At 50.4% G+C, this 71,475-nt stretch overlaps 1 protein-coding gene and 1 pseudogene across 1 annotated transcript; one reads left to right on the top strand and one right to left on the bottom strand.

Annotated features, from left to right (window-relative positions):
* Positions 1-36,738: 36,738 nt before the first annotated feature.
* On the bottom strand, positions 36,739-37,977 carry LOC149342835 (uncharacterized). The gene is made up of 2 exons (XM_089542245.1): positions 37,911-37,977; positions 36,739-37,005 (listed from the first exon to the last, which is right to left on the bottom strand). The coding sequence occupies exons 1-2, from the start codon at positions 37,975-37,977 to the stop codon at positions 36,815-36,817; spliced, it is 258 nt and encodes an 85-aa protein (XP_089398371.1). The 3' UTR covers positions 36,739-36,814.
* A 9,907-nt stretch (positions 37,978-47,884) lies between these two features.
* Positions 47,885-48,579, top strand: LOC149342834 (stromal cell-derived factor 2 pseudogene; annotated as a pseudogene).
* The last annotated feature ends 22,896 nt before the right edge of the window (positions 48,580-71,475 follow it).

The following is a 71,475-nucleotide window of genomic DNA, read 5'->3' as shown; positions in this document are numbered from 1 at the left end:
CCGGAATTTTTCGCCCGTCTCTCTCCTTCCCCTGTGGCAGCTGTCCTCCTCCCCCCAGCGCCACCTATTCGGTCTGTCTTATTACGGCAGTGGCGGCCAGGTGGCGATGAAATATTGAATGTTATAACCGTACGCAGCACACGTCGCATCGGGAGAGCTGGTCGTGTAAGTCTAATTTTTGCGCGTAAATGTCTGGCGAGGCCCTCACCCGTCGTTGCAAGACTGAGTGCGTTGGGGGCTTCGGGGAAGCGTCCTTTTCGTGTGAGAGTTTGTTTTAAATGCAATTCTGTTTTATCTCTTCCTCAACCCGGAGCAAAGATCGTTTTCTCGTTGCTGTTGGAAAGTGCTGCGATGGCGGGCATCGGGGAGCCGACGACGACGTCTCATTTTCCGCCCAGCGTCCTTTGGCGCTTTCCTTACGCAGAAAATCTGGACGAGCGCATTTTCTTCAACGGCAAGTTTTTTTTTTTTTTATGAAGGCAGTTCCTTCGCATGTCGGAAAATTGCGCCATAAGAATCAATATATCCGAAGATCCCTCCTCGGGACGCTTGTACACTCTAAACGCAAATACACCTATATGGGAGTAAGAAGAGAGTAGGCTGTCATTACTTTACTACATTTTTACTCCTTTCCGAGCAGAAAACTACATTCTAAACAGACCGGAGTAAAAAAGGGTGTAAAGTTATCCTCTATCGCACACCCTTTTTATAGTATGCGCTAGAGGACAACTTTGCTCCCTTTTTACTCCCTTCTAATTAGAGTGTAAATTTTCTGCTTTTTGTTGTCAAAAACGCGCCCCGTTGGGTTGCTATGGTTGTCTTAACTATTCGGTGCGAGTGAAAGACAAACTTTAAAAGCAAGATTTTGCTACGCATCGCAAGATTAGACTTTTCCCATCAATATGTTCGCAACCCTATCTTGCAATATTCCACAGTTTTCCTCGCAATTAAGCGTGATGCCCAAGAAAACCGGACTTGAGCGTAAGGTTGTTATCGTAGGATGATAAAACTATCTTGAAGTATAATTAACACGGCAATAACAATGGGCGTCAACTTCCACTGAAGCGCCTTGACAGTTTCTCGATTCTATTGTGCCTGAAGTCGAGCTACCCATGTACAATTAGCGCGACCGAGTTGATAATGGTAATAATTCTCATCCCTACTCTGGTACCGCTCTTCAGGACTGGAAAACAGACAAGATCATTTCATTAAAATAATAATAATAAGGTTAGCCTTTCTCTTCCAAGAACTACCGCCCTGTATCACTCACACGCATCTGTTCAAATTTCATTGCAATGCGTAATTTATCAACATATGAAATTTCACCTAGCATATCCAGCGTGGTTTTCGTAAAGGACTTCCATGTGACACATATCTCTCCCTCTTTATTAACGACATAAGCTCCAGCCTTGGTGCTAACACTCTTTAACCAACCGCCTTCAATTGGCCAGCCGTTCTGTCAGGCGTGCCACAGGGCAATGTTCCCGGTCCTTTCTATTCTTAACTTTTATTAGCGATCTCGTCGCTAAGGTCTCCTAAAAATCCTCTTATTCGCAGATAACTGCGTTATTTACGACTCTATTAGCAGCATAACTGATGTTCATCATAATTTTCGTCGCATATAAACCTGTTGCGATAATTGACTAATATCTGTAAATATTAGCAAATCATCTCTTGTCTCCTTTCATATCACGGAGCCTTACCATTTATTGCTTGTTTTACTTTTCTGTTGTCCGTATAGTGATCCTCGTCCACTTCCGGCGCCGTGTTTCTGACGTCTTAATCCGCAAGCTGCAGCGCATAGGCAGCCAGCCAGGGGCGGGTTCGGAGGTCATCACCGTCCGCGCATGGTCGCTACCGAGAGAGGAGGGGAGGCGCACCTCACATTCCATCCTCCGCTCGCACATACAAGGCGTCGTGAACGGGAACCAAACCGCGTGTCTAATTATCATAATTGCTTATGACCGATGAGCGCGGCTAGGGAAGGCGATGGGAAAGCCTGGCAAACAAAAGAAGAGGCTTTGCCTCGCTTACGCGCAGCTCGGTGGGAACCGGTAATCTCTGCCTCAGCAACCAAGTTGCGTTCCGCCTATAAAAATGGTCTATAGACAGTCTATAGACTTCTTATAGACTATATTGCCTTCCTATAGATATTTCTTTTTGTCTGCTCAGTCTATAGACTGTATATAGACAAAAGTCTACTAAAAGTGTATGGCCATAAATATATAGATTGTCTATAGACTGTCTATAGCATTTGTGTTGCCTATAGACTAATCAGTAGGATTTATCTATAGAGAATCTATAGACTTTATAGACGGTAGTCTATAGACAGTCTGTAGACTGTCTAAAAATTTTTGTTTCTGTCACCTGGTTGAGCGTAGATCTTCGGTGGAGGCGGAGATGACACTTTGTTTATTTAATTTTGTGTGCTTCATTTTTATTATTTAAACGTACTGCAGGCTCCTTTCCGGGCCCATGCAGGAGTGGTTACGCAACATTCGTGTGCATAAGATACCCTAAGGCTCAGAACAAAATAGATTGATACAAACAATTCTGGACAAAAACATTTTGGAGCGGGAAACCTTTTATGAACACAGTTTTTTCATATAATGTAAGATTTCAAGATAACAATCAATATATCTGCAGATCACACAACGGTAGTCTTGCATTTTTTTTCTATTAATGTTTTTGCTATCGTCAAAAGCGTTCGCCATTGGTTTTCTATGGCAGTCTTAACTGTTCGATGCGATCGATGGAAACACTTCAAAAAAAAGATTTTGCTCCATATCAGAAGAATGGGTTATTGCCTTCAATATTTCTACGACAGTATCTTACAATTTTCCAATTTTCCAATTTTTTCAAAATTGTTGGACATGTAAAGGAAAAAAAAGACAATTACGCAGCAATGTCAATTTGCTGAATACAATCAGCACTTGAATGTACTGTCGCACACCTTGCAGTATCCTAGGGCGAATTATTCTATGTGAAAGCGCTGCTCGCTGCCTGTCGTTTGTTCCCTCACGAAGCAATGTCCAATGGCATCACGATCGCGTCACCGTACCTGACCATTTTGCCCGATTTTTTGGCTTTGAGTTAAAATGCAACGTAATTATTCTCGGCTAACTCTTTGCGATCAAATAAACAGACGCGGTGCAAACCTGTAGTTCATTGACGATTAGAGAAGAAAAGCAGGTTTTGAAGAAAGCGGTCGAAGAAGGTGCGTAAACTGCATCTTGAGCGAAGGTAGTGATGTAATGCGACAAATGGAGAATTTCATGTTTTCTTCTAAAAGGCGAGTGAGAATACCGAATGTCCATGCCTGAAAAGCAACTCCCTCAGTGGATCTACAGTCTTTGTCAAAAGTAACCAGGCTACATGGTTTGCTTCTCATTCGTATAACAGAGCCCTCACGGCTTCCTTAAATATCAATAAGTTCTTTGAAGGTGAGAACAGGAGTTCTTCTTAGCATACAGGGATTTAGAGCTTGAGGGCTGGCATAATAGCTTTAATATACGACTGAGAAGAAAAACGTGCAGCCTGGTTACTTTCGACAAAGACTGCACATAAATTTTTGTTGTGGTTTATTATTACAAAATGCATAAAAGGAAGGAAAAAAAAAACTAGAAGGGACACTGAAGCTCCCCCTTAAAGGTGCACTGAAGAGGAATCTGAACTTGTCTTTTTGCCACGGGAACTCGATCTACACGTTCCGAGCTTTCTTAGAAACTTTGATTTATTGCCCTGTGTGGCCGATTTCCTTAATTAAATCGAATTAAAGTCCAGCTCCCGCTTTTTTTTTTTTTTGAATTCTCCCCCGTACGGTGGGCGGAGTCGACCAATGCGTGGAGTGCCTTTCACCCAGTCCCGAGGCGGCTTGCCGCTCTGCCATCGGCGGAGTAATACGTAGTAGTCCGTCGTAGCAAATAGTCCGCGCGTATTTTTATTTCTGCGGGCTTATTTTGCGGCTATATTATCTGCGAATGAAACTATTTATTCATGGAAACCTAAAAAACAAAATAAAGCGAAAGCAAAGCCTCCACGGAGCTGGCTGAAAGGCACTTCACGCGTTGGTCGACTCCGCCCACCGTACGGGGAGAATTAAAAAAATAAAGGCGGGAGCCGGACGTTAATTCGATTTAATTAGGGAAATCGGCCACAGAGGGCAATAAGTCGCAGTTTCTAAGAATGCTAGGAACGTGTAGATCGAGTTCCCGCGGCAAAAAGACAAGTTCAGAATCCTCCCCAGTGCACCTTTAAGGGTATGACGCAGGATCGTTAATGGGTCCCTTCGGCGCCCTGAGGTCCTCTTTGTGCATCACTTCACAGACACGGACACTGTTTTTTCTTTGACCGACACATAACACTAAACCAGCCATTAAGAGTATAATGCGATAGCTTTATAAGTCCCTCTCGCCAAGTACTCCTTCTCTTTCACAAATTCATATATCGCAGGCAGTCCTCATACCACTTACTGGCGCAGTGGTGCGATGCGCCACTGCCCCCGACAGGTGGCTGTTTCAAACACAGCTGCCACTGGGGCTTACGAGACCCAGGTTGCTCTTCCCGAGCTCCCTTATGGTTCATTATTGCACCGATATACTTCTTCAGGAGGCTGCCTACCCTTCCCTATTGGCGTAATTTCATGACCTTGTACTATCGCGCTCAATATGAGTTGCAACGCGCGGTCATCGACCGGGGCTCGTTCCGTGGTGTGCCTCCTCCAGACAGTCGCTCGGAATTCTGGGAGAAACTGCTGTTCCAGGAAACAACAGCACCCCCGCTCAGGAAAAAGTTTCTCCCAGAATTCCGAGCGACTGTTCGGAGGAGGCACACCACGGAACGAGCCCCGGTCGATGACCGCGCGTTGCAACTCATATTGAGCGCGATAGTACAGTCGAGCCCGGATGTATTGAACCCGGATATTTAGAATCATTGGAAAGTAGTCATTCGATGCACCTAATTGCGCGCCGCGCCCCTGCAAGTGGTGCTTCTCCTAACTGCCCTTTTCGATCACTTTTCGCTCTCGGAGACGGCTTGGCTGCACCGCCTTAGGTGCATAATGGTAACGCGAGCGATGTGAAACCTCTTGACGAGGCTAATCTGAGGTGTTCTTGAGGATGGCCTTCGATCTCCTGAACTCATTTTCCACGGCGCATTGCTGTCATGCGGTGAAGACAACTTAACTGAAGCCTAGTAGTGGCCTTCGTTTAGAGTTGCTGGCTTCGCTGCCGAAGGCGTTGCCGAAACCAAAAATGCCTTCATTTTAATGAGCGATTACTCTATTTATAGTGTACAGGTAAAAATATTTGACATATATAGCAGTGGCCAGTTCCAAAGAAGTGTCCATTGCGGCTTTTATGCGAAACAGATCAGGAATAGCAAAACCCGGAGAGCGGTGCGCTGCCAGGACTCCGGCGAGTGGCTTGTCATTGCAGGAACCTTGTCACTAGCGTGGGCTCAATGTATTCTTGCTTCTAGATTGCAAATAAGCTTGTCTACAGCCACTTTATTACGTAGATCGAATTATCGATATATTCGACTACTTCGCGATCCCTTTCGAACTAGATATATTCGGGTTTCACGCTATTGGTACTGTTCCAACCCTGCAAGGGGCCATCACACACGATTTTTCAGCACTCATATTGAATGCAATGCCTGCTGCTTCTTTCCAACAAATTTCTGAGAACTTTTGCACCAGCTGTTTCAAGGAAGCCCGCCACTAATTTTTAAATATAGAGTTTTTGAGGTAAACAGAAACTTTTTGCAGCACAGCTATACGAGTGTTGGCGGGCGTCAAAAAACAGGCGAACAACTACAATCGGACTGCGAGTATCTCTACCACGAAACAAACCCTAAGTCACTTGCCTATCGCCGCTTTAGTTCTCGCCTCTGCCTTTTTCACAATTTATACCTCCATAACACCCACCTGCGCAATGAACGGATCTCTAATCAGTCCTATATCGTTCTGCCCGCGTTGACCACTCTCACGAAGTTGGAATTATTTCTTGTCGCACTGATTTCTCTTCCCACAGTTTTATTCCACGCACACCACAAGATTGGAACCGCCTTCCCGGACCTATCGCCGCCTCTGAAGACCATCAATGTTTTAAAAATGCACTAGCTAGCATTGTATGATTAGGAGCCTAACAACTTTTATTTGTTATTTTGCTGCGTTTCTTCCTTTTGTTTAATGTGTTTTCATTTAATTACTCCCCTCTGTAATGACAAGTGGCATTGACGGTATTAATAAATGAAATTAAATTGTGTTAACTAGTAAAGTGATTAACTAAATTATAATAGTGAACTTTTTAACAATTACCGATAGGCGCCCGAATGCAATTAGAGATTTGTAGCCGGCAGTTACTTATACCCCTGACAGTTTTTAAGACTGCGAAAGCGCGATTATTTTCTCCGCTGTAGCTCAAGCGATTTGGGATATTTCTTGCGCCATTTGAAAATCGCGCCGCAGCACGAGCAGGGCTGTAACGTGGCTGCCACTGTCACGTGGTACATGCGTCACGGAGTGACGCGTTTAATTGACATTGCTTTGCGCCTTCCCGCAGGCACGCGATTTTTAAATGGCTAGAGAAATGGCCCAATTCAGTTGAACCATAGCGAGGAGGGCAACCGCGTTCTTGAAATTCTATAAGTTATGGTGGGCGCTCAAGGCCCTTGCTGTGAATGCGAAAGCAATCTTTGGCCTAGAGGCCTTTACCCTAAAGGCTTTTGGCGTAAAGGCATTCGACCCAAAGGCCTGTAAAGGTCATCACTGTTTAGTAGCGTCCTTTATCATTCCAAAACGCTGTAACTATCACTAACTACTACTCTCTCGGCTAATAATCTTTGCTTCACTGCTTACGATCCTCCATTACTATTTTACGGTCTACTGCTGCCGTCATGCGAGGCCATTGTGACGTCATAGGGGTTTTCGGACCACTGGTTCTGGACAACAACGCCGACGCCGCCTGGTTTCGTTGCCGATGTGCCATGTAATGCTGACGCATTAAAAAGTGACAGGACAGGTGTATTAGGAATTTCCGGCTACAAATCTTTAATTGGAATCGGGCGCCTATACATAACAGTTGAAAAGTTAACTATTATAATTTAGCTAATCACTTTACCAGTTAGCGCGCTCCTTATTTTTTTTTTTTTTTTTTTTGAAGTTCGCGAAAACTGGTATTACTAGGCAGCACAAAGCTTCTTTTTACATAACTTCGGCTATATGTAAGGAATGCTACGTTTTAAGCAAATGAAGAGGTTTTAGGATTCGACGAGATTAAGTGGGATGAATGAGTTGCAGGTAAAGCATGCGAAGTCTTTCTATGCTAACATTTGAAATGGAGACATAATCCCCGATTAAACCCGGGATGGACGTCAGGCTTCTCCGCAGATCACAGCGCCAGGTAGCGAGCCCCATTATGACGCTATCTACAAGCAGCTGTACATTTTCTACGCAGAAACGTTCACTCGGAGGAAGAAAACGAACTGCACAGAAGTTACTGAAGCCCTGGAAGGGTTGTTTGCCGGCATCGGGTGACACACGGCAGGTCGTCGGCAAAGGTAGCAGAAATCTGAAATATCAGCAAAAATGACGTCATTTCCGAGCTTTTCTCCGCTTATCCGCTGCAATGAGGAGAATGCTGACGATTGTGGTGACATAAACTGGCGATTACATAAACGCCATGCTTTACACAGGAGCTTCATACATTGAATCTCGTCTAATTCCCAAAAACCTTTTCCAGCTTTTTTTCGACACCGAAAGACACAATGCCGTTGTTAGACCACATCGATTAAGCCCAACCCTATATTCTACTCTATAGTAGGATACAACTTAAGTCTGCAGTGAAGCTCAGCCGACATTCAGCCTCCGCGCACAGAATTCCTCCACGACGAAAACATAGTCCGCTGATGAAACGTTTTTTGTTATGTAAACAAAAGCTTTATCATAAGAAAAAAATTATAATCTCTAAAACTTTGATAGACGGATTGTGTGATATAGTCAAGCATTAAAAAGCTGATTTCCTTTACAGCTGCGATTGGCCAGCGGAGTAATTCAGGACGCTGGACGGACGGACGGACGGACGGACGGACGGACGGACGGACGGACGGACGGACGGACGGACGGACGGACGGACGGACGGACGGAAGGACGGAAGGACGGAAGGATGGACGGAAGGACGGAAGGACGGAAGGACGGAAGGACGGAAGGACGGAAGGATGGATGGATGGATGGATGGATGGATGGATGGATGGATGGATGGATGGATGGATGGATGGATGGATGGATGGATGGGTGGGTGGGTGGGTGGGTGGGTGGGTGGGTGGGTGGGTGGGTGGATGGGTGGATGGGTGGGTGGGTGGGTGGGTGGGTGGGTGGGTGGGTGGGTGGGTGGGTGGGTGGGTGGGTGGGTGGATGGATGGATGGATGGATGGATGGATGGATGGATGGATGGATGGATGGATGGATGGATGGTAATGGCTTTACCCTTTGTACCGGGCGGTAGCTTTCGCCACCTAGCCTATACTTCCCCCATTGTTGATTTATTTTTCATTTCCCTTTCTTTCCCTTTCGCTCTTACAATGCCTAATCTGTCTATCCTTTCCTCCTCGAAATTCACCCCTCCCTTGATTTCCGCCACCAATCCTCCAACCTCCCCTTCGTCAATGTCACGCTTTTCCCATCCACTCGCCCGTCCTCCCCAGTAAATCCCAGCGCTATCTCTATGGCCGTTGCTGCCCCCTCTGGGAGGGCTGGGCGGAGTTCTGCGCACCTCAGAACCAAGTGCTCTATGGTCTCCGTTTCCGTTTTACAAGCAGAGCACAAAATATCCACTTCTTCAAATTTGGACCTATACGTTTTTGTTCTCAGAGTCCCTGTCCTAGCCTCAAAAAGCAGTGAACTGCCCCGCGAATTATCGAATAATCGCTCTTTTTGATGTCCTGTTTTCGTGTCCTATATATGCCTAGCGCCGATTTTTCCTGCATTCTTTCTTTCCACATCCTTCTTTCCGTCTCCTTTACCTCCGCTTTCACGTTAGTCTTTTGTTGCGTCCCATCCCTCACCCGTAAATACTTCATTCTTAGCTTTCGGGTTCTATTAGTCCATTTTGTGTTAATACTTTTCATGTACAGATACTTGTACACCTTTCTTGCCCACCTTGTTTCCTCCATTTGAGTTAGTCTCTGATCATATTTCAGTTTGCTGATGGCCTCCCGAACCTCGAACGACGCCCAACCCATATCTCCCTGGACTCCCTCATTCGGAGTGTTCCCATGGGCTCCCAAGGCTAGCCTTCCCACACTTCTTTGTCTGACCTCTAGCCCTGACTGTACTTCTGATTTCATGCACAGGACTGCATTTCCAAATGTGAGGCGCGGTACCATGATTCCCTTCCATACTCCTCTAACCACCTCATACCTATTATAGTTCCATAGTGCTCTATGCTTCATAATGTCTGAATTCCTTTTTCCTTTATTCTTCAGAATCCTCTCATGCTCTTCCAGATATTTTTTCCCTTCACTTAGCCATACACCTAGATACTTATAAGTTCTCACATGGTCTATCGCCGCGGACCGCGTCCCAGTGTTAACAACTGCTGTTTTTTTAAGTTGTATCCAACTATAGTATGCGTTCCTAAGCGGCGTTCATGCGTTCTTCGATGACAATAATGATGAAGGCATGGCTTTTTCCTTTAGAAGGGCGGCTTTTTCCTTTAGAAGGGCGTTCACTGTTCATGTCTTCACCGAGATGTCGCATTAGTCAAAATGGAAGGTAGCTGGTGCCTCCCTGAGGCATGCAGGACTGCTCACGCCATCTGTCGTTGCACGTGAGCACTTTTTCGGAGTGTCGAGCAGGGGTCTCGACCTTATCTCGCCACGCGGTCCTGACGAAGTTCTGCTTCCCGTGGGCCAGTGCCCGAAAAGAGAAAAATATAAAGATGGGGCCAAGAGAAAAAAAAAGGTTAAAAGTAAGAGAGTAAGCAAAATGAATTTAGTGAAAAGATATCAAAGAGAACGAGTGAAAAGCTCTCGCAAACCGGGCGACTGGTAGACTAAACATTGATATATATTATTCTTTGTTAAAATTTTGTCCGTGTTGTTCAAGAAAAGATCGGTATTGATGATACCAGGCACGACCGGACGTCGAAGAATTGTTATTTACGGCTAAAGGTCATCAGAGAGAACAAAGACGGAATTAGGGACACTTGCGAAACAAGTATCCAAAAACAAATGCCTTTAGGTCCAGCGCGAGCCACAAACGGCCAGTGAGCCACTTGTTGGAGACCTCTGCTCTAGAGCATGATCAGTCGGTCGGCCTATGAAATTACTGCACACAGCAGAATAATTACACCACAGTCCCTCCATGTACTTTTCGCTGGGGAGTAAGGATGGGGATTCATAGCCCTCGACGGCCACCTTCCAAATCTTTCCAGTGTCGGATGGGACTAAGATCAGCATGTCATCTGTGCTATATTTTAGTCACCGTAGCCGACGAGGATATAGCTAAGACAACAGCCAATGTTTATGCTCAACTTGCTTCTTCTGTACTGCCGAAACACTGTCTTTGCTGCCAGGGCACGGCCTGTCAAGAATATCTCGGGGTTTTCGCCGTCCTTCCCGCGAAGAACTCGCAAGAAATTTTTAGTGAAGTAGAGGGACAAAATCCGCCAGCCAATGACGAACCAATCTTGCGCGAGAAAATATTTTTGTACATGTGCCCACGTCTTCCAAGCTACTCGATCAGACGATGGCTGGTAAAAACCCAGCCGAGCATTGTCGCAACAGCAACATTGTGCGTTGTTTGCTTCATGTTGCTCCGGTCTCTGTCAAAAAGAAAATATCATTCCATGGGACAACCGTTTGCATTTAGCTGCCGTTTCTCGTAAGCTGCAGCTACACGCGGACATTCCACAGTCCAAGAGTAGACACCTTTAGTAGAAGGTGTATGAAGGATCGCACATTCTTGGAAGCTTTTCTTTCCCTCTTTTTTTCTCTCCGAATCTTGAAGAACAAACAGCGGGGTGCGAATACATCTCAGCCTAGACTGCGCATGCGCGCTGCTGCTATATTTCGTGATGGGAGGGGAGCGCGGTAAGAGTGCTTGGGTGGCGTCTACATTCCCGTGCGCGCTTCCAGATGGCCCGGCGGCGAAAAATATGCACGCGAACCTGGTCAGGAAGCGGCGAGCGCATGTGCACAAAAACCCACTATGACGCACAAAAAAGCACAAACCTCAACGACGGAAGATCCTAACTCAGGCAAGACACGCCGGAGAGGCAACATCGACAGAGCATCACACTGCACCGGCCGACCGACCGGCACCGGTGTCATATTTACGATCCCCATCGCGGGCGCAGCCACCATGCATGCATCCCGCAGCAGCGGCTTAGGCCTAACTCCCGTGTTCTCGCCATTGGCGCCCTCCTCGGGCCGTTGGAGAGGATGAGGGGTTCCTCGACGGCACCCAGCGCTCTCGCAGGAAGGAGGAGATATACGAGCTTTTACGAATCCGCTAAAGTGACATGCCTTCGTTCCACCCGCGGCGTATAGCCGTCCTAAGCCTGAACACGTGAGTCGACTGGCTTCCTCGGTTGAGCTATGCAGCACGCTGGCGGCGCTATGCTTCCTCCGAGACCATTGGTCGCGGGTTGCTCGAAGCTTTAAGAAGTCTGTCCTCTATCGATCATACATATCCTCCCGATGCTCGAACCAGGCGTGCATGTGGTCGAGGATAAAGCGCATGCGCAGGAGTGGCCGCGGAGCTTCCTGGCTCTGATGGCCATGGAGGAAGGAAAACTAAGGAGAGGCCCTTCGTATTCCCCATGCATTGGCGAGAATGTGGAGGAAGTGACGTCAAAATTTAGTCTTAAAAAGTCGGGCCACTAGCAACGTTGTCGTTGTTGCCAAGAAAACTCGGGCCACTAGCAACGGCATACGTCGTCGTTAGCGTCGTTGTTGCTAGGGGCCCGAGTGTTTCTCGGTGGCGGCGGACGGGCTTTCGGCACGGTGTGTTCGGCCTTGCGTGTTAAAGCCTACATGCCTGGCGTCGTGACGTTACGCACGCATCTAAGATTGCTTTTAAATGCAGCAAATAACCGCTCATTTGATATTTTGTTCGTCAAACTTGGTGTAGTTACGCGGAGCAATCGATGCTTTGAAATGAATCTCGCTAAACGGTGGCACTCCGGAACCGCGCTTCGACACGCGAAGAAGCGTTGATTGTTTTGATCAGCGAACTTTCGCACCTCACCAAACAGCACAGAAACATGAAGCCGCTCTCGGCGATGCTGAGCTGCGTTTCGAAGGCCAAACGCGTAGCCCGAGGAGGATGGTGAGCTGAGCAATGTCGTCTTTCTTCGCCTGGCGTCGGAAAAGGTTCACCGCACCTGTGCACCGGTCTGTGTCTAGGTGCGTGTTTGCGGGGACGGAGGTGTAGGAGTGTAGCGGCGAGCGGCGTGGTTTTTTTGATAGCTTTCTTTTACGAAGCGCTTGCGAGCCGCGCGCGATCCCCGCCCCGTAGCTCGGTGGAGAAAGAAGATAGTGAGGAGAGCCGAGCCAACTTCCGGTTGCCGGGCGGCTTCACAAAAAGTGACGTCAGGGCCTCTCCTTAGTTCTTTCCTTCCTCCATGCTGATGGCACTCAGGCGGCAGGGCGATGCGTGTTCTTAGCCTATTCATTTTGACACGGCGATATTTGTATAGACGACTTTCTCGGGGTATAGGCGGCGTCATATGTCGTATAGAGAAAAATCTCGCGTCGAAACTTCGACCGGGGGGGGGGGGGGGGGGGGGGGGGGTTATGCGGGTTTACCTGGGCCTAACAATGCTAGGCCAAAAATAAACAGACGCAACAAAATGTACCCCACCGGGCAAAAAAGAAAGAGGACGCACCAGGGCATGCAATGTGGTGAAGTGGCCGCGATGGTCTTGCGGGTTGCTCTAAGCTGCTCCAAAGACAAGCCAAAAGGAGAGAAAATAAAAGAATTAGAGGCGGTCAATTTGACTGATGCGTAGGAAATGCGCAAGCATGCTTCTTTCACTCGCAGTCAGTTCCAGTTCTGATCCTATTCCTATTATAAATTCATTGTCTTTCACTCCTCAATATATTCCGATTCTTATTCTCTTCGAACTTCGACTACGCAACTAGGCAAAATGTGTCATTTTCATCGATGGCGGCGAGTCTTCACACCGCTATACATTTTTTCATCTGTTACAAATATTTCGTTGCGTAAACTCTGCGACTATAAAATGCGCTGCACTTCGCGTTTATACAAGGCCTGCTTGCCTTGTACACTCCGAAAATAGCGAGTAATTCCCACACTGTGGCCATTTTGTACGGGCAAGAGCCCTGGAACAGAAAGTGGTTAGCGTGGATATCGTTTGATTCAATAATGTGGAATAAACTCTTGATAAGTACCCGTGTTTTGTCCTCTGGCTTCTAAAAATTACTTTTCGAACTTATCCTCACATTAAGCTACATTGCGAATAACAGACGTTCGGAGAGGTTTAAGGTCGCGAATTGAACGAACACTCTTCTATATAGAATAAGCGCAGGATATCCGCTAATTTTCGTGCGGAGTCTCCAGCTTTGTTGAAAAAAACGCACGTTCTCTATGCCCTTTTAAAAATATATTTATATCATAATAAGCGCCTCATTCCCTATAGCGCTTGTGTGCCGTCTAGAAGGGCCACTGGCGGGGAGAAATCGGGTTTAACCCGATTTTTAAGAAATCTGTTCCGCGTGCAAGAAACGGGTAAAATCGGGTTTTATTCGAAAATGAAGTGTCTACCTGTATCCCTGCATCGACAACAAACCAGCAGTTCGTGTAATAAGAAAGTAATTAGACAGAAGTTCTGATAGGTCATTGCTGCATATTAGGAAAACAATCAGAAAGTAAGTCAGGTAACTGAAGCATTGCGGGCCAAACATCGAGAAAGAATTTTGCTGGAAGACATTGGGCCAAGGTTGCAGAAACATTGGCAGAGCACGCACCCAACGCTCGGTATTACGTCCGGTCCGCCTTTTTATTTTGCTTCATTCTAAGATAACTTCGTGAACATGCTTCCCTCTCTGCACTTCTACGTAGGAACAAGCCAGTGAGGTAAAACCGCGGTACTGCTGCTGGCGACTCGCAGCTGCAATGTACAGTCGGCAGCAAAAGTTTACGGGATGCAGGCCTGCAGGGTAAATAATGTTCTTCAAGTATTAGTCTGCAAGCATGAGAGGAACTACATGCTCCTTCAGCTATGTACCAGGCGAGTGGGTCGCGAGGCAGCTCCGCAATAAATTTGTTCCCTACCACGCGCATCCCTTAAACTCTTGTTCCCGACTGTAGATTATAAGCCAGGTACCGTCAGCGTCAATATGTAAGCGATCGATTTCGTGTCGGCAGGCCAAAATCAAAGAAGTTTCTTCTAGTGTGAACATCCCCCATTCTCCAAAAAAACGTGGTGGAGGAGGATAGAGGGACGTAGTTAGCCAACTATTCTGATTTGTTTTGTTCTGGCTTTTTGCAAACACGCACTGCGGTACAGCACTTTGCCTGGGTAGGTGTTCCCTATAGTGAGCACTTTCTGACTGATTCAGAATGTACAAGAGTACAATAACCTCTCATTCCTTCTCTTTAGGCACTGGATTCGATCCCCAGTGCCGCCGGGTACACACCAGTGATACAATGCGTGCAAACTGTCCCCTGGTCTGGTGCTCGGCTTCTTTAGGGTGAAATGCTTGAGAAATGGGTCCTTGACCCCACCGTGTGTAGGCGGATAATCATACGTGTCATGGCGTTGTCTGACCAAAGCTGCCCTTGGCCCATAAAAATTCAACAGCTCTGTCTCCCAAACTGTCTTCTGCGGTGAGTCTCGCTAAAACAATCACGGCAATAGGAGAGCAAATACAGCGGCCCACAGTTCTCCCTCCGCGCATGCGTTTTCAAGCGTCCTTCGCAGTCGACAAGACAAGTAATTTCGCGAAAAACTGATGCCAAAATATATATAAAGCTACGGACTACTGTTTAAATTGTCACTCAAAAGCTGTCTGGCATGAAATCAGCTGGTTTAATTTCCAACATTATTTCCAACATTTCCAATGTATGCAAATTTATTTTCATGACCGTTCAGAAATCAGGATGCTTCTGAGAGAAAAAAAAAACTGATGAGTCACTGCGCTGTGGTGCTGCGATCATATTTTGGAATGGCGAAAATATGTTTGCTGTCTCCGCCCGCCGCAGTCCCAGAAAATCGCTTCGTTCAGCATGTTGTTCAGGAAGTCCTCTTTGCCGCAAGACTGCGGTGATAGAGGAAAAGACGTTCACGTGTAGAGAGGCAAGAATTAAAATAAAACAGAGAGATGCTAGTAATCCCCCTTTTGTGACTCAGTCCTCCGAACTTGATAGTTTTAATCGACGTATGATTCTTCTCCGGAGTAAAAGGCTTGCCACGGAGTGCGTGGTTTCAGGTATTGGCACAGAGCTACCGCATGGTCTTAGGTGACACGTTCGCTCTAGTCGAAACCTTGCACAAATTACTTCCCTGCATCTGCGCGGGCTATATAGTATCCGGGGCAGTCAGGCACGCGGAATGGCCCTCGTTAACTTCCCGATGACTTCGCCAGGCATTTAGTGTGACAGCGCCTAAAACAGCAAACTAAATGTCACCTCATTCCTTAACTGGAAGCTGGGACTCCGGACCTTTATTTTTTTGTTTATATTTCTTGATTAGATTTTTCCTTATACTGCACTGTTCAAATGTGTACTTGATTAACGCATAGAAAGCTTAAAATGAAGCGGGTAGCTTTATAAAGATATGCATAAGACCAGTGATCGACATGGGCGTCCGGAAGGGGGGGCAAGGGGGGGCGGTTGCCCCCCCTTGGAATTACGGACATTATTTATGCCCAGTAGAAAACAACTACAAACCTACCGCCTCCCCCATCTCCAGACATCGGGTGCACCCCCCTGGAAAAAGTTCTGCGGACGCCCTTGGTGATCGACCACGTTAAAGTTTGCACATAGCCTCTTTCAATTCTGCTAATCATGTTCATGAACAGTGCTCAATCAATCAAAGACTTCTATTGGTTGTTGGGACATGATTGGTTAAGGTTGCTCAAAGTCACGTAGGTCAGCTGCACTGTTATTTACGCTAAGGTACCAGAATTCGAGCGTATGTCCAAAACCTGATGTGAGCGCAAACAGTTCGAGTGGGGGGGGGGGGGGGGGGGGGGGGAGCGACCACCCTCTAAGCCCCACTGTTCTGGATTCCCTGAGTGAAAATCCTGAAGAAGTCGGTAAGGCTGCTGCCTCATCGTTAAGCCCATTTCTCCGCAATACACCTTGTCCAGCCAATGGCAGAACAGGCTGTTTTCCTGGGCACGAAATAAAGCGGTGGCCGTGTTTTCCTGTTTATTGTTTGTGCACCAGATGTCAGCGTGGTTACAAAAAGGGCTGGTATGAGCAAGTGGCATCTCATCCTTACCTGACTTCTGACCAACGACATAATTCAGTTGAGAAAGTGCACTGCGCACAAGCCGATTGAACAAACAGGAAGACAAACTGGAAACAAAAACGAGGAGACACAACAAAAGGGAGCTGTGTTTGCACCCGTTTCTTGAGCTTTTGTCGGAGTTGAGTTGAGGTTGCTGTTGGGTACAGGTGCGATTAGCGTTGCGTTAAATCGGCCTGCAATTGCTCCACCGTTGCGAAGCACTAAATAATAATTAAAGACAAGAGTACGTGGCACAGTTCTGAGGCCTAGTCAAGCACACCAGCGCCTACAGGAACCAAAGTGCCACTGTCCCCACTTGAAGTCCAGTTTTGTATCTTGAATTCCTGGAGAAGAAGGGACGTCTTCCACGTACCGTAAGTGTCCAATTCCACGGGATTAAACAACGTCTTGCAGAGGTACTCGTGGCACCCCTGCTCTCTTGAGTGACTCGAACAGGGCCCGCCTGTCCGCTTTGACTACTTGGCAACACATGAGATAAATCACCGCCAACACCTCATGAGAGACAACAATTATATGGAGGCCTATCGTAAGGCCCAGTGGACGTTCAGTGTATAGCGGCAAGGAGACAACTCACTCCCAGGGCTGACGAGCAACAAACGTGATGTTTACTGTACAACGAACGTCAACATATATATGAAGAATATAAAGGACTTTGCCTGCTTCCATGATAGGCGCAACGCAGGAGGTCACCTAGCGACCGTAGGTCAACGGCGCAGAAACGGAGTCCGTCAAAACATAAGATACCGATAGGATCGTCTTCAGCACATGTACGAGGTGGGCTCGCTGCTCAGTTATTCATTAGGGTAAGGGTGAGGCCTATTTGATTATTCATGACTAAAGTACTACAGCGTAACACTGAAACAACTACCACAGGGACAAGACACAACACGAAAGCCCTTGTATGTCTTTTATACTATCGGTTGTTTCAGTGCCGAGCTGTAGTACTTTAGCCATGATTATAGTTATGCCGTTCGACATGGGAGATCATGCGCTGTTTCACGACAACGTGACATACGAGAAGAAAAGAGAGGACACAAGACGAAACGTTACACAAGCCCCTACGTCGAACCGAACGAACGCCGACAGGATTACGGTCGTGACAAGGGAGCAGCACATCGTGGGACACGCCGAGCCACCGCGAGAGACCTGACACCGAGGCATGCGGAGCGCGCAACATCCAAGTGAAAAGAAGCCCTCGTCCTGACAACTCGACGAGGAGGGCGCCTATGCTCCCGCAGCTTTCGAATCAGGAGAGGAGGTAGGGAGAGAAGTGCGCGAGAGAGGGCGCTTATGGACGTGCGGCAGCAGGAAGGCAGTGTAACCCCGGCGGGGGCGAGACCACAGGTGGCAATTAGGCCTCGAAAAGGCATCAGCCTATCGGTGGGCCAAAAGGGCTGACTGCTCCTGCCAGTAATAAATGATACGCGCGACAGGCCAGCAAGGAGGAGTGGGAGAGTTCGCGGGGAAGGGTGGAGAGCGGCGCGAAAGGAACACCGAGAGGCAGGGGTCCAAAAGAAAAGAACACCTTTAGGCTGGAATGCGGCGTCGTTGTTGGGGTCGCCGCGGCGTCTCTGTTCGGCCCGGTAACGCCCCAAGCACACAACTTCATTACAAGCGAGCCGAGTGCCTCGTGTGGGGCCAGCGGTGACCTTGCATTGACCTCTGTGCAAAGTGCCGTGATGCAGGCAAGGAGGGAGTGAGGGGAAGAATGAAAGACGCGGTTGTAAGCGGGATCTTTAACCCCACCCGGTCCCCCAGTACACGACGAGCATACGCGAGGAAAAGATAGGAAAAAAAAGAAACAAAAATTAAAGCATCCTCCCGGGGCATTCTCTTCCCGTCGGCGTGCACAGTGTTGGGTTCGAATGACCCCAGCCGTGACCCGTAGGCGTGACCCCCTTTACGCGGACACCGTGGCGTTGCGTCGTGTCGATTTTAACAGCGCTGTTATTGGGCGTAGTTGTAAAATGTGAGCCGGCCCGTTTTCCGTTTATGGCCGCGCTCCCCTGTTACCCTCCTCCTCGAATGGGCACCGAACGTGTGAGCTCTGGTTCCCTGGGATTGCGCAACCAGAGCTAAGGCCACCGTGGGAGCGGAGAACACGGATACTGCGCTTGGCCTTTCTGCATTATTACGTCACAGATTTTTTTTTTTTTTCAGTGGTAATAAGTGCTCACTATTGTACAGTTACGGAGAGTTGCTTGAATCAGCCGGGTAGGGGAAGATCACCTCCGGAGGCAGGTGCAAGGCTTTTAACAACTTAAGGTTTCCTCGAGGCTACAGCTGTCAACAGCAGGAAGAAGGAATAAAACATGCGCCGGAGAGCACGTTATAAAAAGTTAGGACACAGGTGCGCACACTCGTATCCTTCTCTGTGAGCTTGCTCAGCTGTGCGTGTTGCAGGACGAGCAGTTCGCACGCACTGACTTTTCGGCGGACGTTATGAAGCATGAAACTCAAGTCTCAATACGCAGATTACGAAGCCCAAAGCGTCATATTCAGTTATTCTGGCAATGAATCAAATTTGAGACCTAGTTTTTATTTATTTCTTAATGCGATAGCATTAGAAGCCTCATCGGCAAGAAAACCAAAATGTGTCGTCGGAAGCTAAATTCGCTGATTGGCTGGAGGGAAGTGACGTCACCGGAACGGAGCATTCCCATTGGCTGGAGAGAGCAAGCGGAAAAACTTTATTAAGCCTTTTGTTGTGGTAATTAGGCCACTGTCGCTCCAGGTGGCCTGCATGGGGATTTGGGGGGGACCTCGAGGACCCAATCTGCGATACTCGCTTGTGCTTCTTTGTTGTCATTTGTTATCTTTTCTCAGCTATCACCAGAGGGATACGGCAGGAGCTTTCTGGGGGGAAGAGTTCCCTATCATCCCCATAGATTATGGTCATCATCTGTAGTAAGGGTTTTGTCCCAAATTCGGGAAATAGGATTAACCTCGCCTTTTGTAATTAGAGCTAACCAGACTAGAGAATTCCCATTGGCTGGAGGGAAATGACGTCATCAGACCGAAAGACGTCAATTCCGATAAAGGCATCAGCAGCTTCTGATGGTATCGCAATGCGTACACATAATTTAATTAGGTGTTTCTGTGATTTTTTTTTTAATTTTATATCAGCACAATGCAGGGCTCGCTGGCCTTGACGCTATATTAGAAGAGTTTTTTTTTTTTTCTCCGGGCACAATTACTTTGTTCAGTCTAAAAACGAATATATCCATTCTTTGCGATAAGAGGAGAGAAACGAAGAACAGAGGAAGAAAACCATCCATGAAAAGGGGCGTCGTCTGAGGTAAACGTTGTCCCAGTTCAACATGCAGGAGTAAATTAGCTCAACATGCAGGGGTAAATTATGTCAGGCCTCCGCGGTGGCTCAGTCGTTATGGCGATCTGCTGCTGACCCGAAAGACACGGGTTCGATCCCGGCCACGGCGGTCGAATTTCGATGGAGGCGTAATTCTAGAGGCCCTTCTGCTGTGCACGTTAAAGTGCACGCAGTGCACGTTAAAGAGCCCCAGGTGGTCGAAATTTCCAGAACCCTTCATTACGGCGTCCCTCATAGCCTGAGTCGCTTTGGGACGTTAAACCCCCCTAAACCATAAAAAAAAAACTCAATTACGTCACAATATACGAATCCTTCTGTGTCCCCTTTTTGTGCCCTGCCGTCAGATTTTCTTTCTGGTATATGTATGACTTAACCCTGTCGCGAAGCCCAGCTTCTTCTTCAAGAACATGTTTCCCATTCTTGCACTAAGTGAAGCTGAAAAAAGTTTCAACCGAGAGGTCATTAAGGTTCTTGACTATGTGACCTTTGTCTCTACACCTTTACATCCACAGCGCAACCACGCTGCTACGGCAGGTATACATAAGGAGTTCGATATTCCCTCGCACACAAAGCTCGAGATTACCAAAGACGTTAGTTTTGAAATATCGGGCCTAAACAGAGTAAAAAATTGTGATGTTCAATTTATGTATAAGAAATAAGCCGGTATAAAGTGTAAACATCCGACTGTCCTGAAATTCTAAAAAATAAACCCGAAAGCCACGTGTATCCGCAAAAAATGACTGTCGACTTGCGTAATTAGGCCAATACTCCGAATTATGAACGCTAGCGCTGTGTGGCCATTGTTTTGCATTGTCTACCGTCCACCTGCCACCTAGGTAACGTGACCTTGTGACGTCATCACAACCTGCCAGGCAATGTTGCCCACAAAACAACCCGGTGGGCAGCTGCAACAAATCAGGCTTTAGACAAACACAGAACGGCTAAATGCCGGGAATTTCCAGTATATAAGTGTTATAGCGCACTAAAAAGTAGCGTTGCGAATGACAAGGCACGTCCAGCTTCAGTGGCTAGTCTGAGATAGAATTTTTATTTTTGTACCAGCCTATGAAAATTTTCATAATAAAGAAGCGCGAAGAAAAACTGTTCTCGTTGCATTCTGCATTCCAAGCAACAGCGAGAAAAACACGTGCTTTTGTGTCCACTTGATTAACGAGCCAACGAAGCGACTTGCGCCAACACATGGACAACGCCTGCACGTATACCACTGCGGAATGCATCTCCTGAAAACTACACAACATGAGCACAAAAAGAAAGCTATAAAACTGCACTTGTTCCGAGCATGCAAGACACGCGGCCAACACAGTTTCGAGGCACGGACAAGAATGGCATACATACTTGCGACAGCGTGCACAGCGCAGGCATCTCTGACACGTGTTTGCGCACTCAAAGAGGACCCTCCGTTTCTTGACGTACAACTAAAGATAATAATGTGACAAAGAGAAACATTGCCGGCGAGCCAAGCGCGCGAATACGCATTACCGAGATCGGGGGTCGATCTAAAGACAGGCAGCGGAGGTTCGATGCCATTCGCAGCAGCTATATACGCGAAGAACAACAGCAAGAAATATCTGGTCCTTTACCGCACGGCAGCTTCCACGGACAACTCTCGGCGCGGTGAGCGACCTTATCAGTCTCGGGGCGTTCAATTTCCGAGGCGCGTTCCGCGCGCGGTTTTTAAGGTAAATGATTTTAAATGGGATCGGTGTGTATCGCGTTCGCTCCGGGCCTTTCAGAATGAAGAATTAACCACGCGGCCATTAGCTCGGGGGCTAACAAGCACCGTGCGTGCGCGCAGGGAAGGAACAACAAGAAGACGACGACGTCGACGACGCGAATCGCATATCGCATTTCAAGCACGTCCACACGCAGCTTCCATATACGCGAACGGCCGCGCCACAACAATGCACGCGCGAGCGCCTTATCAGCTGGGGGCTCATTAATAAGGAGAGGCGTATACACTCTGCGAAGAGAGGGGGCCGAGAGGTGGGGGGGGGGGGGGGAGTGTACGCTTATCACGACGCGTAATCAGACGCCCAGGGAGCCCGCACCATGCACCACGGCATCCGCCACGGAGTGCCTACGCAAGAGACCATACATGCTCGCTCCCGGACGGCCAATGCAGGCCACTTCACTTTCTCCTCGAGTCGGATCGACGAAGCCACGGTGCTCGAAGAAGACAACGTAGCAGTCGCATAAAAAAAAAGAAGAAAAAAAGAAGAAAAGAAAAGATGTTCTTCCGTTGCGAGATGGTGATCCCGAGAGAAAGGAAAACAAGCCAGCAAAGTTGCGCAGAGACGAATTCTGAACCACCTCATGCGCGATGTCCTCTCTCTCTCTCTTTCATCCGTACGGCTCGGAGATGCGATCGCGATTTCGACGCTTCCCCGACGAGCAATGCGCTGCTTCTGCCCATGGCTGCTTCGCTAGGAGGAGCAGGTCCGGTCTGCGGACCTCCGCCAGCCCACGGCCCGTCATCGCGATCGCGTCGCCGGTCGCGGCGAGGATGTCGGTGGAGTGCCTGCGCAGGTGTGCGTGCGCACATCGGACACGCACGCACAGAACGGCGAGACGCGGGAGGAATCCCCCCCCAGCCAGGAAGTCTGGCCGACGGTCCTTCCACACACGCCCATGGAGCGATCGACTGGCCGTATAGCACTCGCCGAGGCGCACACATGGACGGCGGCGAAGGTTGCTGCGCTGATAACCGCGGGCTCTCGATCGGGGAAAATGAAGGACGATACATCCTCGCTCGACCAGAAAGAACCGATAAGAACGGTGAAGAATGGCGCGGTCAGGCGTGTCTTGTTTCTAATCCGCGCAATCTCCAGATACAGATGCTCGCTCGCTCCGGGACGTGTCTGATGAAGCGAGCTTTCGGGAGCACGTCCGTCCCGTGCTGCCCGCCTGCGGTCGCGGAGCGTGTGACTGCTCTTGCTGCCGGGGCGGTGGCGCGCAGCATCGGAACGGCGGATCGGAATGCGCTCATCCCGACGTGGGCCCGCCGTGTCGGGCGTTGGCTCGCAGCGCGTCCATACGCGTCGCGTCGCCTCGATCGTCGGGCGCCACTCGCTGGCGAGCACGCGGATACGTGCGCATGCCGATCCGTCTCCGGGTGTCTCGCTCGGCCGCTGACCAATTTTAAGCTTCGCTGAATCGGCCCCGTCAATAGAAGGATCTGTGCAGACTATCTCTGACGCAGGTGAACCCCAGACAGGACAGGGAGACAGGTCAGCTGGAAGCAGCTATGAGGGTAGGAGTGTGGACGGAAGGCTTCATCAGTGTTCTTACTGATATCGTCGATTCCTAAACAGCGGATTAGATTAGAAGTCTAGTTAGAAGTGAAGGCAAGCGTAGCAGGGCGTGGCAGAAAGTTAGGTGAGCAAAGGAGATTAAGAAGTTTGCGGGGATGGGGTTTCCGCAGCTGGCACTGGACAGGGCTAATTGAAGAGACCGTGGGAGAGGCTTTTGTCTTGCAGTAAGCGTAGTAAGGCTGATGATGATGATGGTAAATTGCTCTTCTTTGCTTACCACCGCTTCTATTACACATTATTTACCCGATGTCTACTTCGCAGGGATAACGAAAAGGTAGTAAACCAACCTTGTTTTTCTGACCAAGAGCCCTTTTGTGTATAGCATACGCCACTGTCATGCGAATAAGAAACACCAGATGTAAGCAGCAGCTCCAAAGTGATAACCGTTTGCGGATTTTGTTTTACAATGTGTCACTCCCATTTAAACGACATCCATTCCTCACTCCAATACACGACCGTCTCGATGAATAAACATATTGCGGGGCCGATCTCAGCCTTATCAGATTAACGCGGTCCTCGAACCAAGCACCGCAAAAAAACTTCTTACGACGCACGATGCCCGGACGCGTGATGAGCTATAGTTCCAGCATGGCCGTTCAAGACACGCTTGACCTCGGACTCATTTCCATCGAGCTTGTGTATATACTGGCGTATTTAACGAGCCTTTCTGTACGGAACGCACCACGAAGCCGAAAGTCCGCGGTTCACAGATCTACGCATGATGAACGCTTGCGCCTATGGCCTCGCTCCTTTGACAGGAGCACGTGGTACATCCGAGGGGCCACGTGTCATTTCTCATCATTGGCTGCTTGCAAGACCGAGATCTTGTCAACACACGTGACCTTCCGCGTGCGACGCTTACAAAAGACGTCCTTCTTGCGGATGCCTTTCAAGGATACGAACCCATTCAGCCATGTACCCAATTAAGTTCTCATTTCGCTCCACTTGGTGATTGAAGAGCCCCATCGGAGCCGACGCATCTCCTCTCTTGCATAGAACGATTTGCGAGTATTTGATGATACTTATAATAACCACACTAACCGTACTTAAAATATCTAAGGCGGGAGTTCGGACGGACAGGTGTCACTGCTCCACTATAACTAATCCAGTAACCGTATACGCCAAAGCTAATTTGGAAGCTTAAATATCGCTTTTATTTCCTTTTGGAAGAATCTTCTTGTGTGTAGGACCGTTCACCGCTGCACTGACCATAAATGATCAGGGCTGGAAGCGTGCTTTTTCTTTCATTTTGAGGTTTTGACTTTAAACTCTTGTTTACAGTTGTGATTGTCTGCAGTGCGCCAGGGACAAAGTAATAGCGACAACGAGAAATTAAACACCGGTCATCTCGTTTCCAGTCTCGAATAAGACATGAAAAACAAGTTTGCGTATTGGAGCTTTCACAATTAGACTTTAACCCCTGTAATTCTTTGTGGGTACTGCCCAAACCAGACGAAAGACAAAGTAGAAGACGCAGACGAGCGCTGTCTGTATTCTACTTTGTCTTATACTTTGTCTTTCGTCTGTTTCAAGCTGCACCATCCACAACGAACTAGTATTACTAACTCGCCCAGCTATAAATCCTTCTTCAGTTTAACCCGCAAACTGCTCTATGTGTTAGCCTTCAAGTGCAAGTGTGCACGCAGCATTAAAAGTCAGCGAAACAGTGGAATTAGCGTGTCAATGTGTCTGGCTTGCAGAAACCAGCTCAGGGCAACTGAACAGGTTTGAACAATAAAGAAGGTTGTGAAAAACGCTAAACAAACGCACTGATCTATTTTCATATCACTTGTACGGCTAGCGACAGCGTTTTCACGCGAAACCTCACCCTAAGTGTAACCGTGGGAAATTCACCTCACCGCTGGTATTTCGCCCCCGTTGACAAGAACACGTGAGATCAAGAAACAAAAAAAAACGCACCTAAGAAAACAAAGAAGCTGTACCGAAAGCAGGAATCATAATACCCGCGATTCGGGCGAGGGTGTTCCACTCAGGCTAAGGAGGGGGGGGGGGGGGGGGCGGTGCTAAGCTCCCGAGAGGGCTCGCTTTTATTTCATTCCTATCCGGCCGGTCGCAAGCGAGCAGTCGCGCACGGCGCGCCTTATCTGATGACAAAACTGCGCGGGCAATAACTTAGCGCTCAGAGAGCCTGATAAATATGTATTCCGCCTCTCCGGGCCACGGAGGCTGCCCGCTCGCCGAAGAGACAAAAGACGCGCAGACCCCAACACAGAGGAGTGGGCGCGCAGCGCACAAAGCACACGACGACGATGAGATCGCGCCAGCGGGAAAGCGCGCCAAAAAGCAAAAGAACAAAACCGCGCCAACGAGAAGAGCGCGCGCTCCCCGGCGCGCCAAGAAGAATGGTCCGCGTCTGCCGGAGCTGCTGCAGCGCTTCGCATATTGCCGTTCACCGCTGCGCGCTCAGCGAGCTATGAACTGAACGCCGCTTCTGGGTGGGAGATCCGTGGCGCCGGAGTGTCGTCGCCGCCGAGTTTTGCGGAAAAGCCCGGACGAGCGCTCGAGCCCGCTTGCCCCGTGAGGACAAAGCAAAAAGAATTAGCGCGCTACCGTCCGAATAAAAACTTCGCGGCGGCGGAAAGCGGGCAGGGAAAAGACGCACGCGGAGCCGCCGGCAGAGAGGTCGACTCGGGGGTCGCTTCGAAGGCGCCGCGGACCTCTCTTTTGCCTTGTAAAGTTCAGTGAATTGCGCGCTCGGCGGCGACGTCTCGGATTATGACGTAACGCGGCGGCTGTCTCTCCTCCTCTTTTTCGGGCTTCTGCGCGGTGAGTAGTCCCTCTTCTGCTGCCGTGATTCCCCTGCCTCTGCTGTGCCGCCGCGATGAGCACGGCTTTGTTTATGGCCGCGGCTTGGGCCGTATACAATCCGGGCCCGCACCGACGGCGTACCGTACGCGCACGCCTCACCGGCAACTCGGCGCGAGGAATCCGATGGAGCGCCGACGACAAACGTCTTTCGCCGCTTACCACTCTCGTCCTTGTCTTTCTCTCCTTTCTTTCCCTTCCTTTCTTATCCCCCCACCCCTATAGGTCCTTATTTCTTCATTTCTCCTCGTTCGTTCTTGTTTTCCTTCAATTTGCAGCGCATGCGTGCAAGGATTGCCAGCCACTTAGGCAGCCATGCCATCTCAATACTCAGTATCTGTGGCCGTGCCCTTGACGTTCTCACCGCGGCGACACGTATTTTGTGCGTTTACGAGCGGCGGGACCTACCGCATTCAGTCGACACAGCCGCTGCCGCTATTTATGCGACATTCCCGAGCCCTGAACTCGGCGAGCCGGCGGTGAAGTGCAGTGGCACGCTAATGCGTCCGGACGAACTACTCGTGCGGAGAAACCCGCCGAATACACGATGCCTAAAGATGTCGCTTGTATTCTTATGCCTCTGTTGTTCTCGTTCGCTACCGACGGACCAGTAGCGAACGGGTGCATTGCTCTTGCTTGCTTGCAATAAGAGAGTTAGTAGGGTGGCCGCGTGTGGAGTTTCTTGCGCTATCGTGCACCCAGCCTACCCCAGCCTACCCCAGTATAGCATCACGAACCACGCCGTGATACTATACTGAAGCCAACTGATGGACGGGACATGCAGTGACTGATTGGTCGGCAAAGCAAGAGCCGAACCTTGCGAAAGAGCCTCTCTGCCACAAAAACGCTATAGTGGGATACAAGAACGAAGCAGCATCATCAGCCTGATACGCCCCCAGTATGGCAAAGAAAGGCTGATGATGAAGCGGCAGATGCCCTTCAAAGGAGGCCGTCCAAATAAGGACGTCGACAGATTTTCATGAAGCCGCGGTTAATACAATTAATCTGGTTAATCCCCTTTCATCTGCCACCCACTGCGATGTCACCCTAGCAGGTCACAGGGGATTTTATTTATTTATTTATTCATACTGTTAACTCTCTGTATGAGGGTCCTTACAGGGAGGGAAACATGCAGATACAGGTGCAATTCTCTTCGCTAAAAAACACGCAAATACACATAATTACAGATTTGCACAGCAATCTTCCAGGAACGCGTTCACACCTATCACAAATTTGTCTACATCTGTTTGGTCCACAACGTCACTTGGTAGTTGATTCCAAATTTCTACAGCATCGGGAAAAAAGGAGTAGCGATAGACATCAGTACGTGTAATAATAGGTTGTAATACCTTACTGTGATTTTTCCGTGGGCAACGCTTCAGGGGAGGTGTAACATAGTGTTGTTTATTAACTTTGATTTTATCATTTATTATCAGAAAAAAAAAAAAGTGTCGATTTCTGCTTTGGTCTTCTTATTTTTAGTGATTCTAACTGACACTGTTTTAGCATTGCTGCGACTGAATCAGTGCGGCGGTATTTAGAGCATATAAAACGTGCTGACATCCTTTGCAATCTTTCCTTTGCAATCTTTTTAACCACGACGTCATGAGAATCGGTCGACGCCATTGGCTCATTGGCTAAAAAGCCGCCTCTGAGGAGCATTTGCCGCTTGGTTCTTGAGTTGTATATCCGACTATTGTGTTCGTGACTAACTGAACCACGTTCGCTGCTTTTTCATTGTTTTCCTTTCGTGTGCCTGTATTTACCAAATTGATGATTATAGTATAAAAATCGGCACCATATTTTCCAATATTACGGGAAAAAAAAGTGTGGGCGAGCTTATTTTGCAGGTCAGAAGAGTAAATAGACTTGGACAGGCCGTAAACTGCAGAGAGCAGACGGCAATTAGGATAACAGAGTGGGTCCGAGAAGGAAAACGTAGCTGGGAGAGGCACAGTCAGTAAGCTGGGGACATATGATTAGCAAATTTGCGAGGACAGGGTGGCTCAGTAGGTGTAGAAATGGGCTAATTTGAGATCAATCTCAGAGGTCCTGTCGAACAGTGTACATAACTTGGCAGGTGATGATGATGATGATCGTTAAAACGGCGTTGGCCGCAGCCTTGTATTCGTTTGTTGCACAGTTGGAAAGGAAAAAATTCAGCCTCATTACTGTATCATGCAAATGAGAAAGACAGGCGTTAGCCTGGCATTTATTTCACCGCCGCCGTTCCAGCTTTCTGTGCTCTGGAGAGACCGTTGAGTAAGCCTGCTGTTTACTTGAATAAGCGCTCACCAGCGTTCCTCTGCTGATTCAACGAGATTCGAATTGGTTGGTTGGTTTATGGGGTTTAACGTCCCAGAGCGACTAAGGCTATGAGAGACGCCGTAGTGAACGGCTCTAGAATTTCTCCTCGAGATTCGAATTCGCGACCTGCGGGAGGTCACAGCTGGCTTGTGAGGGCCAGCAGCGGAGATGGCAAGCTCTCTCTGAAGGGGATGGCGAATTCGAATCTCGCCATCCCCTTCAGAGAGAGCTTGCCATCTCCGCTGCTGGCCCTCACAAGCCAGCTGTGACCTCCCGCAGGTCGCGTGACCTATTGGATTCATTCATTCATTCATTCATTCATTCATTCATTCATTCATTCATTCATTCATTCATTCATTCATTCATCAACATTTAATGGCAAGTCTCCACACCTTCCGTCTCGCATGACGAAGGGATTCCTTCCGCAGACCCAGCAATGTGTCACTGAGAGCACAGACAACTTGAGGCCTGTCGATGGACCAACACGCGAGCTATCATAAAGAAAGAAAGAAAGAAAGAAAGAAAGAAAGAAAGGAAGAAAGAGAGAAAGAAAGAAAGAATGAAAGAGGGAAAGGGAGAAAGAGAGAAAGAAAGAAAGAGAGAAAAAAAGAAAGAAAGAGAGGAAGGAAGGAAAAGAAAGAAAGAAAGAAAGAGAGAACGAAAGAAAGAAGGAAATAAAGAAAGAAAGAAAGGAAGAAAGAAAGGAAAGAAGGAACGGAAGAAAGAAAGAAAGAAAGAAAGAGAGAGAGAAAGAAAGAAAGAAAGAAAGAAAGAAAGAAAGAAGGAAAGAAAGAAAGAAAGAAAGAAAGAAAGAAAGAAAGAAAGAAAGAAAGAAAGAAAGAAAGAAAGAAAGAAAGAAAGAAAGAAAGAAAGAAAGAAAGAAAGAAAGAAAGAAAGAAAGAAAGAAAGAAAGGAGTTATCACCTTGGGCCGAGCATTGTTACTAGTTCACCGGCAATCATAGTTTAACGGGTACCCTCCCATGGCAGCTTATGACCAACACACTGTAGTTAAAGAGTCGTCCCAGCTTTTCTTGCCTTGCGCTCACCCTTTTTCACATCTGCCTTAAAGAAAGACAACAAAGTGAACAAGGACGTGTAAGCAACAACATCCAACGCACAGGTGGAAAAGAATAGGAATTAATACTAATCGTAACAAGGGAGTAATTACTCATTGACATACACCCGATCGCAGCCATACGGCTACAAAAGAAAGCTATACAGTTTCATTCCTTTGTAGCCGTGTGGCTGCGATCGGGTGGATGTCAGTAATTAGTCTCTTATTACAATTCTAGTCCACCTCGGAGGATTCCTCTAGACATTTGATTAATACTAATCATATCCGAGGGCACGCTTTGCAAGCAGGTTTTATTTTTTTTTTCTGAAACTTGACCTACAAAGTCGACGGTGAAAACAGCATTAAAAAAAAAGAGAGAGAATATTCGATGTGGAAACGGCAGAGATGTTGGACCTTCGAAGGAGCGTGCCACTGTCCATCTGGTGCGCACTGGAAGTAGGGAATGGTGAGAAAAAGTTTAAAGGGAAAACTTTAGATGATGGCGCAAAAAACTTTGAAATCACTGCTGCGACCGGCATTGGAGCAATGCGAAAGCAAAACGTCCGCATACTATATCGACGTACATGGCTGTTCTGACGTCCATGTACTATGTCGACGTCCATGGATATTCTGTCGTCTCTAAGGGTATTTTTTCGCGTTTGTTCACGTTTAATTAACTTACCAATTATACCTCACCACTTAAATTTTTCCCACGGCAACATTTTAACACACACTATCTGTCACAGTCACACTTTTACACATTCGTCTTCCAGAACGACGTAATCGTGCGGACAAAATTGCGGATAGTTTTTGCTGACGGGACAGATCCATATAATGCACTCGCATTAAAAAGAGAGAACCTTCGATGCGAAACAGGAGAGATGTTGGACCTTCGAAGGAGCACGCCACTGTCCATGTGGTGCGCATTAGAAGTAGGGAATGGTGGAAAAAATGTTGGAAGTGCAAACTTTAGTTGATGATGCAATAATACATCGAGCTACCCGGAAGCAGGCAGCAAGCAACGCTGACAGCTCGGCATTGCGCAGGCGGACAGTGCACAACGCCAAAAAGGACGAGCGTGAAAACCGCAGCACGGCCCCTCCAATTCCTATATAATACGTAACATTATCTAAAATGCGCGCCCAGCGCGCGCGTGTGCGGCCCGCTGGTCCGCATGCATGTAGTATACACACTCGGATTGGCACGCAAAGCAGCAGCAGCGGCCTCGTATCGGTTTCGACAGGCGTTTTCGAGGCTCGCGTCGAGATGGTGGGCCGCGATCTCGCGCAGCAAACGAGGAATGCGCGCGCTCCTCGCGAGACGCGGGCGCCCACGGCTCGCGATACAGACGCGATAAGAAGCAGGCATGGGAAATGCGCGCAGCGGCGACAGCAAATGGATGAGGTCCCGTCAACGGGCCATAAACACGCCTGGCCTCCGCGCTCAGTTACTATACACAACACGATCCGCTCTCTCGCGCGCCGTCTCCGCGTTGCGGGCCCCTATTCCTTCTTCGTCCCATCGCGTCGCCCGTCCGGCGGTTACTCGCGTGAAATCACTTACTTCTTCCCCGCGGATATCGTAGTCCGAGCTCACTACCGAGAGCCCGGCGCGATGACTTTTTGGCCTTTCTCTTGTATAGTTGTACTCGATAGTCACGACGAACGGCGGTGACTTCTCAACGACTGTACTCGCGGTCGCATCAAAATTGTTCAGGCGCAATAAGTGCTTAGATGTCAGCAGCGTTTGTGATTTTAAAGCAGTAAACGCTTTTAGCTCTCATTCTCGACAAACATTGTCCAAACCTGAAGGAGGAAGGCATGACGCCGAACCTGAAGAGCCTGAACTGACCCCCACCGTGGTGGCTCTGGTTAGGCCGCTCGGCCAACAGGGGGCCCTGGTTTAGTCCGGCCGAACTCCTTGCTCTGAACTTTGCGTTTTTTTAATTTTTTTCTCTCCTTTCTTGTGCGCTTTCACCTCGGTTCTTTTTTGTTTTTTTTGTTTTTTTTTGGTCTGGGTGCTCACTTTAGTGGTGCCCGCCCGTTACAAAGGGTACGGCCTCAAGTATCTATCTATCTATCTATCTATCGTGGCGGCCGCGTTTCGGTAAAGGCGAAACACAGAAGGCGCCCGTGTGTGTGCTGTGCGATGTCAGTGCACGTTAAAGATCCACAGGTGGTCAAATTATTAATGCGAAAGCATTATATGGCTCATCCGCAACGAAACCCGGCGTTGTCGGCGTTGTCCAGCAGTAGCAGTGGTCCGAAAACCCTCACTGACGTCACCATGGTCTTGCATGACGTCAGAGAGCATAGTTAATGACCATAAGATAGCAATAGTTAACGACACGACGTCATTGACATTGTGACGTCACATAATGCCATTTGTGACACCTAATTTTGATGAGTGCCATTCATGACTATGAAAATGATAAAGACCTTCAGGTTAAAGGCCTTCAGGCCAAAGTCATTTAGGGTAAATACCTTTAGGGTGAAGGCATTCAGGGTGAATGCCTTTCCGCATAGTTTGCAGTGTGATACCCAACGAAAACGGATACACACAAGAAGATGCAGAACAAATCTTTAATGAACTTCGCAATAGAACTCACGATAAGAAATTATTGCTTTTGCATTCACAGCATGCAAGTAGCCTTAGGTAAATTAAATTGTAAATTGGTTTTTGAGGAAAGGAAATGGCGCAGTATATGTCGGCGGACGCCTGAACCGCGCCGCAAGGGAAGGGAGGAAGGTGGGAGTGAAAGAAGAGAGAGATAGAAAGAGGTCCCGTAGTGGAGGTCTCCGGAATAATTTCGACCACCTGGGGATCTTTAACGTGCACTGACATCGCACAGCACACTCCGTAACTTTTTCGGAGCCCTCCACTACGGCACCTCTTTCTTCTTTCGCTCCTCCCTTCCCTCAAGTCTCGGTTGAGGTGCCCACCGATATGTAAAACAGTTTGTGTGTCCTTATCTTTCCTAAAAAATAATAAAAAATAGTGTTTTTGAGGAAAGGAAATGGCGCAGTAGCTATCCCACTGCTCGGTGGGCACCTCAGCCGAGACGTGAGGGAAGGGAGGAAGGTGGGAGTGAAAGAAGAAAGACAGAAAGGGGCCGTAGATGTCTCTGGATATTGATGAAATAACTTTATTTGCACCCGTCAAGGAATCAGAGGGCGATGAAGTCTTTAGTCTTGACCGCCGTCATCTTCCTCTCCTTTCAGGAACACGATTTTAATCCGGTGTATACATTCAAAGAAATTACAGCCTACTATCAAAACAGTCATCGCCTTTACCCAAGCCCATGTAAAGGCCTCAAGAAGGCGGATGAGCGGCTCCTTCTCCGCCTTCTCACCAATACATTACTGTGCCCGGCAGCACTAAAGCATTTTGACCCCTCCTGTAACGGCAGCTGCCCGCACTGTAGTGCGGTGTCTTCTGACACCTATCACATATGGTGTGGGCCTGCCCCTCCAACCCGGCTATTCCCCCCATCCCCAACCCAACCCGGGAGGACTGGGAGGCGACCCTGCTCGGCTGCCACGACTTACAGGCCCAACAAGCCTTAGTCGGGCGCGCCCGGGCGGCGGCCACCGCCACTGGGGTCCCATACTAGGGACCTCCACCTAGTGTTTGTAAGGATCGGTCCCTTACGGGCTGATCCAAGCATACCTCCTGTCCTTTCTTAATAAATGTTTTCACCACCACCACCACCTCCCCTTTCAGCAGGCTGGGATTCAGCTGTGTCCAGGGCCAGATGGATGACTTTCTTTTGGTCTCCTTCTTTCTGGCTGACCATTAAAGCCTCCCAGTACTCTATATTCCTGTCTGGTCCGTTGTAGCTGGGGCATGTCCACACCATGTGGATCATGTCTGCAATTTCGTTACAGTGTTTACACTCCGGGTCATGGATTGCCGGATGCCATCTGTTTAGTGCTAGTGGGTTGGGAAGAACTCCCGCCTGTAACTTTCTCTGTATGACCTTTTCCTTTTATCTGAGGTCTTTGCCTGCTCGAGGTAGTGTCTGCCTCCCTAACCTGTGATGACTAAGAATACCTTGGTACGTGTTCAGCTTCTCGTCCGTCTCATGGGGCTTTATGCTCGATGAGGCTGCACTGGGATCCCGGGTGCGAGTCCTCGGGTCAATGCGTGCGCTATCTCGTTTCCTCGCAGGCCCTCGTGGGCCGGATTCCAGATTAGTTAATTAGCTCTGCCGGTGTCGGGTCAGCAGCGAGTATTTTGACTGCTACGGCTGATATTTTTCCCGGCCACGGAGGCCGCCTTTCGATTGAGGTGAAACGCAAAAGGCGGCCGCGTGTTGTGTGTCGGTGCACTCTGAAGATCCTCAGGTGGTCGAAATTATTCCGGAGCCCTCCACTGCGGCATTTCTTTCTTTCGCTCTTCCCTCACCCCCTCCTTCCCCCTTCCATTACTGCGCGGTTGAGGTATCCGCAGAGAAGGGACTGCTACTCCTCCACCGCCTCCACCGAAATGCGACCGTCTGGCCGGGTTCGAATCCTGGTACTTCGGCTCAGTAGACGAGCGCCTTAACCGCTGAGCCATCGCAGCGGGTGAGCCCTCAGGGATCTTTAATCTGCATTGTCAAAAAACAGAACACGGGCGCCTTTTGCGTTTCGCAGTCACCTGAACTACGCCGTAAGAAAATGGTGGAGAGGAGGAAGGAGCAGAAAAGTGCAGCATGCACGGTGTATGAAAAGTTGCTTGTTTGTGGTATTCTGTCGAAGAACTTCTGTAAATGGTGACTCGATGCCAATGACGATGGCGCCGAGGCACCTTGGATACCGATACAACTCAAGAATAAAGCAGCAAATGCCTCTCAAACGAGCCATCAAGCCAATGCTATCGGCCGAGTTTCTTGACATAGAGGTTAATCCCTGGTTAATCCCCTGTTGCACTAGCGTCATAGGGGAGTAACCGCGGATTAATCGTGACATCATAAAAATCGGCCGACCCCATTGGCTGGAGGGAGCGGCTTTCGCCGCTTGGTTCTTGAGGTTAAACTTCCTTCATGTAGCGCCACCTGTCGGCCGTGATAAAAAATATAGCGTATTTCGCACATTCCTTTACAAATGAGACGCTTCGTCTGGACCTTCATTCTCTGTCAACCTCCTCCCCGTTCACTCTTTCCCCATACCGTGTCGCCGATCCATCATCCCTCCTTTCAGCGCACTCGAGTTGTATTGCAAGCAGCCACGAGTCGAGGCGCAATTACCGATTTGAATCTTAGTGCTTAAGGTGCCGGAGAGAAACATTCTGCTACTGCGGCATGGACTAAGAGAGGATGAAGCTTGACGAACGTGCGATCCTTTTTTTGCTTCGCCCCTCGATCTTCGATCAGCGCTCCCCCAAGGCGACCGCGTAAGGAGCCAAAAAGAGGCTGGCAAACAGGGGCAGAACGAGAGAAAGTCCTCCGGAAGTAATTTGTGTAACGGACCTCGCACGTCGGCGTCGGCATGCGCTTTGTAGGCAGGAAAAGCCATTCTCGAGCCCCGGCAACCAAGACCTCCCCTCTTCCTCGCGTGTGTAATTTAGGGCAGCGTGCTATGCAGCGCGTGCATGCAGTGCCTCTATACGTAGCGGAGTTTGGGCGGAAAAGGGAGGGGATGGAAGTTGGCTTTTCGAAGGAAAGCGTAGAACGGACGAGCAGCGAGCCATCATCTGGACAAAAGGCCGAGCAAAAAGAAGGCCGGCTCAGGAAATGAGCGAACGACCGCTCCGTGCGTACCGCCACTGCAGCGCTTTTGACCGCAAAGAGCCTCCATTTGCGAGACAACGGTAAGCTACGCGAGCGCAGCCTTCGAACGCCGCCCCCGCCGCCTCCCTCGGGGACACCGGGGCGCGCGCGGCGCACCGCGCCAGATTAGAGGGGTGGACCCGCAGGAAAGGGAAAACTGGTGCAGGGCCGTGGCGCAGAGTGTAAAAAGCAGCGGCAGTGACAGCATCCTCTCGAGTCGCGCGCGCGGAGGCGCCAAAAGTCGTGTTGCGTGGCCCAGCCCTCCCCGGCCGCGGTGGTGGAGGACCACCCGGCTGGATCCACGGTCCGGTCGCGAGGGGACTCTTGGGCTTCGTGAGGCGGCCGCGGGGAAGTTGCCGTAATGAAGACGTTCTGCGGCCGCCCGTTCGTCCGTTTTTTTCGCGGAACGGCCACGGGGCTAAGCTTCAGCGAGCGGGTGGGCTGCGCGGATCGTGACTTCCGCCGACGATGCTTTGGCACTAATTGAGTGCTCGTGTTCTCGCGACGCGGCTGCAGGCATAGGGCACACGCGGTGGGCAGGACCGCCCGCGGGTGAGACCCGCACGCACCCGAGTTGTCGGTGGCTACAGCACACGTTTGCATGTGCGAGTGTGCAAGCCGCCGCCGCATCCTCTCCCTCTCCTCTACACCTCCCTCTCCCTTCTGAGGGAAACAGCCAGGTGTTCGCGAACAAGCGGCGAAGCTGCCTGTGAATGGGCACTGCGATCTCTGCACCTTGGCCTTGGGGAACATGTGTGAACAAGCCCTACTCCTGGAGGCACTGCAACGGCAAATTTTAACTGCGGCATCGACGACCCTAAAAGAGTCCTTTACTTCGTACCTCTATTTTTGGCCCACAACGGGGAAGAGCTAGATGCACCTGAATATTTTAATGCTTTGTCCAGCGAAGTTCTGTTACTTGCCCTCTGCTTTTCTGGCCCCTATATGATGAGTCCCTGAGTCCAACTCTTCTTTGGCATAGTTCCAAAAGAAACAAATTTATTTGCTTCCCCCGAACTCCATGTCGACGTGATCACTGGTGGGAAACCAAGGAAGTGAAATTCAAGATCAACGCTTTTCAAAGCTTGTACTTTTCGTTACAATGAACGACTGGAATCGAGCTGCCTGAAAGTCTTGAGTGCCAGCATGAGCGTCCGGAAGGGGGGGCAAGGGTGCCCCCTCTTTTCCCCCTCACCCCTGGAATTACGGATATTATTTATGCACTATAGTTCCTTTTTGGTGCTAACGTACCGCCGCCCCCATCCTCGGACAAAGGCGTGTCCAACCTATATAATTGCTACCTCAAACGGTTGCCACGCCAACAAAAATGTCCGACACTAACAAAAAAAAAATGTCTGTACAATGGCATTGCAAGCAGTAAGGTTGGTTTGGCAAACTGTGAGACAAGGTGAAACAGCATGGGAAGTGTGTGAAAGGTGCACGCGAGCCACCGGCACGCTGTAAAGTGACAAAATTGCGACACAGGATCATAAGCATTTTATTGTCGAGAAAGCGCAAAGGCCATGCGTGCGTCCAGAATGAAGTGCATAACGCCACACTCCATTGCATGTCTATGCATATATAATTATAGCTAAAATGTAGAGACAACGGGTGGTAAAAATAAGTCGTCTATGATAAGGCCTGTAGAGGGGGCCGGAATTGTAAAATACTCGGTAATGGCGGCATGCAGGAGGCCACGTGCGAATCGGCTATCGGAGGAACACGGAGAAAGGCCATCGGAAGCAGTCCTGCAGGGGCGCGCAGACGGGGCAGCCCGGAGCCGGATCGTAGCAGTCCGTCGGGCAAGGGAGGCACGGAGGGCAGAGGCAGATTTCGCACGCCGCGGTGTCGTAGCCGACCACACAGCTGGGATCGCAGTAGTCCACGGGGATGCACAGGCCTGCGGAGAGCAGGGAGGCGTTGTATGCATATAATATGGCTAATGAACAAGTACTGCATGCGTCCGAGAGAAAAACAAAAAAGCAGTTGAAAGCTACGCAGCACATAGATGTAGGCAGGTAGTGATGCGATACCCCGGTGAGTAAAGCGACAGCTCGCTGCCGACAGTTGTATGCAATTAAATTGACGGCACACTGATTCAACGCATATTGCCATGCATGCATTCACAGAATTGATATGCAGTCTTAGCACATACAGTGGGCTAAAGTAGCGCGTCGGGGACGTAATAGGAACGTGTGTTTAGAACCGAGTGAAGGAGCTGTTCACTCAGCCTGGCAGTCTGTGTGCAGCAACTGCCACAGGAAAGCCCGGCAAAATCAAAGTACAGGCGCGGCGTCAGAGCAGTCTTGCGGCGGTCTCTCAGCGCCTAATAACAACACCTGACAAAACAACCTCTGCGAGCCACAGTCAAAAGCCCGCCCCAAGCACCGGTCTACCGCAACTTCCGCAACCGAATGGGGCCGGCCAGTACTAGTGGCGCCATCTGTCGCCTCTATACAGTAATTGCTTGGGATCGCACGGCCAGAAGCGAAAATACTGGCAGGGAAAGTATGGGTGCTGCAGCAATTATTAGATATAAGAGACATGGTTCTGGGACGTACATGTACTGACGACAGCTGATGACATACTTTTGCGCGGCAATCCAAAAAATTCAAATGGCACAGAAGGAGCAGGCAGCGTTTACGTCGGGGCTAGTTCGTGAACGTTTCGACTGTCTTCTAGAACCAAGCAGAAACAATTGCCCCTCAAAAACCACGGAACAATGCTACCACCCTATGGTCTTTCTTGAGAAGTTGTCTTTGGCGCGTATTGAAGGCAGTCGTATTAAGACCTGTCGCCACTGACCTGGGTAAGCCGTCGTGCTCAGAACCAACGACATGACGACAGCCGAAAGGAACAGCAAGGTGGACATCACGGCGGCCCAACTAGGTCTTGCAGAGACAGCGGCTGATTCGAATGAACAGGGTATTGCGAGGCCGCCTGGCTATATATGCATGGCATCGGAGCTACGCATGCGCCCATAGCACCTAGTATTTTTTTCATTACCTTTTATACGCATGCGGACAAGCCGATGGCTTGCCAGACTTTCATGTGCCATCAACTGCATGTAGATATGACGAGGCGTGAGTGCTCACCGCAACTACGTACGCACACTACGTACGCACGCATAGTTGAAAACTAGAGCTGTGCCGGGTTCCTTCGTCATATGCAGTCAGCACGTTCTGCTGATAATTTGCCTGCGCATGCTATTTACCTGCGGTCGAGAAGCTTATCACGCCCGTGGTTTATGGTTTTGTCTGTAGTCTATATTGCCATCTACCTCCTAGCAGAAGGTACGAAATTAATTGAGCTGTGTCGCTCTTCGTTGCCGTGACATCAAATTGCTAACTTGAAGGTCACGTACGCTACCAAGGCATGTGTCTGAATTTGCTTCAGACGTCCATGTGCCGCATTCGTCCTAGCATGTGTGCGTCTCTCCATTTTGTCGCCTTTTGACCATTCGATGTAGAAGAGCGTGACAAGATTTATTGAAGTGACGCGTACGTTGATGTAGCGGTGTGCAAAACCCGCCAGCTCGGCGAGCTATTCACAACGATGCGCACGGGAGAATATCGCATATATGTTTGTATAAATGTTATCGTTCGCCTCTCTCGTTCATGTGCTCTGTAAAATGCCTTTACTACGAGCTTGTTGTTTGTTGTACATACCATTCACGAGAGTGTACAGTCTGAGATAAAAATACACAAGTCGCAAGGTTTGGTGCCTACATTGCAGAGGGGGCCTTAATTGTTGCACCCGGTAACCTGCGCACTCTAAACAGAAAGGTTTGGTTTGGTTTGTGGGGTTTAACGTCCCGAAGCGACTCAGGCTATGAGGGACGCCGTAGTGGAGGGCTCCGGAAATTTCGACCACCTGGGGTTCTTTAACGTGCACTGACATCGCACAGTACACGGGCCTCTAGCATTTCTCCTCCACAGAAAGGAGTTCAAAGGGAGTAAGCTGTCATCTAACGCAATCTCTTTTACAAAAGGAAGTTCTTACTCCCGTCTTGCTCCCCAATAGGCGTATTCGTGTTTAGAGTGTGGAGTTTTTGGCAAACGCGAGGCCATGCAAGGGTTATAGATTTCAACTGCCGTTGCTGTGAATTCAGTCCAGCGACCGGTGGTTCGGCAAATCGTTGATCGTTATACTATAGCTTTCTGCAGCCGCAGGCGCACACGTACGCCGTAGCCCGAGCACTCCTAACACGGGCACCCTAACACACGGACGAGCACAACTACAAAAACCTGCTGACTACATAGTGCTCAGAAATACTAAAACTGAATAGGCTAAGCAGAAGGTATAGACAAGGAACAGGAAATAACCCTGAGAAGCAAACAAACACGCACTGAAGCCCAAAAAGACTAAGGCTATGAGTTGAACGAGAACATCTCCGACGGAAGTTCTGGTTGGGTTCGAAATAGTAAAAGTTGAGAAATACTCACGCCGACCAATAATTCATTTTAAGCCCAATGTTTCTTAAACAACTCGGTTCCTTCTTCAGGGCTAGGTGAACCACTCCCTGCTGCTGTTTCTCGCTTATCAGTCTCCCATGAAGAAGGGACCGAGTTGAACTCGAAACGTTGGGCTTTTGAGTAAATTATTGGTCGGTGTGAGTACTTCTTACTTGTAAGATTCTGAGCCAAAAATGAGCACACTGTGGTATATAGAGGCGGACTTATACCACGTGATATTGGCCTGTCAATACATGAAAAAAGGAAGGTTAAAAGAACCGACGACAGAGCGGTGGGAGGAATTTCTGTCCAGCTCAGACCCGAAAATCCACCACGAGCTGACCGAAAGGACAAGAGCGGCTGCAAGATCCACCGGACTCCCGGAATAGGGGGACTGAGCACCAATTTTACGCCATAATTAAAATGTTTTCATCATCATCTGCAGCTGCTCTTTGCCTCGGCCAGAAGAAACCGAAGTCGATTTCATTATCCTTTATACGACGTTCGTTCCTGCATGCACCGCCGCCCCTCTCAGCGGAGCCAAGAGCTCCCGATCGAGCCTGCCTTTTAGCAACAGAAGTGCTATAGCACACCCAACAATTATGGACAAAAGCTTTTCAACGAGAAAGAGTTCATGAACGCAGTTTTTTAAATGTATTGTATGATTTCACTTTACCAATCAATATATCCGCAGATCTCCCGTCAGGCTTGCATGTTTTTTTTTTTTTTTTGCTCTAACATTTTTGCTACCGTCATTAACGTTCCCCGTTGGTTTTCTATAGCAGTCTTAACTGCTCGATGAGAGCAATGGAAAAACAGCAAAATAAAAATGTTGCTAAGTATCGAAAGAATGGATCGTTACCTTCAATATTTCCATAAGAGTATCTTACAATATTAAAATATTCAAAAATTTTGTCAAGTAATGCTGAACATGTTTCGCTTCGCGGGCCGCTGTAAGTATAAGCATGAATACAACCCAGAAAGAAATACGCGAAAGTTCGCGGTGCTGCCCATGCACGACACAGTCAAACAGCAGTATTTTTACTCTAGTACAAAGCTAAGTACGATAACTGTCTTTGTAGGCGAATGTAAAGTACACGTGTGAAATCTTATCTTTGCCCCAGTGTGGCACATTTATGGAAGGTGCACGATAGTGTGGTAGATCGTCGTTTTTTTTTTTTTTAAAGAAAGGAAAGGGGTGGGGGTAGAAAGAAGGCGGAAGGGGAACTAATTTCAATTTAAATCGAACACTTCGAGCTGGATTAATTTCGCTTACATTCGACTCGTGCATCGTTCCTTCCAGCCGGTCTAGATGAAGCAGATAATCTCAAGGTGCTGCATGCGTTTGTGCTTAGCCGCATTCTTTACGCCACTCCTTACCTAAACCTCTCCTGTTCGGATAAAGACAAGATCAATGCTCTTATCCGCATGGCTACCAAAGCAGCGCTAAACCTACCAAAGAGCACTAGCACGGACAGACTCTTAAAATTAGGAATGCACAACACTATACAAGAACTTATAGATGCACATCGCTACACACAGTACCTTCGTCTGGCTGGCACGGAAACTGGACGATATATACTGGATTCTCTGGGAATTCGCATACCGGCACACACGACAGACTTCATCTCTCTCCCTCGCGCCATACACTCCGCGCTTATCCTGAAACCCCTTCCTAAGAATGTCCACCCTGAATACCATCAATCCCGCCGAGTCGCGCGAGCCAAAGCTCTCCATAAAGAATATGGCACTTTAGAGGATGTGCGCTGGGTGGACGCCGCATGTGGTACAGACCGTTCAGTAGCTGTGGCTTATCATCCAGCAGCCCCCCCATTTACCCATTTCATAGACCCACCTTGTACCCCGGAAGAAGCAGAGGAAGCAGCTATAGCAATAGCCATTGCCCAAACCAATGCGGCTTATATACTAAGCGATTCCAAAACAGCCATTCTTAACTTCGCCCGCGGACGCGTCCATCCCCCAGCGTGGCAGATATTGAGAATGTGCACCCTAAATCCCGATAGGCGTATTGAGCTCGTGTGGGTGCCGGCTCACTCTGGCAATCCCGGAAATGAGGCCGCCGATAACATAGCCCGAGGACTTATTTGCCGGGCAAATGGCGACCCCAGCCGGGATTTCTCGAGGGAGCGGGCACACACGTTCTCAGAACTAACTCAACAAGCACGCCTTGCCCGTCGACTCTATCCCCCTCCCCACCCCCGCCTATCCCACTCCCAACAAATCCTCTGGAGGCGACTCCAGACCCGAACTCTTCCTACCTGTAAGGGTTCGGTAGCGTTCGCGGGGGTCATCGGAACGCGGCTGGGGGTGCTCAAAGCGAAGCGTCTCCTTTCTTGGAACGCGGCCGCTCGCGAACGCGCCGGGAAGTACGGGTGTCCACCCACCCGCGGTACCGATTCGCACACGTGCTGGCACGGATGTGTATTTGTGTTTGTTCTATTTTAATTTTAGGGTGGAGGGAATGTTCTCTGCACGTACTGGCACGGCCGTGCGTTTGTATTTGTGGAAAGGGCGTTTTGCCCTACGGAAGCTGGAGGGCTGGCCAGGCTCTCGATAAGCCAATCATGTGAACATCGCAACATGATTGGAAGCCACGAAATGTGGGCCGGGCCTTTAGGGCTTTAAAACCGGGCCCCGGAGCCGTAAGCGGGGGTTCTGCGCTAAGGTCAGATGCAACGCATCTTCGGCTATGCCGAGTAAGGGGCCTCCCCTAGTATTAGCCAGATCCACCTTTTTGTTGTTTGTCTTGTGCCGTTAATTTGTCTCGAGTGTCTAAACTTCTGTATCTATTGTAAATTGCTGTACATAAACTGTACATAAGTTTTCCCTTTATCCCTGCGTCTCGAATCATCAAGAGACCGTCTCTGACGGGCACCCCTGGTGCGAAGAGCTTCAGTCTTCGAGTTATCAACCGTCTCTGGCGGTGCACCGCTGGTGCGAGAAAGGAAGGTAAAGAACCTGTGAAACTTTACTGGCGCAGTCGACGAGGATCCTGCGGCCATCGGAAGACGGCGCAGGAAGAAGACAAGGCAGGGAGAAAGGTGACGACAAGGCGACAGGTCAGCGTTCGTGAACGGACCTGCGGAGACACGGCGGCAAGGACGCAAGGACCACGGCAGTAGTCCAGCGACGCGGGACTGCGTCCGGTCAAGGAAGCAGCGCGTCGGGAACTCGACGATCACCGGCGGCGGACCAGCGGCGTGCGACAGCTCATCGCAGCGTCCGGGGAAAGTGGCGGTGGACCCCGACGCCAAGGAGCTGGCAATGCGGATCGACGCATCGAAACCGTGAGTTTCCTTGGTCGCATTGTTCACGTCCCTGTGTTCGAGCCGATAGGACATCTGAGGGGTACGGAAGGCGGTATGGAGAGCTATCCAAGCCTGCCCTCACTTGATGTGAAATACCGAGTTGAATTAGCGAAGGCGCGTTTAGCGTACTTTCAGGCTGAACTTGCGAAAGTGAATAGAGGAAAGGCGCCGCTGTGCGAGGAGAAACCTCAGGATGTTAAGTGCGTCTTGGATGAATTAGAAGCAAAGCGCCAGCAGCTAGCGCTGGAGCTCGCTGAGCTCAAGGCGTCTAGGAAAGCTAGTGAACTAACCAGGGAGAACTGCTCCGAGTCCCGAGAGGTGAGGCAGCCTGTGCTGGAAGACAAAGGATTATGCTTGTCATGCACAGGTCGGGGAAAAAGCAGTGAGGACGCTGAAAGCAATCAGCCGGTATGCGGGAACGCATCTTTCTTAGGAAACGCCGCGAAAGGTTCAGGAAGTGAAAACAGGATTCCTGAAGGACGCGGAAATACCACAGCTTTTCCGCCACCGCGGGCGGCTAGCAAAGAACAGGAGCAGCCCAATTCTAGTGATCTAGGACCAATCGTGACCAAGGTGTCCGATAACAAACAGGACAGCGGTGGAATTCCTGTAGGCTCTAAGATTGTGACCTCTGACGCAGAGCTAGTAACAGCCAGTGAAAATCTGGCGTTGCTGGAACCGCACACTGTGTCGGTCATAGGGCATGAAGGGCCCCGTAGCGTCATTGATGGAAAGAGCGTTCCATGCGAGCCAGGGAACGGAGGCGGGCTTGCTGGGCCGACCGGGCAGAGCGCCACACAGTTGTGGAACGCACCTGATGTGTGTCTGGCCAGGTCATTTGAGTACCCGGAAATGAGTGGCGACTTGCCGCAAGGCAAGCTCGGGTCAAGCGACGGCGAGTCAGCTCGTGCAGCAGACGATGCCACGAAGCCGGCCAGCGTCTATCAAGCAGGGAGCGGCGATTTAAATGTTTGCCCGTGCAGGAATGGTGCAAATAGCTCCAAACGCTCCAAAGTACCAGGGGACAGGCGCATAGCCTTCACAGTGAATGTCGGCGTGTGGAACAGTACGTTCCGTGCTGCGGTACGCCAAATTATGTTCAGCAAAGCCGGCCGCACTGTTACAGCTGAACTCGGCAAGAGAGATGTTCCTTACGCAGCACGCGGTTCGTACGGGCGCGCCAGAGAGAGCGGGCCCTCAGGTGCGTCGTGTAGTGAGGGGTTTGGACCCATCAAAACCCGGGACGTTTTTGATCCTGGAGGGCACCATCTTTTCAGTTCGCGCCCCGTTGTGGCGCCAGCCTAATGAGTAAGTTACCGTTTAGGCGTTAATTGTGTTACTGACAACACGTGGTGGCTCGAATGTACACAGGGACGCTCGGTGCGACTAAGGAGGCTCACGTGGCCCGTATCAGTGCTACTGAACGCTCTAGTTGCGAGTGTCGGTGTGTGTGTCGAGCAGGACGCGGGTGTGCATGCTGGTGAACTGGGTGCAACGCACCAACTTGGACGCGTGTTACGGCGCACGGCAGGCATGCCACCGTGTGAATTTGTGGAATTTGCTGATGTTGTGTGTGCATTTTGCATTTTGTTGTTTTTAGTTTTGTTCGTGCCAGTGTTTGTGTAGCTGCGGTATGTCACCCACAGGGTGGTTTTGTGACCCGTACCGATCCCTTTGTTATAATTCTAAAAGTGGCATTTGAGCCCTTTGTAGAATCTTGGGAAGGGCGTGTAAGGGTTCGGTAGCGTTCGCGGGGGTCATCGGAACGCGGCTGGGGGTGCTCAAAGCGAAGCGTCTCCTTTCTTGGAACGCGGCCGCTCGCGAACGCGCCGGGAAGTACGGGTGTCCACCCACCCGCGGTACCGATTCGCACACGTGCTGGCACGGATGTGTATTTGTGTTTGTTCTATTTTAATTTTAGGGTGGAGGGAATGTTCTCTGCACGTACTGGCACGACCGTGCGTTTGTATTTGTGGAAAGGGCGTTTTGCCCTACGGAAGCTGGAGGGCTGGCCAGGCTCTCGATAAGCCAATCATGTGAACATCGCAACATGATTGGAAGCCACGAAATGTGGGCCGGGCCTTTAGGGCTTTAAAACCGGGCCCCGGAGCCGTAAGCGGGGGTTCTGCGCTAAGGTCAGATGCAACGCATCTTCGGCTATGCCGAGTAAGGGGCCTCCCCTAGTATTAGCCAGATCCACCTTTTTGTTGTTTGTCTTGTGCCGTTAATTTGTCTCGAGTGTCTAAACTTCTGTATCTATTGTAAATTGCTGTACATAAACTGTACATAAGTTTTCCCTTTATCCCTGCGTCTCGAATCATCAAGAGACCGTCTCTGACGGGCACCCCTGGTGCGAAGAGCTTCAGTCTTCGAGTTATCAACCGTCTCTGGCGGTGCACCGCTGGTGCGAGAAAGGAAGGTAAAGAACCTGTGAAACTTTACTCTACCCCTCAGCTTCTATCCCACTTCCGCCATGTTTCCCCCGAGTGCACTCTCTGCGGAGAACCGCACGCCACCCTAGACCACATCCTCTTCGGCTGCCCTGCCGATCCTCCCCCGCAGGGACAGCCCGCCATCGGTACATGGGAGGAATGGGAGGCCCTCCTTTCGTCGCAGGACCCGGTAGCGCAACTTCGCTGTGTGAACCGGGGTGCCAGTGCCGTGGCCCTACGTGGCCTGGACACATGCGCGTAATGTGAGGGCTGTGCGGTGGCCCTGAGACCTTGTACGGTCCAAACTCACTTGCTCAATAAAGTTTTCCATCATCATCATCATCCAGCTCCGGTGATGAGGGAAGGATAATAGGAGAGGCACCCTTAATTTCATAACTTGTTGACTATGCAATACGCCACTGATTACGTCACTGCCCACCAGTGCATCAGGATTTTTCAGGACGACGCCGGACAGCGCTGGGTTTTTGCTCCGATGAGGATTTATGCTATCGCTTAAAAGCTGGATCAGGGCGGTACCACATGCAATGTAGCAGCTATAAATCAGACCGCACTAGCATATGCATAGTAGCGCGAAAGACGTAGTGAACAAACGAATAATAAAAAAAGAAGGTACGAAGTCTGGCAAGCTTTGTATGTTCGTTGCGTCTTTCGCCACTGATGATATCGTGAACCGCTTCCTTTCTTTGCAGACGTTGTGTTGCTTCGCGTGCGTATCATCGGCTAGCCCGAAAGATAGCGAAGAGTGCTAGCAGACGATAGCAGACGGAAATCAGCTATAGAGAGCGAAGCTAGCTAGTCACCTCAGCCATGTATTTCTAATGATGTCCTAAGGTCTCGCGGCGCGAGCAATTTCTTCTTACACACAGTAGGCGCGCTCAACAGCGCGCAAAGCATGACCAAGTTCCGCACAGCTGTCTTTAAAGGACTAATATACAGTTTTAAACAGCCTATTGCCACAAAACAGGATACGAATCTCTCCCTTCACGCTGCTACATTCGTATTACGCGCGCGAGACAGAACAGACGGTAAACGCTCGATTTCACCGTTGGTGGCGCTTGTGGCGGAGCGGTGGCGCCCTCATACCAGCGCAACGTTAACTTAGCGCCAGTCCTGTTGTTTGTCTCTTCTCTGCTGTTTTTTTGCGCTGTATATTACCTTCCTTAAGATATGACAGAAGCCAACAGCCACAGAAACCAAGGGGCACAGGGGATTTTTTTTAAACTATTTAATTTATTTTGTGGTGTTGATCAATTTAGAATATTACTGAATATGTCATCGCTTAAAGCTAACTGATTAGAAAAGCAGAAAAAACAACCACATGCCGCCGGTGGGATCCGAACCCACGACCTCCGAATTACGCGTCCGGTGCTCTACCTCTGAGCTACGGCGACGGCTGTCAAACCTTCTGCTTTCGGGGGTATTTATGTTTACAAGTAACCTAACCTTGAGAGTGTTCATCAGCGCCACCCACGTTCATAAGCGGCGGACGTAGAATGTCCTGAGTTACCGCAGGTGTGACGTAGAACGTCATCGAACGGAGAGGGTGGAAGCTGTGTGAGAACCCTCTTATGCTTCCTATGGCATCAAGGCTGCCAGAATCGAGGCCCTCGCTAAGCAAGTAAGCAAACAAGGAAGGGGAATGAGGGGCTCGTTGTAAATATGACAGAAGCCAACAGCCACAGAAACCAAGGGGCACAGGGGATTTTTTTTTAATTAATTAATTTCTTTTGTGGTGTTGATCAATTTAGAATATTACTGAATATGTTATCGCTTAAAGGTAATTGTTTAGAAAAGCAGAAGAAAAAACAACCACATGCCGCCGGTGGGATCCGAACCCACGACCTCCGAATTACGCGTCCGGTGCTCTACCTCTGAGCTACGGCGACGGCTGTCAAACCTTCTGCTTTCGGGGGTATTTATGTTTACAAGTAACCTAACCATGAGAGTATTCATCAGCGCCACCCACGTTCATAAGCGGCGGACGTAGAACGTCCTGAGTTACCGCAGGTGTGACGTAGAACGTCATCGAACGGAGAGGGCATGTGGTTGTTTTTTCTTCTGCTTTTCTAATCAATTAGCTGTAAGCGATGACATATTCAGTAATATTCTAAATTGATCAATTCCTTAAGATAAGCCACCTACTAGCCCATACCAAAATTTCGATCGTTAACGCTCCTATCAAACAATATAAGCGTCCGAAATCGCCAGCATCATCGATCAGTTCATTTTTAGGCTCCACACAATATTTTTGGCGCCAAAATGTAGCAAATCCATACTTTTCCACTGCGCAAGTCACGGTGCGATGGAAGAAGAATGACGCATTTCGCCAATGCTCACAGGCAGTAAAAGGCGCGAAGAAAAGACAAAAGTTTATCAGCTTCCACGCAAACGCTGTTCGCCCCGGTGTTAGCAAGTAGGCGTCATAAGCGTGGCACGTGCACCGAAGCAACGCGCCAACGCACGAGAGCGCGCAGGCAGGAATTATCAGAAAGTGCCAGCAGAGCCCATAATCGAACAGCTTTCGGCAGTGTTCAGAGCACGCAATGGGGAACCTTTGGTGGATTGTGCTTCTCGGCTTGCTGTGCGGTCTTGTCGGCGAGGCCCACGGCCAGTCCCGTCTACGGTACGTGACCTGCGGCTCACTGATCAAGCTGCTGAACCGGCGCTGGGACGTTCGACTGCACTCGCACGAGGTTCGCTACTCGGGGGGCAGCAGCCAGCAGTCTGTGACGGGCACCGAGAAGCAGGACGACATCAACAGCCACTGGGTGGTCAAGGGCCAGACAGACACTAGCTGCTCGCGGGGCGACCCCATCAAGTGCGGCGACATCGTTCGCCTGGAGCACATGCCGACCAGGAAGAACCTGCACAGCCACCACTTCCCGTCGCCGCTGACCAACAAGCAGGAGGTGAGCGCTTACGGAGAGAATGGGCAGGGCAACTCGGGAGACTTCTGGAGGGTCGTCTGCAAGACGGGCCACTGGGAGCGCGACGCCGACGTCAGGCTTAAGCACGCCGACACCGAAGCCTGGCTGTCGGTCTCGGGCAAGTCCTACGGCAAGCAGCTGGGCGGACAGCTGGAAGTTTGCGGTGAGCTGGCGCCCTACGACGAGTCGTGCCTCTGGAGGACGGCCGAAGGTGTGTTCGTGAAGCCGGGTGAGGGACGCTTGCACGTCGTCAAGCACACGGAGCTGTGAAGGGACCGTCTCATGCGCAGCTTGTGACTGCATTTTCCTTGTTGTTGGCAGGACATGTATTAAACTTTTTCTTTTCATATTTTTTGTCTATTGAGCTTGCCCTCTACGTTACAGCCATGACGTAACCACAGGCGGGAAGGTAGCAGAACTTTAAACCACGCACGTTGCTCGCGGAGCCTTTGCCCCTATCATGAGACTTCCTATAAAGCCTTTCTTTCGTACTACTGCTGTAAAATATCTTTGCCATAACTGGGGCCATCCTCGTTTCCCAGACCAGTACTTGAGCAGGTCAAGATTAGAAAGAGAGTTCAATGAGGTCGAAATACGTCGTCGTTGTGGAGGGCTCCAGGATTAATTGTGACAACCTGGGGTTCTTAACGCGTTCTGACATCGCAAAAAACATTTGGGCTCCTTTCGTGCTTCACCGCCGTCGAGACGTGGCCCCCACGGCCGCGACTCGACACCGGGTCTAGGCCGAGGTCGTATACCTCGCTGGGCAGTCGAACGCCATTACACTGAGCTACAGCGGCGGTTACAACTCGCCTGTCTTTAGAACACAGCGTGACACGTGACATCGCTGGCCTTCGCAAGCCAAGCTTCCTCGAAGCCGTTCCCTTTGCTATGTCTCTACCGCCTTGGTGTGCCAGTGGATATGGCACTGGGCTGCTGATACCGAGATCGCGGGTTCAATTCCGGCCGCGGCAGCCGTGTCTCGATGGAGGCAGAACACAAAAGGCGCCCGTGTGCTGTGCTAGTGCACGTTCCCCGAATGGTCGAAATTATTCAGAAACCATCCACTATGGCACTTATTCTTTAATTTCCTCCATCATTCGTTCCCTCAGGGCGTGGCTGAGGCGTCCACCGAGAAGTGAGAAAGTTACTGCGCCTTCCCTTTCCTCAAAACCAATTTTCACGAATAAGTGCGCTCGGCTGCTGAGCACTATTCAGCCTCTCTCCGACCGTGGCGGCCGCACTCGGTGGAGGAGAAATGGTGGTGGTGGTAGTGGTTTATTTAAAAAATAAAAAAGTGAAGTAAAAGAGTGTTGCCGGCCGCGGCAATTGCTATCTAATATCTTAAGCACCCGAGCTGCAGCCGACGGAAACGAAAGGGAAAGGAAGAGGATAGTGAGGAGAAGTATAGAGGTGAGCGACAGCGAGAAAGGACAGGGTAGAGCTTTGTACACTATTTACAAAATACAAAAGTAATCAAGTTCGCGCCGCTCGCGCGCTAATGTCCAAGACATGTTTACGCAAAAGGCGTACTGGCGCTAAAAAACGAAGACAACACACACAACAGGACAGGACTGGCGCCACATGTCATGCTACAACCAACTAGCTCAAATCAAAGTATTGCTGTAATGTCCAAGCATTGTCCGAAAATAAGTGCGCGCGAGCGGCCACTGCGCACAATCACTTACACAAGAAGTAACGGAGGAGAAATGCTAAAGATCTAAATTATACCCGGGCCCCACTACACGCCCATTTCTCTTTCTTCTGAATCCTTTCCCCCAAAAGAGAGACAGTTGCTGCGCCTTTCCTTTCTGGGTAACAAATATTTCCCTTCTCTAAGCACATGGAAGTCGGCCCCACGTGACTGCCGCGACTCGGCCCTGTACGGTGAAACCTAGGAGGATATAAAAAATTGCATTAGTACACCAAAGTACTACTTAATTAGTAGTTGGTGTGCTTACTACAAGCTCCAGCAACGAGACCCACGTCTTCGGATGTGGTAGAACACCAAAGTTAGAGCGAAAACACGACTTAGATAGCAGACTTAAGTGCACCCCTGGAATTTTTGAAGCAAAAAGCTTCACTACGAGGGTCGGAGCCGAGCTTCGCGTATGCCGTATGCCGCGACCGAGTGACGTCATGCGCAGCGCACTAAACAATAGGGAGGCAATCACATGGCGACGCCTCCGAGCTGGGAACTTCGTAAACCCGGTATGGGCATATCATGTTCAGAGAGATAACAAAGAAAACGATAAGTGCAATCACTGTGACCCTCGACCACATAATCTGGGAATGCGCTAACTCCCCAGGGGCTAAAGAAAACGTAAGTTGTAGAGAAACCTGGCAAGACCTGCTGCGGAGCGAGGCCCCTGCTTCACAGCAACAAAACATCCGCCTGGCGGAAGAAGCCGCGGGGAATCAAGACCTCTTCGCCTGCTTCTAATCGCGGAGGCCCCGGCCCCCGTCACCAAGGCCTGCGTGCCGGGGACGGGGAGTAGGGGGCTTCCTTATCTGGCGGAAAATAAAGTTGATATCATCATCATCACCAGGTGGCGACGCAGCCGCGCGCTACTGCGCATGTGCGCCGCCGCCTTCTCACCGCCGCTACTAGTGAGTGAAGAAACTTTATTTCCGCCAGAAGAAGACCCGTGCCCCTCCGGGTCCACACGCAGGCGTCCGGGGAGGGGCAGCGTCGCAGCTGGAAGACTAGCAACGATATAGTCGCGCAGCTTCTCCTGCCAGGCGGGTAGCGTATCGTTGTATGCTAAGGTCGGCACTTCTGAGTATGGTCTCTCATTCCTCTGCATTATTGATTCTGCCATATCCTGGGGCACTGGGGCATCTCCATAGTATGTGTTCGAGTGTAGCGGTATGCCCGCAGAACTCGCACACCTCCGCATCCTCCCTCGTGTCACCTCCTGTCCAGCTCCTCCAGAGCGGGGATGCGAAGTTTCTAGCTTGGAGTCTTCTCCAGTCATAGGCCTCAGCCGAGCTAAGCGATCTATCCGGAGGAGGATAGATCATTTTGTTCTTTTTCTGAATGTCTGTGATGCTATTAAAGGTATTGGTTTCCTCTTTAGTGCTGAATTCGTATGAGGTGTCCACGGCTCCCCGGGGTAAAGAGGAGCGGGCGAGCCTGTGGGCGGCCTCGTTTCCAACCAGACCCGTGTGGGCTGGGGTCCAGATAATTAGAATATTGTGGGCTGGGATAAAGTCTTTTAGATATTTAGCCGCCATTTCGTGGATGCGTCCCTTGCTGTAATTTCTAATTGCGGCTTTGCAGTCGCTTACTACGTATTTGGTACCTGGCTGAGTTAGAGCGATCGCTATTGCAACCTCCTCCGCCACAAGGGGTTTTAAGTCAAGGTGTCTTACAACGCGTAACGTTCTGCCTGAGTCCCCGACGGCTACGGAGACGGTGTCTCCTAGCGTGCCTACCGCGGCATCAGTGTAGGCCACGGTTCCCTGTGGCATCTTGCCTAGCTTAGCAGCCAGCTGTGCGACCCTGCTTTTCCTTCTGCCTTTGTCGTGGATGGGATGCATGTTTCTAGGTATGGGAGCGATAATAAGATGCTCTCTTATTTCTCTTCCCAGATCTGTTCTGGTGTTCACTGTGCTATCTACGGTTACCCATTTCGCTAGCTCTAGGTATTTCCTTCCTGCGGGTGTGGATGTTAGCCTTTCGATTTGCGATGTTCTAACCGCTTCAGTCAGTTCTCTCCAATTGTTATGCAGGCCCATTTTCTCAGTATATCATTGGACGTGGAAATGGGCAGCCCTAGCGCTCGTTTGACACATTTTCTGATGATTGTGTCTAATGCCTTTTCTTCGGTTTTGTTTATTTTCAGGAATGGGGTTGCGTAGCATATCCTGCTAACGATGAAGGCCTGCGTGAGTCTTAGTTTGCTGGACTCTGAGAGTCCTTCCCCCCTTCGAGATACCTTTCTGAAGGCTCTGACGACAAGTTCAGCTTGCGCTTTGAGCTTGTCTAGCGTACTTTTGTTTTTCCCTCTTCTGTTAATATACATGCCTAGGATTCTTATTTCCTCGACAGTTGGTATCGTTCTATTTTCAAGTGTAACCTCGATTGCCGGTATCCTTTGACTGCGCTTGCTCATTGCTACAAATAGCTCCGACTTTTGCGGAGAGCAGCTGAGACACACGCATTTCGCATGCTCGTTAATGATATCCGCTGCCTTCTGTAGCTTTTCTTTCATTTCTGATTCGCCTCCTTTGTTTAGCCAGACATTTACATCATCTGCGTAGAGGCTGATGTTTAAGCCTTCTATCTCTCTAAGCTTGCGGGGAAGGTCCCTCATTACCAGATTAAAGAGAAATGGGTAGAGGACAGCCCCTTGTGGGGTTCCTCTGCATCCCATGGGGAACTCATCGGATGTGATGCCCTGAAAGGTAATGATAGCAGTCCTGTCCCTTAGGAACGATCGGATGTAGTTGTAGGTGTTTTAAGCATGAAATGCTTTTAGCCCCCGTTGTCGGCAGTGTGGTGACGTCACGCCGAGACCGAGATCCACTCATCCGGGCATTGAAATCCACTCATCCGGGCACTGAAATCGAGTCATCCGGGCACTGAAATCGAGTCATCCGGGCACTGAAATCGAGTCATCCGGGCACTGAAATCGAGTCATCCGGGCACTGAAATCGAGTCATCCGGGCACTGAAATCGAGTCATCCGGGCACTGAATTCCAGTCATCCGGGCTCTGAAACGAGAACATCCGGGCACCGTACGAGACTTAACGAGATTTAACGAGACTCTCTAAGCCCTCCTACGCGACCGGCATGCAAGCAACGGTTGGTCTCCAAACGAGTCACAAAAAATAACTGCTGCCAGTGCCTTCTCAATGTTTATCAAGATATCAGTCGCGCTGTGCGTTTGATAATGCACGGAATTATAATTTCCGATTTCTAATAACCCTGCAAAAAGCACATAAATGCCACGTACACTTCGTTGTCGTACGTGATCTCTTAGGGGCTTCGCGCATCGAAGCAAAGCTGCGCAGGTGCACAGGGGCCCGTGGGAGAAGCGCTGCGTTCAAAGGGCAAGGCATCGCGCCGAACGGGTGGTGGCGTTCCTCCCTTGCTTTACGGTGCGGTTCGGGTGTCCACCGAGATGGCAGAGAATTACTGCGCCATTTCCTTTCCTCAAAAAACCAAATGGCAAGGCATCGCGCTGAACGGGTGGTGGCGTTCCTCCCTTCCTGTACGGTGCGGTTCGGGTGTCCACCGAGATGACATTAGGCCCGTAAACATTTCATGCTCACTCTACTCTCGGTTACGGGAGAGGCAGAGATTTTTAAGCATGAAATGCTTTTAGCCCCCGTTGTCGGCAGTGTGGTGACGTCACGCCGAGACCGAGAGCCATCATCCGGGCACTGAAATCCACTCATCCGGGCACTGAAATCCACTCATCCGGGCACTGAATTCCACTCATCCGGGCACTGAAATCCACTCATCCGGGCACTGAAATCCACTCATCCGGGCACTGAATTCCAGTTACCCGGGCACTGAATTCCAGTTATCCGGGCTCTGAAACGAGAACATCCGGGCACCGTACGAGACTTAACGATATTTAACGAGACTCTCTAAGCCCTCCTACGCGACCGGCATGCAAGCGCCGGATGGTCTCCAAAGGAGTCACAAAAAATAACTGCTGCCAGTGCCTTCTCAATGTTTACCAAGATATCAGAAGCTGTGCGTTTGATAATGCACGGAATTATAATTTCCGATTTCTAATAACACGTGCAAAAAGCACATAAATTCCACGATACACTTCGTTGTCATACGTGATCTCTTAGGGGCTTCGCGCATCGAAGCAAACCTGCGCAGGCGCACAGGGGCCCGGGGGAGAAGCGCTGCGTTCAAAGGGCAAGGCATCGCGCCGAACGGGTGGTGGCGTTCCTCCCTTCCATTACGGTGTGGTTCGGGTGTCCACCGAGATGGCAGATAATTACTGCGCCATTTCCTTTCCTCAAAAAGCCTTGCGTTCAAATGGCAAGGCATCGCGCTGAACGGGTGCTGGCGTTCCTCCCTTCCTGTACGGTGCGGTTCGGGTGTCCACCGAGATGACATTAGGCCCGTAAACATTTCATGCTTACTCTACTCTCGGTTACGGGAGTGGCAGAGATTTTTTAAGCATGAAATGCTTTTAGCTCCCGTTGTCGGCAGTGTGGTGACGTCACGCCGAGACCGAGAGCCATCATCCGGGCACTGAAATCCACTCATCCGGGCACTGAAATCCACTCATCCGGGCACTGAATTCCAGTCATCCGGGCACTGAATTCCAGTCATCCGGGCACTGAATTCCAGTCATCCGGGCACTGAATTCCAGTCATCCGGGCACTGATTTCCAGTCATCCGGGCACTGAAATCCACTCATCCGGGCACTGAAATCCACTCATCCGGGCACTGAATTCCAGTCATCCGGGCTCTGAAACGAGAACATCCGGGCACCGTACGAGACTTAACGAGATTTAACGAGACTCTCTAAGCCCTCCTACGCGACCGGCATGCAAGCGCCGGTTGGTCTCCAAACGAGACAAAAAATAACTGCTGCCAGTGCCTTCTCAATGTTTATCAAGATATCAGTGGAGCTGTGGGTTTGATAATGCACGGAATTATGATTTCCGATTTCTAATAACGCGTGCAGAAAGCACATAAGTGCCACGTTACACTTCGTTCTCATACGTGATCTCTTAGGGGCTTCGCGCATCGAAGCAAAGCCGCGCAGGCGCACAGGGGCCCGGGGGAGAAGCGCTGCGTTCAAAGGGCAAGGCATCGCGCCGAACGGGTGGTGGCGTTCCTCCCTTCCTTTACGGTGCGGTTCGGGTGTCCACCGAGATGGCAGAGAATTACTGCGCCATTTCCTTTCCTCAAAAAACCTTGCGTTCAAATGGCAAGGCATCGCGCTGAACGGGTGGTGGCGTTCCTCCCTTCCTGTACGGTGCGGTTCGGGTGTCCACCGAGATGACATTAGGCCCGTAAACATTTCATGCTTACTCTACTCTCGTTTACGGTGGTAGTGAAAATATTTTAATGAAATGGTTTAGGAGGTTGTAGCCGTGGTTGGAGCTCTCAGTCCGGAACCCCATTGGCGTAGGCTGCTGTCCGGGCTCTTTCGATGAGTTGCTTTTGACTCTTTCCGTCCGAGCTGGACAGAGCTGCCTCCCACCCCTCCTGCGTTGGCTGGTTATTAACAGTGATCGCCTGATTTCGTTGGCAGGCCCATACCATATGGTACAGGTCCGCCTTCTCCCCGCAGAATTTGCATTGTGAGTCAAATGACTCCGGGTCTATGGCATGCAGTCTTCGTGGGTTGTTGTAAGTGTTGGTCTGTAGCTTTCGGAGGTGTTGTTCCTCCCCTTTATCTAGTGTCTTAGCCGGCGGAGGGTAGACCCGACGGGATAATCTTAAGTGCTGAAGTATGTCATTGTAAGTTAGTAGTGGGGTAGGAGGTTCCACGGCATCCGCACTGGGTGCCCGGGGGAGAAATGCTCGGGCTGAGGCATGTGCGCTCTCGTTCCCTGGGATGCCCTGGTGACCTGGTACCCATATTAAGTGTTTGTGTGTGGGTTGGTAGCCACGGATGTAGCTATCTTGCAGGATTTTAGCTGCTAGCGGTGCGACCCTGCCCCTGAGGTAATTGCGATACGCTGTCTGTGAATCTGTGAGAATGTATATTGAGCTAGTGTGTGTTGCAGCTAGAGCAATCGCCACTTCTTCCGCAGCCAGTATGTCCTGGCTAGCCAGTACTAGTCCGTCGACTGTTGTATTTTGGTGCACTACCGCGACGGCCGTCATTCCCTGCTCGGGACCCGCAGCATCGACATAGAACACGCCCTCGCGCCCGCCGTAGTGTCTTTTCATGGCTTCGGCTCGTGCTTGTCGTCTTGACTGGTGAAAATCAGGGTGCATATTCCTGGGTAGTGGAGCTGCCTTGAGTTGTCCTCTCCATGAGGCTGGGATGTCGGTTTTGGTGTCTAGCTGTCGGGGGCAATTGATGTTTAAATCACTCAGGACTTGTCGGCCAGTTCGAGTTGTGGAGAGCCGTACCACCTGCGCCGTAAGGTGTGCCTCTATCAGCTCATCGATCGTGTTGTGCACACCCAGTCGCAAGAGCCGGTCCGTCGATGTCGCAAGAGGGAGTCCCAGGGCCTTCTTGTAGGCAGTTCTGATTATGATGTCGAGGTTTTTGATGTCACGCTTCTTAAGGCGGAGGTAGGGCGCTACGTAGACGACGCGGCTTACAACGAAAGCCTGCACCAGTCGCAGAGTATCGTCTTCTCGCATCCCCGATTTGCGCGTCGTTATCCTGGCGATCATCCTGGCGACTTGCTCGCTCACGAGCCGTAGTTTCTGGAGGGCAAGAAGGTTGTTGCCGTTGTTATTTATGTACAGACCCAGTATCTTCATGGTCTGAACTTCCTTGATGGGTGAGTTGTCTACGCGGATATTGATGGTGTCTTGATTCTTGCGTTGACGGAAGACTAGCAGTTCGGATTTTTCGGGTGAGCACGTTAGTCCACACGCCCGGGCATAATTTTGAACTGTTGTCGCCGCGGTTTGTAGTTGTTCTTCAATCATTCCCATACTTCCCGTGGTTGTCCAGATGGTTATATCATCAGCGTACAGGGCGTGGCGTATGCCCTGTACCTGATTGAGAAGAGGTGGGAGATTTAGGAGTGCAATGTTGAAGAGAAGTGGGGATAGTACTGCCCCTTGCGGAGTGCCTCTCGTGCCCATCTTCACTTGCGTTGTGTGTTTTGAGCCGGTGCTGATGTTGACGGTTCTGTCCGTAAGGAAATCGCAGATGTACGAGTAGGCTCGCTGTCCGCAGTTCATGCTGTGGACGTTGTTGAGGATTGTGGAGTGTTTGACATTGTCAAACGCTCCCTTGAGGTCAAGTGTTAGAAGCGCTCGGTTACTGTTTGTGCGTGCGGGATCAATGACTTCACGTTTGATTTGCAGAAGCACATCATGGGTGGACAAGTGTGCCCGAAATCCAAACATCGTGTGTGGCAGTAGCTCATTGTCCTCAAGATAATTGGAGAGACGGGTGTGGACTGCCTTTTCCATGAGTTTGCCTGCACACGACGTGAGGGATATGGGGCGCAGGTTTTCAATGCTGATTTTCTTGCCGGGTTTGGGAATAAAGTGTACATTGGCTGTTTTCCATGCTTGTGGAATGGTGCCGGTACGCCAACATTCGTTTATGTAATCCGTGAGTTGCTGCAGAGCCTCCGTGCCGAGGTTGGCCAGAAGTCCGACAGTAATTTTGTCTTGTCCCGGGGCTGTGCCTCGGCGCATATCTGCTAGTGCTGCAATGATTTCCTCTGAAGTGAAATCTCTGTCTAGGACTTCGTTCGGTTCCCCACGGTACTCCTTATTGTAGGGTTGTGGGTCTCGCGCGGTGCAGATATAGCGACGCGTGAGTTCATCCACGAGTTCATGATCCGTGCCTTGAAAGCTGTGTAGGGCTCGATGCAAATTTCTGTGTTGTTCACTCTTCGCTTTCGGAGGGTCAATTAGGCATCGCAGAAGGTTCCATGTAGCCTTGGTGTCTAGGCGGCCTTTGAGGGATTCGCACTTCGTTAGCCAATTGGTGCGAGCGAGGTCCCATGCGTATTGGTCTGCTTGAATAGTAAGCTTGGCTAATCGAAGTCTTAGTTTCCGATTGTGTCTTTGTTTTTTCCACCGTTTTATAAGACTACGTCTTGCTTCCCAAAGGTGTAGGAGGTGGTTGTCAACAGCTGGGTGGTCCTCCGTGGTGGCAAGAGACTTTGTGAGCTTTTCTTTAAGGTCGAGAATGGAAGCCGCCCAATCTTCGTAGCTGGTTATTTGTTCGGATGTGGTTAGTTTGGTGTCCTTTCTGAATGTCTCCCAGTCTGTAATTCTGGCTTGCCCTCGTGGTTTGCTGTGCTTGTTGCTTTCGAAGATGGTCTGCAGCACGTAGTGATCGCTGCCTAGGGTCTCTCCTGTATTGAGCCACTCATAGTTGCGGGCATTGCGGATGAGCGTGAGGTCGGGAGAAGTATCCCGCGTTACGCTGGTGCCGACTCGCGTCGGGTGCTGCGGGTCCGTGAGTAGGGTCAGGGCCATGTCAGCGATGGCGGATGCTAGTTTTCTGCCTTTCGTGTCTTCCCTGGGGTATCCCCATAGGGGGCTAGAAGCATTAAAGTCGCCAACTATAGCTAGGGGAGCTTTTTGGGCTTCTCTTAGGGCTTTAAGAAAGATCACGTCGAAGGCTACGCGGTGCTGTTTGGGGCGACTATATATATTGAGTATATAGGTGCCCTTGCTGTTTCTGTGCTGTGGCAGTATTTTTATGAAGGTATATTCAATGTCGCTGTCTAGATTAAGGTCTACAGTTATTGCCGTGCATGATTTGTGGACCAAGATGCATGTCGAGGGATTTGTTTGATGTGTTGAGTATCCTCTGATCTTAGCCTCCATATTCACTTCTTGCAGGGCTATTATTTGCGGCGTATCGGGATGACAGTCTATGTATTGCTGTAATGTTTCCCTCTTCCGTTTTAGTCCCCTGCAGTTCCACTGTAGGATAGTAAGTTTATGTCTACGTTGTGGAGCCATGCTGAACACTAGAAACTTGTGCCTCATCATGTGGTGCGCCCTCAGGTTGTAGATCTGGCTGAGTGCTTGGCAGACGACGAGTTCCCATTTTACCCTGCAGCTTTGTGCCTCTGTTGTGAGAACCATCTGATAATTCCTGAAGTTTGCGGTCAATTCTGATCTCCTGCGATTGCATCCTTATTAAAACTGGTTCGAGGTTTTCCATCATGGGTTTAATAACTGATTCGAACATACTTTTGATTGTCGTCTCGATCATAATTTGTAATTTATTTTCAATGAGGTCTTGAATTGTTTTTTCCAAGCGAGTGATGCGTTCCTGGGTTTGGGGGTGCTCTGTATATTGCTGCTTTAGTGCCTGCGATGGTGGTGCCTGCGGAGTTGGTGCCTGGTGGGGTGCGTCTGGTGTAGTTGCTTGCCTCTCGGGGGTGCTAGCATCTAACTGGTGTGGAGACGGAGGGTGTAGCTCTGCCCTATCTTCTTCCATCGGACATGCCTGTTGCGTCGATGGAGGTAATGTGTTGTTTGGATTGACTGCGATGACTAACTGCTGTTTCAATGTGCTATTTTCTGATTTTAGTTGTTCAATCTCTGCTTTAAGTCGTTTGTAAGCCAACGCTTCGGGGGAGGAGGCAGCTACATCTGCCCAGCTCACCTTGCTGCCGTTGCGCTGCTCCTTGTTATGGGGTCCTGTTGTCTTCTCGGCTGGACGACTGCCGTTGTTGTGCGACACATTATCGGTAGTCCCAGGTCCATTGCTTGAAGAGCGTGAGCCGGGTGGTGCTGAGTTGTTGCTGGACTGGTCCTGGTGGGTCAGTCGGTCCCCGCTGCTCGATGGACCTCTGCTGCCGGACCGGTTCCGAAGCCTGGATCTTGACCGGTGGTTGAATTCTCCTGTCTTGGGCTTGGTTTTTTGTGATGTTCGGTACTTGTACTTGCACTGATTCGACCCCATGGGATGTGGACCTTCGCAGACCGTGCATTTGGGTTGGCAGTCGTGGGATTCTGGAACATCTTGCTGACCGCACTGCGGACATCGTGACTTCGAAGGGCAAGGGCAAACATCCGCCCGGTGTCCAAGTTTCCCGCACAGTGCGCAGGCTGGCGTTGTTTTCTTGTATAGGCGTACTGGAACCGCTTCACCATAGTAGAAGACGTGAAACGGAACCTTTCTTCCTTCAAACGTGATGGCCGCCACGTTGGAGGAACCTAATTTTCTCACGCTCACCACTGGTGCGTCCGGGGAGCGAAGCGCGTTCGTGATGTCTTCGTTGGAAACCCTCGGGTCCACTTGTATTACTCCTTTGCAAGTGTCGTCGGAGGGGCGGAGGTAGGAGTACACTGCCTGTGCCTTGTCCCCAAGCTGAATTTCGTGAATTGCCAGGATCTTTCTGATTATTTGGGCGTCTCGCACCCCGACGACGATGATGTTCTGTTCCCATATGGGCCAAACGCTGAGCTCGGCTGAGCCCTTGTCGACGCCAGCAGCAATGTGCAAGGCGTTTCCGACCGCGTTGCTTCCCCTGAATTTGCTGAGATCCAGCGTTCCTTTAGGTTTGATTATGATCACTGCATCTTGCTTGTCCAGACGCGGCTGCGGAGGAGGCTTCCAACGCTTGACTTGCGTGCGGGGCGTCTGCTGCAGCGGCGTATCCCCTGCCGCGGTGACGCGTCCATCTGGCGTTCGACCTTTTTGCCGTGCCGAGTGGTTGTCACGGGCTGATGCGCGTTCCCACTCTTCTATCTTGCGTTGGATAATCGCCTCCGTAACCTTGTCGAAAACTGGGGTTTTCGCCTGCGGCATGGTGACAATCTGCATCCCCTCCGGGTCGTATCCCATCAGGGTCGTCATGGTTTGCGGCAGAATTTGCCCGCGGAGCCGGGGGTGGTGGTGAAAACATTTATTAATCATAGAGAGAGGTGTTGGGGGTCGTGACCTGAAGGGTCACGCCCTTACAACCACTAGGTGGGATGCCTAGTCAGGCACACCATTGGCGTTTGCCGCAGCCCGGGCGCGCTGCGTTAAGGCCCTTTGGACCTCGAGGGTGCAGCAACCGGACAGGGTCGCCTCCCAGTCCTCTCGGGTGGGGTTCGGGATAGGGGGTAGGGATGGGTTCTGCTGGCAGGCCCACACCATGTGGTAGGTGTCAGACACCTCCCCACAGTGTAAGCACCGCCCGTCGAATTTAGGATCGAAATGCTTTAGAATTGCCGGGCACAACATCGTGTTGGTGAGCAGGCGCAGGAGTACCCGCTCGTTGTCCTTCCCCAGCCCTTTGCATGGGGTGGGAAGAGTTTGGTGCGTGGATTTGTAATAATCGCATATTTCCTTAAAAGTGTAAATCGGATTGAAATGGAAGTCCTGGTCGGCGTCGGGTCCCGTGGGAAATGCCCGGAGAGAGAGCGCGCGGGCGGCGGCGTCGGCTGCCTCATTTCCGTGGACGCCTTGGTGACCTGGAGCCCAAACGATAGATCGGTGCGCGGGATCCGAGTCTCGGCTACAATTTTGGTAAATACGATAAGCTAGGGGAGTAACCCACCCTTGCGTGACGTTTCGACAAGCCCCTCGTGAGTCGGTGATTATGTATTTGGAGGAGGTGTCAGAGGCTGCCAAAGCGATGGCAACCTCTTCTGCGTGAATTGCTGACTGGGCCTTGAAAGTAAGGGCGTCTACTGTTTTACCCTCGTGAACGACCGCGGCCGTGTACCATCCCCTAGAGTCCGGGCCGGACGCGTCCACGTAGAAGACTCCTGGTTTGCTCCGAAAATGGCGGTCCAAGGCTTCCGCCCGCGCCAGGCGCCTGCCATTATGATCCTCTTTGGACATATTGGTGGGGAGAGGCCGCACGTGGAGGGCGCGTCTCCAGTGTACGGGAAGGCGGCATCTCTCCTCTGTGAATTGAGTGTGCTGGATGTGTAGTCGGGCTAAAAGGCGGCGACCCGACCCTGTCTTTGTGAGACGAGTGTATTGGTTGTTGAGGTGGGCCTCCCGAAGCTCCCTAAAAGTGTTCACCATCCCCAGTGCCATAAGGCGGCTGGTAGAGGTAGAAACTGGGAGGTCCAGCGCTCGTTTCATGATTTTGCGGAGGATGACCTCGAGGGAATCCTCCTCCTGTTTCCGCAGGTGGAGGTAGGGAGTCGAATGCAAGATTCGACTGGTCACGAATGCGTTCGCCAGCCGCAAGGCGTCTTTGCATCGTAACCCACCGCGCTTGTTGGAAACCCGGCGGACCATGCGGCCCACCTGGTCCCCCACCTGCCGGAGCTTGGCGAGTGTTGTGTCGCAGCGTCGCTGGTTGTGTATGAAGAGTCCAAGGACTCTGATTTCCTTGGATTCGCGAATGGGACCGCTTTGCAACGAGAGATTGATTTGGGTCGAGCATGTGCGCGAGGGACGTAAATGCACGAATTCCGATTTCTGCGGGGAGCACTGCAGACCACAGTCTCGAGCATAGCGATCCACTATGCTGGCGGCCGTTTGCAGGCTAGTCTCCATATCCCCCAGGCGTCCTTGCGTAGCCCAGATGGTGATGTCGTCGGCGTATAGCGCGTGCTGGACCCCTTCGACCGCACCAAGCAGGGCGGGTAGGCGCATCATGGCAATGTTGAATAGCAGAGGGGACAGCACCGCGCCTTGTGGAGTCCCCCTCGTTCCGAGCAAGAAAGGTCCGTGCTCTTCGTCCTGTATTCTGATGTAGGACAGTCTGTCCGTGAGAAATTGTTTAACGTAATTGAAGGTATTGGTGCCGCAGTGAGTTTGACTCAAATGTGTGAGTATGACCTCGTGAGTTACGTTATCGAACGCTCCTTTCAGGTCGAGCGCAAGGACAATTTTATCGTTGTGGGGGTGTGTAATGGGGTTCAAGATTTCGCGGTCGAGTTGGAGCAGGACATCCTGTGCGGATCTATGTGGGCGAAATCCGAACATGGTGTCCGCGAAGGTGTTGTGTTGTTCGAGGTACTCGGACAGCCGATCCCGCACCATCGTCTCCATCAATTTTCCCACACACGAGGTGAGAGAGATGGGGCGGAGGTTGTCCGTGTCGATCGGTTTGCCGGCCTTCGGGATGAAGGTGACAAGAGCCGTCTTCCAGTCAATGGGGAGCGGAGTTTCCCCCGTCCAGATCGCATTGATGTATTCTAGAAGGCACTGGTACGCTGATTCAGGAAGGTTCGCCAAAAGTTTGACGGTGACCTTGTCCCGGCCCGGCGTGGTGCCCCTCTTCATTTTGGCCAGACCCGCCCGCAGATCGTGAAGCTGGAAAGGCTTGTCCAACTCCGAGTTTTCCCTGCCGGCGTAGGAGTAGGCCGATCTGCGGGCGTCCTGCGTTGTGCACAGGTAGCGATCCCGGAGTGCCTGTGCCAACTGCGTTGTATTTCCTTGGAATGCGTGCATGGCTTTGTGTAGTCGCTTCTGCGTTTCTGTGCGGGTATGTGTTGGGTTGATGAGGGCTCGGAAGAGCCGCCAAGTGTTGCGGCTCGACATCTGCCTCGCCGCCGTGTTGCAGCGATCTACCCAGTTGGAGTCAGCGAGTTGGGCCGCGTACTCTGCTGCCTGCCGGGTGAGGTCCGCAATGCGCGCTTTGAGCTTCTTGTTGTGTTTCTGGCGCTTCCAGCGGCGCGTGAGGCCGCGGCGCGCTTCCCAGAGGTGGAGGAGGTGGTTGTCCACGTCCGTGACCACCTCTGTAAGCTGTATCTGCTTCTCGTGGGAGCGAAGGTGCGATATGACTGACCGGGACCAGTTTGCGTATCCTTGCTCTGTGATAGTCGTGTTGGTGTCGGATGGCAAATTTTTGCGAAAGGTGGTCCAATTGGGGATGCGTGCTAGTGTGGTAGGGCGCTTTAGGGGGTGTGTATAAACAGTGGTGTTGATGATGCAGTGGTCGCTGCCGAGGGTATCCTCGGTGTTGATCCAGTCTGCGTGTCTTATGTTACGAGTGAAGGTGAGGTCCGGGCATGTGTCTCGGGTCACCGAGTTGCCTACGCGGGTAGGAAATGCCGGGTCGGTGTGGAGGGTGAGGCGCAGTGTGGACGCCAGCTCCGCCAGCATGCGTCCGCGCACTTCCTCCTTACGATAGCCCCATAGCTGACTAGGGGCGTTGAAGTCGCCCACAATCAGTAGGGGGTCGCGACCCGCCTCTTTAAGTGCACGGCTAAAGAGGTCCGCGAAGGTCACTCGCTTCACTTTCGGGGAGCAGTATACATTAAGTACGTGCAGGGGAGGATCCGATCGGCGAAGGGGAAGTATCCTTACCATAGCGTACGAGTACGGTATGTTGAGATCGAGGTCGATTTCGGTGGCTGTGTACGACTTGTGTACGAGGAGACACGACGAGGGGTCTCGCTGGAACGTCACGTAGTTAGTCAATTTTGCCGCCGCTCCTGGCTCCTGGAGGGCGACCACGGCGGGTAAAGCCTCGAAAGTTTCTAGGTAGAGGCGCAGGTTCGCGCGTTTCTGCCGAGACTTGAAGCCTCTACAATTCCACTGCGTTACGGTTACCAATGTGTGTGTTTTCGGACGCGGAGCCGCGGCGGGCAGCTGAGTCGTGGCCTAACTGTTAGGCTTAGCAACTCGCGCGATCCGCTTGGTCTTCAAATTCTCGAAGGATTTGAGAAAACGGTCCCACCTGAACAAGGTTGGGTGGTCTCCTCGTTGTTCTGGAAGTGTACCAGATGGTGTCGCAGCGCTTCGGCAAATGCTTCGGGAAAGGATCATAAAATTCGGCGGAGCCGACGTGAGACACGTCCGCTCTTCCCGACTGCTGAGGCGCGTCCTCTCGTTTACGGGAGAGGCAGAGATTTTTTCCTACAGTTATCTCATTTAGCCCATCAAGGATGGCGTCATGGCTGACATTGTCAAAGGCTTTGTTAAGATCTATACCTAAGATCGCCTTCAGGTTGCCGAGGTCCAGCTGATCTACTATATCTCCATAGAGTCTTAGCATTGTATCTTCGGTGGTGAGCCCAGGCCTAAATCCGACGATTTCATCTGGCCAGAGGCCGATTATCCTCCATGTGTTTGGTCAGTCTGGTCAGGATGACCTTCTCAAGCAGTTTCCCTAAACATGATGTTAGTGAGATCGGCCTGAGGTTCTCCAAGCTCGGAGGTTTGCCGTGCTTGTGTATAAGCGTGATCTTGGCTTTCTTCCGCTCCTCGGGGACAGCGCCTGCTTTCCACACTTGGTTGAGATACCTAGTGAGGCTATTTATTGATTCTTCATCCAGATTTCTCAACATTCTGTTCTACTCTGTCGAGCCCCGGGGCTGACCTTCGTTTTAGCTTCAGCAGTTCCATCCTGACCTCGGCTCTTAATATGGGGGCATCCAACTCCTCATTTGGTTGTCCCTTATAGTCGTCATATTTAGCGGCCCCATGGGGAGCAATATACAGTGACTTGAGCGTGTCAATAAGTTGCTCATCTGTGCCATTAAACTTATACCTAGCTTTTATTTGCTCAGTTCTCATAGATTTATTTGGGTCTATAAAAAATTTGAGCAACTGCCATGTACTGGATTTTCCCGTGCCTTTCTCCATTTCCTCGCATCTATTGTCCCATCTCTGAGATTCCAACTGTCGAGCATACCTTTCTAATTCTACATTGTGTCTAGCTATTTCCCTCCTTAGGTTTCTGTTCCACCTTTGGCGCTTCAGCTGGTTATTTAGCTGTTCCTTCCTTTTGTACATGCTGAAGAGCCTGCTGTCCATTCTATCTTGGGAGTCATCTACCTGAACCCCCTCAGTTGCTCTTTCTACATGCTCAAGCAGCGTTGCCGTCCAGTTCTGGATACAGCTTATGTCACTATGCTCATGTTCTTCTCTGATAGCTCTGAATTTATACCAATCCGTAAGCTTCTCTTGCCTGTAGGTTGTAGGTTTCACGCTGACTTTTCTGCTGAGCTCGAGCTCCAGCAGAAAGTGATCGCTACCCAAATCTTCCTGTCGGTTCCGCCATTTCACAATACCAGCGTTCCTACATAGCGTAAGGTCGGGAGATGTGTCCGCTGTAACGCTGTTACCAGTCCTCGTGGGACAGGAGATGTCATTGGCTATGTAGAAATTGGCTGCTACTATATCATCCAGTAGGGCTTGACCCTTGGCTACTGCGCGCGCTCCTCTCCTCCCTGCCGTTTGACCTTTCGTTGCAGCCGCGTGTTGCCCGCGTCACAGCCGGCAACCCTCCTCGCCGCATTCCTGCGGGCAGTTTTAACCGCGCCCATTGCCCATTTCGGTCTCCTCCGCCTCCGTACATGCAGTGTGTGGACGGCCGAACGCCTCCACCGTTATCGTGGTGCTCCCAGTGCATTGTGCGCGAACTGCGACAGCCATGACGTCAAACCAAGCGTAACTGAAGCTTCTCGCTTGTATATCCAGGCTTAATCAGAGCTAGGCCACTGCCTAATTTTTTTAATGGCTTCCGTCACGCTCCATTTTAAGGCATTTTCTCATCTTAGTCATATAATATTTATTCTGACTGTTGAGTTTATACTTTTTTTTATCACCGTGAATCTAACGAATTGTGCAAACCGGTTCTGCCTTTTGTTTTTCGGAGAAATTTATGCTGACCTTACGCAACACTAATCTGAACAAAAAGCACGCATTCCAAGCGGCACATACCCCGACACATACCCCTACGCTTCCCTCCCCGGGGCTGCACCACCAAACGCCTCTTTTATACAACCGCTATGAGGGAATGCGAGATCACACGCTGGCACTCAAGCTTGCTGACCAATAGCTTTACAAAATAACCTTAAGACTATTGCGTAAAGTGCTGTTGCCACTAAAGCCCCATCATAGCGAGTGATAGAAACGGGCAGTCGTGACTGGCATTTCAAAATACAGACAGGTATGCTTAAACAGGTGGGCACTGAGACTTGTACCGCATCCCTCAATGATTATGAATTCGCGGATACCTAATGGAGTTCAAAATGTTGCTACCATCACTGCCAACTAACTGCAAGTGCTCTCTAAATTCCAACTCAGAAGGCATGCGTCAATGCTCAAGCCTTGGTGGTGTTTTCTGTATCTGCGCTACATCTGTGTGTCTAAGAAAATTATCAAAAAGCATACATTTTGCATTGATTTCTTGTAACGCGTGAAATTGTTATCCGAATTTGCACACTCTTTGAAAGAAAAAAATTGGAGGACGCTTTAGCATCGCCTGTCAGAGTGGAACGCGACAGCGTCTTGCTGCGCTGCCAGGGTATAGCCAGGGAGTCCACGGAACGCAATCGCCCGTTCGGCGCGTCAGCTTGCCCGTTGGGCAAAGCGAAACTTGGTTTTAAGGCGAAAGCCTTTAATGCCTCATCGTTGTAAGCAGGAGCTGTCGACAGAAATTTCACGCTTTTCAATTGGTCGAAACGGTCGCGACGTCACAGTGCGCGAATTTCGAACGGGGCCAATTGTACTTTGGCTACCTACCATGCAACCAATTAAAGGGATCGTATAGTAATGCTCCAAGTAAGTTTGACTGAGTTTAGTTAATTGCTTAATTAACCAATTAGTCTAGTTAACCTTTCTAGTCAGACCAGATAAATCAATAAAACCGAAGGAAGGGAAAACTTTATTTACAGTAATGGTTCTTCTGCGGTTTGGGGGCTTCTTCAGAGACGTCTTGGTTTAACCCCCAGGAGCCTTCTCTGTCGAAGTCGTCCGCCTCTAACCAGTGGTCGGTTGCCCTCAGTCCAGGGCTCCGCTGGCCACTGCCGCCCGTTGAGCTCGCTGTACCAGACCTTGTTGGTCTTCGCAGCGGTCGCTGGACAGCAGAGACTCCCACTGCTCCGCACTCGGGTTTTGTATTTTGGGGACCACGTCTATGTTTTGGCAGGCCCATGTGATGTGGTATAGTGTAGGTTTTTCGTCGCACCAGGGACATTTGTTCGTGTATATCGTAGGGTGCATTTTGTTTAGTATATGTAGGTTTGGGAAAGAGCCTGTTTGTAATTGTCTCCAAGTGACAGCTTCCTCTCTGCTGAGAGATTTGTGCGGTAGGGGATATCGCATTCTTCTGCCTCTATAGTTTTGTAGTATGGCCGAGTATTCCCTGGGTGCTGGCGCGAGTTCCGCGGTCTCGTCGGAAGCTCGGAAAGTAATGTATCCTCGAGCTATCCTGTCGGCCTCTCGGTTCCCTGCAACCCCCGTGTGCCCCGGTACCCACACAATTTTGTGTAGGATCTTGTCGTTTTGTTCTTCCCGGTTTTTAATTCTGTCACTCGCTGCGAGGAGTATACGGAGCGCGTGACGACCTATCCTGCCATTCATGTAATTTCGGCAGGCTGTTTGAGAGTCCGTAAGTATTGTTAGTGACCGCCCGGTTCTATAGCCCTCCGCCACCGCTAGAGCAACGGCTACTTCCTCGGACTCTGCAGCTGTGCAGCCTCGGAGAGACGCGCTGGTCATTTCGCGTAAAGACGAATCGACCACCGCCGCTACAGCGATTTTGGTATCTCCTCCTCTCCAAGACGCGTCTGTATACACGGTCGTGGCTTGAGGAGCGTATGTTTTCTCGATGAATTCGGCCCTCGCTTCTCTGTAAGAAATTGGCCGAGCTCGGGAATCGAGCCCCGGTCTCCGGAGTGCGAGTCGAGCACGCTACCACTCCGCCATGCCAGCTCAATGGTTTGGAATGAACAAAGGTGCATCTAGTGAATACGGTGTCTTCGTTCACTCCCATCTTCCATTCCCGTTACGGCGAGGTTTAGGTGTCAACAGAGATATGAAAGACAGATACATTTCCTTTCCTCAAAAACCAATGCACCGACGAGCAAGGTGTATTTGACCGCGTTTAAGATTGGTCCAAATTGTCGTGACGTCACCGCGCGCGAATTTTGACGGGTGTCCACCGAAATATGTGAGACAGTTACTGCGCAACTTCCTTTCCTCAAATACAATTTTCGACTAGTGTCTACTGAGATATGTGAGACAGTTAATGCGTAATTTCCTTTCCTCAAATACAATTTTCATCTTCTTCATTACGGGTCTTTCTTCTTTCCCTCACACTTCCTCCCCTCCTGTACGGTGCGGCTCAGGTGTCCACCGAGATGGCAGAGAATTACAGCTCCATTTCCTTTCCTCAGAAAGCGTTGCGTTCAAAGGGCTACGCATCGCGCCGAACGGGTGGTGGCGTTCCTTGGACACTGTGGCAGCGCTACAACACGCTGTCGCGTTCCACTCCTAAAGGCGAAGCTTAAGCGTCATTAATTGGCAGTTAATTAATGCACCAACAAAATGTGCAGTGAACAATCGCGTAGCAGAATGCAGCACTCAGGCTTTCGCCTTTCACCACTTTAGCTGCTAAAGTTCCTCGAAATTTTTCTTTTGTTGCGGAAGCTTATAGGTGTGTGTGATTTCGCGGAGCCCCGGAGAGCCCCAACTGCGCATGCGCGAAGAGCGAGTGTGAGACAGTTACTGCGTAATTTCCTTTCCTCAAATACAATTTTCATTTTCTTCATTGCGGCCCCTCTTTCTTCTTTCTCTCCCACTTCCTCCCTTCCTCTACAAACGGATGACGGGTGTTCACCGAGATATGAGAGACAGTTACTGCGTAATTTGCTTTCCTCAAATACAATTTTCATTTTCTTCATTACGGCCTCATTTCTTCTTTCACTCCCACTTCCTCCCTTCCTGTACAGTGCGGTTCAGGTGCCCACCGAGATGACAGAGAATTTCCTTTCCTCAAAAAGCGTTACGTTCAAAGGGCAAGGCATGGCGCCGAACGGGTAGTGGCGTTCCAGTTCCATGGACTCCCTGGCAGCGCTACAACACGCTGTCGCGTTCCATTCCTAAAGGCGAAGCTTAAGCGTCATTAAATCGGAGTTAATTAATATTAGTCATTAATCAGTAATTATCCATTAATTAGTAATTTGTCATTACTTAGTAATTAGTCATTGTGTGTGACGTCATCCAGTGCCACAGAGGCAGTCAAAGTGATGCCGAAAACGCTTTCGCCTCTACGCACTTTAGACACTCAAAGTATAGTGTGAGATATGCCGCCGCCGCTGCGATTGACGCGCCGTTGCTTCCGCAATTCTACTCGGGATGGCCGTTGTTCAAACCACAGGCAATTTTTAGCATGAAATGCTTTTAGCTACCGTTGTCGGCAGTGTGGTGACGCCACACCGAGACCGAGAGCCAACATCCGGGCACTGAATTCCAGTCATCCGGGCACTGAAACGAGAACATCCGGGCACCGTATGAGATTTAACGAGACTTATACGTGATCTGTTAGGGGCTTTGAGAGAGGGCCGCTTAGAGCAAGAGGGGAGCTCCAGGGCGAGATGGGCCTTGCGGCTGAAAGACTGCTTCCGCGCCGTCACAAGGATGGCGCTGCGGTCCCACACTCACACGTCTTGCGGAAAGCGATCACTTTTGCGAGTGATACGCCACAGCAGAAGACTGCTCGCCCTAGGGTGCCTCGATGCCAGCGCCGCCGTACAGGGTGGAGACAACATCGCGGGCTCCGCCATATTGAATCACACGGGATCAGCTGCGCTAACGGGTGTAACGGCGCCACTCTTACTTTCGGCGGGCGTGAGAGTGCTTTTGACTGGAACAGTCTTTTTCACCAACATCGCACTGCGTATCTTTTCACTCATAATAGCCATTTTAACATCCGAGGTCGAAGACGTAATTGCATGACTTAATTTTACAGCCCCAAGTGGTCGAGGTTGAACATTTACTGTTCTGTCTGTTGGTTTGAGAAACGCGCTAATATTTTAAAGATCTGTTGCCGGGCAGGTGCTGCTGCTCCTTGCGGATAGAAGAAATTGCTGCCTCTTTTTTTTCACCATATTTTGGATTTTAATTCCCACGTTCTGTTAACGCCCGCGTGTCGTCAGCCGCTCGAGCGCTGCGGCTGGTTTCGCTATCGTTGCGCGGTCTGTTTCCGCTTCTTCTGCTCGCAAAAACTGGTGTCTGTTTGCTTTCTAATCTTTCAAAGGGTAACTGCGAGTTGTTCGCCCGTTTATTGCTCACAAGGGCGCAATTACATTGGTTATGGGGCGGGCGGTGGTATATACAAATGATGCCGCCGTACACCGACGTTGCCACTGCTCCTGCGTTTTCTTTTTCGGGGCCAAAGAAAACGAATCACCCCTCGTTGGCGATAGCATAAAGGATTATTGGAAGTTTCTCACTCGTTTCATTTTTATGAGGGGCGCACAACCCGGCCCCTGCAAAGGGGCTGAGTAAGACGGAGGAGCGAACTTTAAGGCGCCTGCAGACAGGTACTCTACTCTGTCCTGCAATCTTAAAGCATTACGATCCTAACACGGATGGGTGATGTCCACACTGTGGGGAGACCTGTGATATCTTCCACATGGTGTGGGCATGTACTCAAAATCCCCACCTCCCCCCTTCCCCTACCCCTTCCAGAGAGGCATGGGAGACTGCCCTTCTCAACTGCTCCTCGCTTGAGTCCCAAAGGGCTCTGGTGAAACGGGCTAGAGACGGGGCATTGTCATGCGGTGTCCCGGACTAGGGACGCCGACCATGTAGCGTGGCCACTCTGTGGCTCCCAAACTCTATTTCAGAAATTAAAAGTTTTCACCACCACCACCACCACCACCGAATGTCCTTGCGTGCGCACGCATGCACACTTCGCTTGTG

The sequence above is a fragment of the Amblyomma mixtum genome, chromosome 5 (genome assembly GCF_055824585.1).
Source record: "Amblyomma mixtum isolate Tamu chromosome 5, ASM5582458v1, whole genome shotgun sequence".
NCBI classification, from domain to species: domain Eukaryota; kingdom Metazoa; phylum Arthropoda; class Arachnida; order Ixodida; family Ixodidae; genus Amblyomma; species Amblyomma mixtum.
The sequence above is the reverse complement of the archived record's forward strand: the minus strand, read 5'-3'. Positions and strand labels throughout refer to the sequence as shown.

Excerpts from the sequence above, each read along its gene's own strand:
- LOC149342835 (XM_089542245.1), bottom strand. The coding sequence starts at position 37,977 with ATGTCCACCTTGCTGTTCCTTTCGGCTGTCGTCATGTCGTTGGTTCTG. Across the intron at positions 37,006-37,910 it reads GAGCACGACGGCTTACCCAG|GCCTGTGCATCCCCGTGGAC; the intron begins GTCAGTGGCGAC and ends TGCTCTCCGCAG.